General features: G+C 38.1%; 3 protein-coding genes and 1 long non-coding RNA gene across 4 annotated transcripts; 3 read left to right on the top strand and 1 right to left on the bottom strand.

The window, feature by feature from the left end:
* Positions 1-27880: 27880 nt before the first annotated feature.
* Positions 27881-28738, top strand: LOC147518146 (uncharacterized). Its single transcript, XM_086593839.1, has one exon. It carries the CDS (start codon positions 27881-27883, stop codon positions 28736-28738), a length of 858 nt encoding a protein of 285 aa, XP_086449965.1.
* A 2632-nt stretch (positions 28739-31370) lies between these two features.
* On the top strand, positions 31371-32060 carry LOC147518147 (uncharacterized). Its single transcript, XM_086593840.1, has one exon. It carries the CDS (start codon positions 31371-31373, stop codon positions 32058-32060), a length of 690 nt encoding a protein of 229 aa, XP_086449966.1.
* A 1276-nt stretch (positions 32061-33336) lies between these two features.
* LOC147518148 (uncharacterized) lies at positions 33337-35601 on the bottom strand. The gene is made up of 3 exons (XM_086593841.1): positions 35046-35601; positions 33842-33956; positions 33337-33755 (listed from the first exon to the last, which is right to left on the bottom strand). The coding sequence occupies exons 1-3, from the start codon at positions 35460-35462 to the stop codon at positions 33337-33339; spliced, it is 951 nt and encodes a 316-aa protein (XP_086449967.1). The 5' UTR covers positions 35463-35601.
* A 1827-nt stretch (positions 35602-37428) lies between these two features.
* Positions 37429-40033, top strand: LOC147518149 (uncharacterized). Its single transcript, XR_015211717.1, has 2 exons — positions 37429-37886; positions 38007-40033. It is a non-coding gene; the product is annotated as an uncharacterized LOC147518149 (long non-coding RNA).
* Positions 40034-72089: the final 32056 nt, after the last annotated feature.

Genomic DNA, 72089 nt, shown 5'->3' on the forward strand with positions numbered 1-72089 from the left:
AATTTTCTTGGTAGATTTTTTGACATCCATATTACTACCCAAAATCAGCTTATCATCCACATAGAGACATACAATCACACATCCTTTTTTAGTGTTTTTGACATAAACACATTTGTCACACTCGTTTATGTTAAAACCGCTTGACAACATCGTGTTATCAAATTTCTCATGCCATTGCTTTGGTGCTATCTTTAATCCATATAAGGATTTAACAAGCTTGCAAACTTTCCCTTCTTGTCCAGGAGCAACAACCCCTTCGGGTTGTTCCATGTAAATTTCTTCATCTAACTCGCCATTTAAGAATGTCATCTTTACATCCATTTGATGTATCTGAAGTCTATGTATCGATGATATTGCAATTAACATCCTTATGGACATTATTCTTGTAATTGGGGAGTAAGTGCCGAAATAGTCCAATCCTTCTTTTTGTCTAAAGCCTTTGATGAAAAGTCTAGCTTTATACTTATCGATTGATCCATTAGTCATAAATTTATTTGTGAATATCCATTTATATACCAAAGTCTTGGAACCAGGTGGTAAATCCACCAATTCCCATGTATCATTTTGCAATATGGATTCAATCTTGCTATTGATAGTTTCTTTCCAATAAGGAGCTTCTGAAGAATACATTGCTTCCTTGAATGTTTGAGGATCATTCTCTAACAAATATGTTAGAAAATCAGATCCAAAAGATATTGACGTCCTAGACCTTTTTTACGTCTAGGTTGCTCCTCAATTTCACTTTGTGAAGGATGCTTACTAATTGTAGCATCTAAAGTTCTCTTTGGTGAACTCTCCTCTATACATATGTTATACGAAAATGTATTTTCAAAGAATGAGGCATTCCTTCACTCAATAATTGTATTAACATGCATATCTTGAATCTTTTATTTATAAACCAGAAAACGATATGCCCTACTATTATTTGCATATCCAATGAATACACAATCAATAGTTTTGGGTCTTATCTTAACCTTATAATTAGGTTTTGAGACTTCCACTTTAGCAAGATACCCCCTCACTTTCAAGAATTCATAGGAAGTCTCCTGACATTTCCATAATTCGTATCGTGTTTTAAGTATCTTCTTGTTAGGAATCTGATAAGTGCTCAAAAAGTGCTATTTAACCCTTGATTATGTCTCTTGTTTAGCCATCTTAGTGGACTAATAGTGTTTGTAAGTTATGTTTTAAGATTATACAGGTGAAAAAGAGAGTTTGGTATAATATTAGAGAAAAAGGGGTAAAACGGAGCAATTCGAAACATTAAAGATCACATGGGAGGCCCGTGGACAATCATGGAGAAGGCCAAGGAATTGGAGCTATTAAAGATGCGACTTAGACCTATTTTAAAGCCTATTTGGAATACCAAGGCCAAAGGATTCGTTGTTTGGACCAAAGCCCGCAAAAGAGGATAGAAGGATAGAGCAGAATAGACAAAATAGGCTAATGCGTCTGGGACGCATGGATCGAGCATCCAGACACATTGATCGCGTCTGAGATGCATGAATAGTGTGTCCAGATGCAAGGATTGACACTATAGCTAATTTCTTCTCAGTTTTGGAGACGAAGTTGGACTCTGAAAGAAGTCCATTTGTATTAGGAAACAAATTACAGTTTGGAATGCTTCTAGAGCTCATTGTAACCTCTATAAATAGACCTAAGTGCCTTATGTAAATTGCCAATTCACTTATACTCTTGTCTTCAGAACTTGAGGCAGAGAGAGATTAATAATAAAAGATCAATTTTAACTAGCTGAGTCTTAATAAATTAGTCTTTCTAGTCTTATGTTCTTCGACTCTTCTTCTCCTCGTTCTTCCTTCTTTATGGAAGGCTAATCTTCTCCTTCAAGGGAGGAGATGAACCCAGTGCTTAAGGTTTAATAATTCTTCTGGTTCATGGTGTTCTTTAATCAGGTTAGTTCTTTATGTTTTTAGTTATTAGTTCCATTGCCCAGACCAGGGGATGGAAGTATAGATTAAGGTTTTTATTTATTGCAATATAATATCATGCTAGTTTAGGGTTTTATTTATTGCAATTGAATATTTGCTAGTGACATGCTTTTATTTATTGCAATTGAATATAATGCTAGAATAGGGTTTTATTTATTGTAATTGAACATTATACTATTATTCTCTACTTTTCTTCTAGTTGTGTAATGTTTTAGAGTAAGGGAAGTATTCCTTGTGTTTGCCTTAAATGGTGATTCATTGAATAGCTACCCAAACTCACATAAAAGGAAAGAAGATACTAGTAACATGAACATAGGAACAACCTTAAGTAGAGTTATTCGTTAATGATGTTTCATCCAAGAGGGCATCGGCACTCACTCGATTGCCTAATTGTAGTCTACTTGTGAGAACAACCATGAAGTAGAAGGTCATAGATCAAAAGTATTGGTGGATTCTAATCTCTTGAATTCTCTTTCTTATAAATTCTCAATAGTTTAGTTTAGTTTAGTTTAGTTTAGTTTAGCATTACAATCTTAAATATATAATAATAGTTTTTAATCCCTCAAACCCCCTTTCCAGTCCTGTCCTTCATATAAACATACACTTAAAATTAAAGTGGAATGATACCCTACTCATCATTTACTTATTGAGGGATAATTAGGTTTTGATACGCTTCTATTTTGTTCAACGACCATCATCTATCCATATCCCACATCTCATCTACACACAAAAAGAAGCAGGTCAGAATCTTGTTAAGAATGTAATTGGCGGAAAGCAAAGCTTCCCCCTACAAATTCTGGGGTAAACCAGAACTTAACAACATAGGATTCAACATCTCTTTTAGAGTTCAGTTTTTGCAGTCAGCAATACCGTTTGATTAAGGTGAATAAGAAGTCGTAGTTTGATGAATGATTCCATGTTCAAAACAGAAATCTTCAAAAAGTTATTCATATTCACCTCCTCTATCGCTCCTTATATCCTTAATCTTTTTGCTTAGTTGATTTTCAACTTCATTTTTATAGTGTTTGAACACTTCAATTGCCTCATCTTTACTTCTCAACAATTAAACATAACAATATCTAGTGCTATCGCCAATAAAAGTAATGAAATACTTTTTACCACTTCTAGTTTGCATTAAATTAATATCACATATATCTGTGTGTATTAAGTCTAGAGATTCAGTATTTCTTTCAATTGAATGAAAGGATGATCTGGTCAACTTTGATTCTACATACGTTACATTTATGGTGTGGTTCTATCTTTATCTTTGGTATATAGTCCAAGTTAATTAATCTACGCAAAGTGTCATAATTAACGTGTCCTAGTATACTATGTCATATATGTGAAGACTCAATCAAGTAAACAGAAGATTCAACTTTATGAGCGCTCTTTGGCGCAATAGTAAAATAAGACATCCTAAAGAGCCCATCACTTAGATAGCCCTTTCCCACAAATACATCAGTCTTAGTAAGTAAGAACTTATCAAAAACAAAGACCAACTTAAAGCCATTCTGGCTTAGTAACGACCTAGAAACTAAGTTCTTGCGAATATCATGCACATAGAGCACATCATTCAGAGTTAGCTCCTTCCTATAAGTCAACCTCATCACCATCTTTCCTTTGCCTTCAATCTTGGACGTAGAAGAGTTTCTCATAAAGAGTTGTTCTTCCTCCTCCACACCATGATAAGTGGTGAACATCGACTTGTTGGAGCATATGTGGTGAGTAGCACCAGTACCAACCTACCATTCCCTTTTGTTTCCAACCAAAAGACATTTAGAACCGTCGGTGTGGATAGTCCACACATTCGGTTATGTTGGTTGTGAATCTGCTTAGTTACTTTGTAATTTAGGTCTGTGGACCTCCTCTTAATCTCTCAACTCTGGTATATCCTATATTGGGAAAACCAGTAGTAGTGATGCTAACGCAAGTCCTTTTTCCACTTTTCTTGGTTGGAATGTGATTTAATGAGCACTCAGGTAGGAATACCAAGCTGATAGGTGACTTCCTTCTAAGGGTGTGCGCATGTATTTCTAGAGCAGGTGATAAGAGTCCAAAACTGTAGTTTAAACCCCCTAACAATAATACTTTTAGACTAATTATGTGAATCATAAATAAGAGTTAATGTTGATTACGTGCTTTTATGTATTTCAGGCATTGGAGTCAATTATGTCTAGAAATGTGTCACTTTGGCGAGATAAAAGAGCAAGAGTTGGTTGCTAAGAAGTTCTGTGATTAAAGGCCAAGATTCAAAGAGAAAAAGCTTTTTTAAAGCCCGGTCAAAGCTGAAAAGTCAAAGTCAACGCGGGCAGAAACAGCGCAAAAAAGTCAGCAGAACTTCCGAAGGCCATATCTTTGGACTCAGACCTCAGAATTTGGCCTACCATATGTCAACACAACCGGCTTGGAAAGAGCTTTCCAATGTTTTAAGTCTTGACCCAATCAGAGGAGCAAAAGTGGATGAAAAGGCTATTGAAGAAAAATCCAGCTGAAAAGGCCTCTGTGGACAGAAGAAATTGGGTTTTGGGCTCGATTTTCCAACCCAAAACATGGCTCCTCAGCCCATGCACGAAAATGTGGATCTGGTCTCCTCCATTTCAAGACACAAGACTTAACTCTTAAGAAGGATTAGTTTAGGGAACAAGTAGCCATTAGCATAGAATTCTATATCTAGTTTTACATTCCATAAAATTAGTTTTCAATTATTGTTTTAGATCTAGTTTTCTCTCCAGTAATTAGTTTGTTTATCTTGTTTAAAATTCAATTTTTACATTCATTTAATTAGTTTTTAGAATTCAATTAATTAGTTTCTATTACCTTATTTTAATTTAGATTGTTGAATCATTGTTATTCCTTCATTAGATTAATAAAAGTAGTTAGTTATTCATGATTTCAGTTTTGGTTTATTAAATTACTTAGATCTAAATTCAGTTTTAGTTGTAACCATTTCTTAGTTGTTAATTTAGATTTGAATTCTTGATTAGATCAATATAGTAAAGTTATAATCTTTGTATGATGTCTTGTTTAAATTCAATTGGAAATTATAGCATAATGATTCTAGGCTAAACTTCCATTAGAGGGGGTTGAAGAAGCTTTGATGAAGCTTAATTTGTGTTAACATAGAATAGTCGTGATTTTCCATTCCATTCTAGAAAACGATTAGTTCACCATGAGAATGGGTTTGATTGTTTCACATGCTAGATGTTAGTTGGTAGAGATTACCATGAACAACTAGGGATTAGGAAGAACCAATTGTTATGCGAAAGCAGTTCAATTCGGATTACAACGATTCTTCATTAGTAAATTAAGTCGAGTTAAGGCGGAATCAATCCCCCCTAATTCCTTACCATAGTATCAAGTTAGCATTTCGTAGTTGAAGTATCGTTTATTCGTTAGTATAATTTGCATCGTAGTATAATTCCCACATTACTCTCATCAATTTTAGATAGATTGATAATAATAGAAAACTCTAATACTACAGAACTAGGAGTGGAACGAATCTTTTACTCCAACTCTATTTCGATAGACTCGAGAGTAGAATAACTTTGATAAATTAGCATAAAAAATAGTTTTAGTTTTACTTGCGTTTGAATTTCAACATTTATTCGTGAGTAAAACTATCATTTTACGTTTATCAAATGGCGTCGCTGCCATCTTAGTTCCCTTTAGTATTGTTTTCTTTATTATTGTTAGTTTGCCAAAGTCCCATAACCCACCCACCCTTGTTTGATTCTAACTGTGATTGTTTGTTTCAGAACTGAATTTTTCCTCGCAGGAATACACGGAGTGCGACTCACGCCCTACTAAGGCAAAACTCGAGAGCCCCCCGCCCCTAAGCTCCTAGAACCTGAGTTTTATCTGAGCGCGACTCGCTCACTGCCAAGGCAAAACTCGAGCGCCCCCCGCGCCAAAGCGCCTGGAACTTGAGCTTTACCTGAGCACGACCCGGACCTTGCCAAGGCAAAACTCGAGCGCCCCCCGCACTTAAGCACCTGGAACTTGAGTTTTACCAGAGCGCGACCCCCGCCTTTCCAAGGAAAAATTCGAGTGCCCCCTGTGCTGAAGCACCTAGAGCTCGAGTTGCACCTGAGCGCTACCCGCACCCTACCTAGGCTGATTCTGAGCGCGACCTGCGCCCTCTACTCTGAACTACCCGATTTCCACAGGTTAGTTCAAACTTCTATTACTTCAAGTTATTCAGTGTTTCTAACTCGTTTTATACACTGAGCACGCGTATACAAGACCCTATTCATAAGCGAAGCAAGGAGGCATTCAGGTACTTCTTTCTTCCACACCTCGCATCTCCTGTTAGAGGTTCATACTAGCATATCAGGATTGTTTGGAGTGTTGTCGTGTTTAGTTAAGATTGGTTTTAACCTTGCATGAGATTAAGGTCAGGCCGAAGAAAAACGCCTAACGTAATCAACTGGCAACGTCAACAAACACGCCTTTCTAGTATACCACTAACTACACCTCTAGATAATATACCACATACCACACCTGAAATAATGGCTGAAGAAAGAGAGTCTCCTCTCTCTGACTTTTACAAAGCCTTGAACGATAGCCCAAAATCTTGCATCGTTCTATCAGACCCAGTGGGGGATTTTCGAATCCACCCAAATCTATTTAATTTGTTACCCGTTTTTCATGGGTTAGACCATGAAAAGCCTTATCAACACATGCGTAGGATTGACCAAGTCCGTACTACATTCCACCATCCTACAATTGGTGCTGAACAAATTAAACTAAGGGTGTTTTCTTTCACTTTAGCCGATAAGGTGGACTCGTGGACTGCCCAAGCGCCTAATTCTGTGGACTCGTGGGCCAAACTTGTTCAACTATTTATGGAACATTTTTACCCACCACTAAAGACCGATGAAATGCTTTCCAAGATTCATTTCTTTCGACAAAATCCTCATGAATCATTTTCAGAGGCTTGGAATCGTTTCACCGATCTTCTTATAGAGTGTCCACACCATAACCTCACGAAAGACACGTTAGTTCATGCCTTTTTCAAGGGATTGTTACACAACACAAAGAGGTGCTTGACATAATGAATGGGGGTAGTTTCCTCAGTAAAGGAGCCTCAAAGGCTTATAAATTTTTAGAAGATCAAACAAAGCGTAATAATAACTGGGGGGTAGTGACGATATCTCCCGTTCTGCTAGTTCTTCTACAACAGTTAAGGCCGCCGGTATGTTTGAGATGAAACCCGACCCTGAACTTAAGAATTTAATCGAATCTCTCACTAAAAAGGAATAGGCTATTTCTTTTCAACAAAAGCATATTCCCATCATGAATGTCAACACCAATCCATGTAATTTCTGTTTGAGTCCTGAGCATCCTGACTCCTATTGTCCTTTCGCTTATAAACAACAAACATCACAACAAGATAATGTTTGCTCGATTAATAGTTATCCTATTCCTAACGCCCCTTAGAGACAACATCCCAACTTCAATTGGAGAAATAATCAACAAGTAACACCTCCAGGGTTTAATAATCAAAATGTTAGGCCAGCAAACAATTATAACCAAGGCCCTCCACGACAAGGTCAAGGACAAGGTCAGGGTAATTATAATAATTATAACAACCAAGCTCTACCACGACAAGGACAAGGTCAGGAAAATTATAATTATTATAATTATAATGCTAATAGAGGTATCGTTCCGGCAAATAATAACTATCAAAATCCACCCATTAATAATCAACGTGACATAGTTCCTGTTACACAACCTATAGCTAACACTCCTCCGCAAACGGATTATTTTGACGGCTTTATGCAAACCCAACAACAGATTTTACAAGCCATCCAACTTTCCTTATAGCAGTTAGCACAAGAGAAAGTACAACCCAAAGGTCTGTTTCCAAGACAAGCGATACCTAATCCTAAAACAACAAACACAGCCTTTGAGGTAAATGGTAATACTAGTAATGAAAATGAAAACGTAGGTGAGCTAAATGCCATCACCAGTCTTTGTTCTGGCAGAGTGGTTGATAACAACGTAACTATGCATATAGTTACCCCACCAATACTCCCTACACCGGATATTGAACTAGATACCGAAATAGAAACTTAAGATCCTACCCCTGTAGAGGTACCAGTTAAACCACAGCCTAAGAAACAAAAGGCTAAGGGTAGACATCCTGTTGATCCATACGCTAAATATAGAGAGAAACCACCATTTCCCCAGAGATTAGCAATGTTAAACAATGATACAAATTTTGAGGAGATTAGGGAAGTTTTTAAAAATCTAACGATAAACTTACCTTTTCTTGAAGCAATTAAAAAATTACCTCACCATGCTAAGTTTCTCAAAGAGTTGTGCACTAAAAGGCGTAAGACAAATATTCCTAAAGACGCCTTTTTAACAGAACAGTTTCCAACTTTATCAGAATATAATGGAATCGTTAAGTACAAGGACCCTAGTCGTCCTACTGTACAATGCACCTTAGGAGATTCGCACATGACGACAGCTTTACTAGACCTGGGGCGAGTGTTAACTTACTCTCGTATTATTTATACAAACAAATAGGTCTACAAGAGATGCAACCTACTAAAATGACGTTGCAATTAGCAGATCGGTCTATTAAGTACCCTAAGGGTGTGGTTGAAAATGTGCTTGTTAAGGTCCAGGATTTCTACTATCCTGCTGATTTTGTTATCCTCGATACAAAAGTCGCTAACAACTCTGTTCCAATCATTTTAGGGCGTCCTTTCTTGGCAACTGCCAACGCGCTCATAAACTGCCGTGATGGTTCGATGTCCTTGTCTTTTGGCCATCTTTCTGTTGAGGTAAATGTTTTTAAAATGATGAAATAGTTACCAGATTCATCTGTAGATAGGGAGGTTACCATGATCGAGAGCTTCGCTCAAGATTATTTTAATAACACATTTCTAGAAAACCAGATGCATAAATTCCTTTCTTTTGTAAGTTCAAATTTCGCCGATGACTCCTACTTAGAGGAAGTCAACACCATCTTCGAGTCTACACCTATTGTAGACCCTTCTGTTTCTCCATCTACTGAGTTTGAAGACCTGCTGCCTAAGCAAGTGTTCATTACTCAAGATGATGACCCTCCAGAAGCATTTATCGACATTCCTTCCACCCCGGAGTTTAAATCTCTTCCTCCTGAGTTAAAATATATTCAACATGATCCGGATGGTAGTCATCTGGTAATAATATCTTCTTTGTTATCTAAGGATGAAGAGGCACGTTTGATTAGGGTGATTAGGGAACATCGTTCTGCGAGTGGTTGGTCCCTAACTGACACTAAGGGAATTGAACCTAATGTTTTCACTCATCGTATCCATTTGGAGGATAATGCAAAGACTTCTCACGAACCTCAGCGTCGCTTGAACCCTGCCATGAAAGAGGTGGTTAGGGAAGAAGTTTTACACGTACTCTGATAGCGAATGGGTAAGCCCTATTCATATGGTTCCTAAGAAATCAGGTATTACCATGGTACGTAATGCCAAGGGTGAATATGTTGCCACGCATGGTCCTATAAAATGGAGGATCTGTATTGATTATAGACGTTTAAATGCCATGACACGAAAGGATCATTTTCCTTTACCCTTTATAGATCAGATGCTTGAACGTCTAGCTGGTCATGCTTTTTACTGTTTTTTGAATGGCTACTCTGGCTATTTTCAAATCATTATTTATATTGATGACCAAGAAAAGTCTACCTTCACATGTCCTTTTGGAACATACGCCTACAAACGAATTCCTTTTGGCCTTTGTAATGCTCCTGGTAGCTTCCAGCGGTGTATGCTTCATATATTTAGTGACATGGTAGAACGCTTCATGGAAGTTTTCATGGATGATTTTTCTATCTATGGAGACTCTTTCACTGACTGCCTGTCTAACCTGTCTAAGGTTTTGACACGGTATGAAGAGAAGAGTCTAGTTTTGAATTGGGAAAAATGTCATTTCATGGTGAAAAAGGGCATCGTGCTAGGTCACATTGTATCAAGTGATGGCATCGAGGTAGATAAGGCCAAACTAGATAAGATAGCCACTTTACCCATACCATGGACTATCCGTGATATTAGAGCCTTTCTAGGCCATGCAGGTTTTTATAGGCGCTTTATCAAAGATTTTTCAAAAATAGTTAGGCCTTTAACTAATCTGCTTTTAAAGGATGTCATCTTTGATTTTAATTTTAACTGTAAACAGGCTTTTGAAAGTTTAAAAGCGCCTTAACCTCTACACCCATTATACAGCCTCCCATTGGTCTAAACCTTTCGAACTCATGTGTGATGCTAGTGATTATGCTGTTGGTGCTGTTTTGGGACAGAAACTAGATAATAAATCCACTATTATTTATTATGCTAGTAAAATTCTAAACGATGCTCAAAGGAATTATACAACTACTGAAAAAGAATTATTAGTTGTCGTTTATGCTTTAGATAAGTTTCGTCCTTATTTGGTTGGTTCTAAGACTCTAGTTTACACGAATCATGTAGCACTTAGGTACCTTCTCGCAAAGAAGGATGCTAAGCAGAGATTAATCCGATGGATTCTTCTCCTGCAAGAGTTCATATTAGAAATAAATGACAAAAGAGGGGTCGAAAATGTTGTTGCCGACCACTTATCTAGACTTACAAATGAAAATGTATGCTATTTTTTCTGCACCATGGTATGCTGACATTGTGAATTATTTAGCATCGGATATTCTTCCTGCTGATTGGTCAAGAAATGAACGTAAGAAGTTCTTGGCCAGAGTTAAGTTATACTACCGGGATGAGCCCTATCTTTTTAAGTATTGTGCGGATCAGATTATTCGTCGTTGTATTCCCTAGTGGGAATATAATGAGGTTCTCTCATTATGCCATGACAAAGAATGTGGTGGCCATTTTAGTGGTATGAAAACAGCTGCTAAAATTTTATAATATGGATTTTATTGGCCTATTCTCTTTAAAGATGCCCAAGTGCATTGCAAGACGTGTGTTTGTTGCCAACAACTTGGGCGAATCACGAAGCGTAATATGATGCCATTAAATCCAATCATGGTGGTAGAAGTTTTTGACGTATGGGGTATTGATTTCATGGGTCCTTTTCCTGTTTCCCACGGTTTTATATATATTCTAGTTGCGGTGGACTACGTGTCTAAATGGATAGAGGCCATGGCTTGCCTTAGCAATGACCATAAGACAGTTGTGTTTTTTGTTAAGGAGTATATTTTCTATTGATTTGGCATTCCTAAAGCCATCATTAGTGATGGGGGAACACATTTTTGCAATAGAGTTGTTGCATCTCTTGTGAAAAAGTATGGAGTTACACATAAGGTAGCAACTCCGTATCATTCGCAAACTAGCAGACAAGTAGAAGTTTCTAATAGGGAAATCAAAAAGATCTTAGAAACAACTGTAAATCCTGATAGGAAAGATTGGTCGAAGCGTCTATCTGATGCCTTATGGGCGCATAGGACTGCTTTCAAAACTCCTATAGGTATGTCTCCTTTTATACTTGTATTTGGGAAACCTTGTCATTTGCCCGTTGAATTGGAGCACCGTGCTATGTGGGCTATAAAAAAGCCTTAACTTCAATTTTGATGAGGTGGGTGTCAAGCGCAAGTTACAATTAAACGAGCTTGAGGAAATCCATAACAATTATTATGATCTCGCAAAGGATTACAAAGCTAACGTGAAACGTGTTCATGATAAGCAAATCTTGCATAAATAGTTTGTAGAAGGTCAAAAGGTCTTACTTTACAACTCCTGTCTACATATTTTCCCTGGGAAATTAAAAACCCGTTGGTCTGGTCCTTTTCTGGTTACTGAAGTCACCCCTTATGGGGCAATCACCTTGGTAAATCCCAACAACAACAGTACCTTCCAAGTCAATGTCCAAAGGTTAAAACATTTCCACGAGTTAATGTCCCCTGATGTGGAGGAAGTCCTTTTACAGGACCCTGTCTATGAGGACTGACCTTTGTTGCTGGTGTACTTCCTTTCATTTCCATATAGTGATGAGTGCAACATTCAGGTAACCGGGCCCTCCCTATAGAATGTGTGGCTGTAAGTACTGGATCCTAAGTCCACGTTTAACATAATTCACGTTTTCCAATCTTGCATGTTTTCTCAGTTTTTGAGTCATGTTCCTCTATGGTTTGAATTATGTCTTTATTGCTTTTTATTTTTCTTATATTAAATCTTATTCATAAAAAGTAAAAAAAATATCAAATACATAAAAATATCAAATCTAAGAAGTCTCGGGAATCTGACTTTAAAAGACCCACATTTAAAAACAAATTTTCTAAACTCTGTTGTCTAAAATTTGTTTCGGGGTGGGGTGTTCATTTTTCCATCCTTGATTGTTCAATTTTCCATTTGTGTTGCTTAGACTGTTTACTCGTATTTTGATTCAGGTTGACAGTATCTATGAATTTAGATTTTATTCGTTCGCATAACTTACGTCATACACGCATTTTGAGGCATTTTCTATCTTCTTATATGTCACCTATGGTTGGAATAGAGTGTTTTATGTATCTTTGGATTGGAAATTCTCTCCTGATCATTTCCATAGCTCATTCGCAAAAATCGGACCGGTAACAAAGCGGCAATTTAAGTTTGAAGTTGTGCAAAAAATCGACAAATTCCGAAAAATCGAATTGGGCTTGGGCCCAAATCTCGCATGCACGTGCAGGATGCACGTGCCACGCACGTGCATCCCTTTCTTTCAAACCAAAACAAATCGTGAGTTTTCCTTTTTCCTCACTACCATTAACAAAGCTTAAAAACCCTAACCAAAATTTAAAAAAACAAAAAAAAAACAAAAACCTAGCTACACCCACACCCAAAGTTCAATCCCAACCCAAATCTTCTCCAAACCATCTCCCACACCATTTCAAACCTTTCCCACCACCAAATACATCCAAAAATCCAAAAAAAATTGAACTGCCACCGCCACCACTGTGCCTCCTCCCATTATTTTTAGTGAGTTTGATTTCAAACTCGTCCCCTCAACCTTATTCAAACCTATAAATAGTTTCAAAACTCCAATGGCTCTAAGACGATGAATTTTGTCGGAACAAGCTTTTACTACCGCCCGCTTTACGCCGTTTTTTAGTAACGAGATGATTAGGAGGAATTGGAATAGGTTGTGGTACTCGACAAATAATTTCTACCACTCCGATTTGGTCGAACAATTCTAAAAGAAGAGAGAGTTGGAGGGTCAGAAAATTTTCGTGAAGATGGCTGGGACTAGGAGAGAATTATCGAGAGAGAAGTTAGCTAAGATTTTAGGCATTACGCCTGAACGCCACCTCGAAGCCACCTTGCAGGAATCCCAGTATACTGGAGTTCTTGCATTAATGAAAGACACTATCATGGAGGGTCAATACACTCCGAATTCTCATTGTACTTGACAGTCATCTCTGCGAACCAACTAACTGGCTATAGCTCAGTAGATTGGTAAGAACGTCATTGGGAAGGAGAAAGTGAGTGACATCGGTTTGACATGTCTGCACGTTCTCTGGATATTGCAAGGGAAGAAGGATGAATTATGTATCCTCGAGTTTTTGATAAATATTATTAGAGGAGTTGGGAAGAGTATTGCACCATTTCCTGCTTTAATTATGAAGCTAATGTTGTCTTGGGGGGGAGGGGGGGGGGGACCTAGAACTGAGCGGACTATGTTGAAATTACATTCAAATGAAATTATTTATACGGAGTGTATCCAAAAGACTTGGAAGTTGCCGGAGGATAGGGTGGTTGATTCGGATGAGGAAATTGAGGATATGACATGTTTGGATGAAGATGCCTTGGAGAGGTGTACATCTGATTTAGAGCGCATGTCAGTGTTGCATACTGGCGTGCATTGCGTTTATGGTATTTGTGAAGATGTACGGGATAGGCAGATTATAATTCGAAATAAACAAAAGAACCTTCAGACGAGTTCTGAAATGCTCGAAAAGGGTCAGGAGGATCTCTTGTGTAACATGGAGACACTTCTTCAGCGTCACGATGCGCATTATACAGAGATGAAGGCAGAGATGAAAGCAGCAATGAAAGCACAACGCCTGTTCCAAGTAGAGATTCTACGACGCATGCCACCCATGGGGGGTTCTGTTTCAGACGAGTCTAAGAGGCATGAACGTCGTCGTCAAAGGACGGATGGCTCGAGCCCATCTTCATCCCAAGCCCAATCTCCATCTTAGGGTCCATCTTCATCACGTGGCTAGGTGTTTCGAAAAATTTGTTGTTTTGATGTTATTTAGTTGTTTTTATTGTTTTTATTAGTTCAGATGTTAATTTTGAATTCCGTAGTTAATTGTATTTGAATTTGAATATTTATTTTAATCTGGTTCTTTTCAAATTGTCCGTTGATTTTATTGTTAATCTCACCTTCCCGAATTGTTTGGGGGTGATATTATTTATTCTAGCATGATTTTTATATGATCCTTAATTTTAGAAGATGTTTTGGAGTGATTGTTGGGAATATTGCCGATATTGGCAAGCAATGAGTAGATATGGTGGTAGGATGAAATCTAAAAGAGTTTAGAAGTTACTATTTTAAATTCAATCTAAAAGATATTAGGTTTGTTTTAGATTCAAGAATATGGGTTGTTTCCGTTTTCGATTTCGGAAATATTTTGTTTCCAGCAATTGCTTTAAAACTTTTTGGCAACTTGCCAATTTGTTTTGGAAGCTCACAACCTATATAAACTTCATTCATTCTACGCTCATAACCCACACTACATCCCACTTTCATCTCTCACCTTTCACTCCTAAGTTTCCCTCTTTTCTTCTTCACTTTAGCACTTTAGCTACACAGAGCGCGCCTGCGCCTTAGTTGAGCGCCACCTGCGCTTCCCCACCTGTAACTTGAAATTCACCAGAGTGTGACCCGCGCCCATCCCAAGCTAAAAGTGAGTGCGCCCTGCGCCTAAGTGCCTGGAGCTCGATCATAGCCTGAGCGCACCCTGCACCCTACCCAGTCATAGGTTGAGCGAACCCCGCACCCTGACCTCCGTAGACACGAAAAATTCCAATTTTTCATGGGTTATTCCAGGACCGTTGCAGCTGTGCTAGAAAGTAGTTTTGTGATGACATCCCCTCGTATCGTACCGGAACAGTCTTTTGAAGACTTGTTCCAAAGTGACGCTTATGGTGCTTGGTTTCGCGAGGTGATCATACACGTAGGCTGGGAACCGCTAATGGTAAGAGCTGATAAACTTTATTCTCCTGCACTTACATCTTATTTTTATGATAATTGTAAGTTCTTTGATAGACCAGATGGAGAACAACCATTGGGGATGAACCGATGGAAATTTTCAGGTTCTTGCTAGCCTTTGTTTTTGGACTTGCTATGCCCGCTGAAATGCAAGACTCATGGGCCTATTTGGTAGATAATATGTACTTGTATAACTATGAGGATTTGCATGAGCATTATGGGGCAGGAATCTTTAGGATAGAGGACCAAAGGGATTATAACATCTCCCTTGGTAGCCTGTCTATGAACGTAGGCACTGTTATGTTTTGGATCATGCTAAACATTAGAGGTGAATGGCGTTATTCTTCTGTGAATGACGAAACTTGTGATATTTCCCTTGCTTTAACTTGGGGACGTACACTCTATGATATTCCCCAAACCCTAATGTTTAGTTTAGCCCGAGCCCATAGCAAGAGGCATAATTACCTTTTTATGCCTGTTTTAATTTGTCATATTATGCTATGTTTCTTCCGTGTTTTTTGTGCCCGCTTCACGGATTGGGTTGGGGTCGACATTGTGAGACCCACCAATTGTATTATTCGATCATTCTGTGCAATGACTTGGCAAGGGTGGAGGATACAACCTCATCAGGTTGCACCTTACACCCCATCCGACCAAGTAGCGCTTGACATGTTAGCTATAGTAGATGATAAGTGGCGTGAAGCCTGGCAAGTCATCATGGTGTGGCAGGATGCGAAGGAACCTCATTTCTTTATTGAAGAGAATGAGGATGACGCTTAAACGGGAATTAAGGTAAGTTTTTAGTTTCAGTTAGTGTATGCTTATGTCCCAAGCAATTTGATTCTTGTTAACCCCATAACGGGTGGAACTCATATAGAGTTGCATCTATTTTCTTTTTCTATATTAGTATGTTTAACCTTGTTTTGTAGATGTTCCAGAATTTCACGCATTTCTATGGTATTTCTCTACCTTTTTTATTTAAATAATTTGAGGAAAAAAAATCAGCCTACCCATTCTTTGAATGAGTCTGAGAATAGAGATGAAGAATAGGAAAGAGAAAGACCCTTGAAATCAAGAATTGTTAGTCGCTTCAGATAAGAAAAAGAAAGTTTCCATCCAAATAAATAAATAAATAAAAGAAAATAAAGAGTTAGAACTCCAAAAAATAGAATTAAAGAAGTCAAAAGCCAAAGAAAAAGAAAAATATGGCTAAGGATGGAAACAAAGTGTAGAAGCAAAAGTAAAGAACAAGGTTTTCTCTAGTTACATAATATGAAGACTCTATTATCTCAGACTTGTCTTTTCTGAATATCCATTTCCTTCCTTCTTAAACCATCTCCTAATCCCCGCAACACCTAATAAAGACCTCTATCTCAATTAAGAATAGGTTAGTGTGATAGTAAGTGGCAGATGTGTTTGATCGACTCCGGCTTCCTTGTGTGTCATTGAGTTTGTAAGGTAAAGTGTACCCACTGCACACTAGAGTAGCGAAACTTGAGCGGAAAAATCAGAGTGGTTTTTGTCTTGACATTTATGTGAGGACCTACTTAAGGACGTTATTCTGAGTTTTCATAAATGAACCTGCTAGTGCATTTCATAGTAGTACTCATTGTATATATGTTTATTTGTAGATGATTGATTATTATGCATATATTAGTTTAGGTTTCGACTTGATTATTCTGTATTCATTGTTAAGTGAGATGTATAGATAATTGGGAGCATAATAAGGAAACAATAGTTTTATTTCTTAGTCATTGCAGTATAGATGAAGTTTGTGAGTACCTTCACTGGAAAAATCTCACGAGGCTATAACTCGTCCACTAGGGAATTCCTAGTGGTTTAAGGCCTTATTGTATATGGTCAATGCAATCGCACTCGGCGAAACGAGAGTAGTTAGAACTCCATTTTTGGTCACTTATTCTAATTTCTCATATTTGCTAGAGAACAAGCAAAATGTTGTTTGGGGGTGGTTTGATAAGAGCCCAAAACTGTAGTTTAAACCCCCTAACAATAATACTTTTAGACCAATTATGCAAATAATAAATAAGAGTTAATGCTGATTACGTGTTTTTATGTATTTCAAGCATTGGAGTCAATTATGTGTAGAAATGTGTCACTTTGGTGAGATAAATGAGCAAGGGTTAGTTGCTAAGAAGTTATGTGATTAAAGGCCAAGATTCAAAGAGAAAATTTTTTTTTAAAGCCCGGTCAAAGCTGAAAAGTCAAAGTCAACGCGGGTAGAAACAACACACAAAAGTCAATAGAACTTCCAAAGGCCATATCTTTGGACTCAGGCCTCAGAAGTGGGCCTACCTTATGTCAAAACGACCGGCTCGGAAAGAGCTTTCCAATGGTCCAAGATTTGACCCAATCAGAGGAGAAAAAGTAGACGAAAAGTCTGTTGAAGCAAAATCCAACTGAAAAGGCCTTTGTGGACTGAAGAAATTGGGTTTTGGGCTAGATTTTCCGGCCCAAAACATGGCTCCTTAGCCCATGCACGAAAATGTGGATCTGGTCTCCTCCATTTCAAGACATAAGACTTAACTCTTAAGAAGGATTAGTTTAGGGAGCAAGTAGCCATTAGCATAGAATTCTAGATCTAGTTTTACATTCCATAAAATTAGTTTTCAATCATTGTTTTAGATCTAGTTTTCTCTCCAGTAATTAGTTTGTTTATCTTGTTTTCAATTCAGTTTTTATATTCAATTAATTAGTTTCTATTATCTTGTTTTAATTTAGATTATTGAATCATTGTTATTCCTTCATTAGATTAATAAAAGTAGTTAGTTATTCATGATTTCAGTTTTGGTTTATTAAATTGCTTAGATCTAAATTTAGTTTTAGTTGTAATAATTTCTTAGTTGTTAATTTAGATTTGAATTCTTGATTAGATCAATATTGTAAAGTTATAATCTTTATATGATGTCTTGTTTAAATTAAATTAGAAATAATAGCATAATGATTCTAGGCTAAACCTCCATTAGAGGGGGTTGAAGAAGCTTTGATGAAGCTTGATTTGTGTTAGAGTAGAATAGTAGTGATTTTCCATTTCATTCTAGAAAATGATTAGTTCACCATGAGAATGGGTTTGATTGTTTCAAATGCTAGATGTTTGTTAGTAGAGATTACCATGAACAACTAGGGATAAGGAAGAACCAATTGTTATGCGAAAGCAGTTCAATTTGGATTACAACGATTCTTCGTTAGTAAATTAAGTCGAGTTAAGACAGAATCAATCCCCCCTAATTCCTTACCATAGTATCAAGTTAGCATTTCGTAGTTGAAGTATCGTTTATTCGTTAGTATAATTTGCATCGTAATATAATTCCCACATTACTCTCATTAACTTTGGATATATTGATAATAATAGAAAACTCTAATACTAAAGAACTAGGAGTGGAACGAATCTTTTACTCCAACTCTATTTCGATAGAATCGAGAGTAGAATAACTTTGATAAATTATCATCGAAAATAGTTTTAGTTTTACTTGCATTTGAGTTTCACCATTTATTCGTGAGCAAAACTATCATTTTATGTTTATCAGCGGGTATTCTATTAATGCCTTTATGTATCTTCCTAGGAAGTATGGCTTCAATCGCCTAGTAGCAAGTAATAGTGCAAGATCAACTTTTTCAATTTTGTTGCATCTTGTTTCTGCTAGAGTTAGAGATTTACTGATGAAGAAAATATGTTTTCCTTCTTTGTCATTTACAAATAATACTACACTGACTACGGATTCTGAGGTTGTGAGCTACACTCCAATCGGTTGAGTGACCTTGCTTGGGACTGACAAGGATGGGTGGAGTAGAAAGATAAGTTTTAATGGATTGGAATGCTAATTCACCCTCATGTGTCCATTCAAACTTTTCTTTCAATGTTGTGAAGAAGGGTTTGCACTTGTCTAAAAATTAGGAGATGAATCTCATTAAAGCTTCTACTCTATCGTTGAGTCCCTGGACTTCTTTTTTTCTCTAGATTAACTTCTAGTCTTCTTTGGGCCATCAGATAACCAAGGAATTTTCCCAAAGCTAAACCAAATGAGCATTTGGCTGGGTTCAGTTTCATGTTGAACTGTGCCAATCTATCGAAGCGTACTAATGTAGGTGTTGGATGTGATCATGTGTTTCTGTTGAATTGACCACCATGTCATCAATGTAAACTTCCATTGATTTTCTGATGAGATCCCAAAAGATCTTCTTGACAAATTTATGATAAGTTGCTCTAGCATTCTTCAGACCGAATGGAATTACTTAGTAGTAATGGACTTCATGGTCTGTGATGAATGTGGTATGTACCTAATCGTATATATAAAGGAATATCTGATAATATTCCGATGAAGCATCCATGAAAGAGATACATTTGTAGCTTGAGGTTGCATCCACTAGATCTGCGATTTTTAGTATTGGGAATGGTTTTAGCGGACAGTCGCCATTTCGATTTGTGAATTTGTTAACACACATTCTAATTTGGTTATTCTTTTTTTGAATGACTACCATGTTCAATAACTAAGTAGGAGAATCAACCATGTAGATGAAGTGTGCGGCCATTAATTTGGTAATTTCTTTATTGATTTTGACTCTTCTGTGAAACCATTTATCTTGGTATTTTGCTTGATTGGTTTAACTTTTGGGTCCACATTTCACCTATGGCAGATGATTTCTGGGTCAATCACAATCATATATTGTTGGGGCATGCAGACCTGCTTGCATTCTTTTTGAGGAGTTTAGTAAGCTCCAATTTTTCTATTACAGCCAGTTACGCTGATATGAAGATTTTTTGTTTAGGTTTGACACCTATTTGAACTTCTTCCAATGTGTCCACTGTTGGACGATCATGTGGTTCAATGGTTGGAGTTAGATATGCTTGATAAGTGTAAATTTTGCTATTATGTATGCAAGACACAACACTAAACCTACACTTTTCTCAATACCTTGCTCACAAAATCATGTTAATGTATAATTCAAGCAAGGATTCGTACTCATACCTAAACACTTGAGCATGCCGATTAAGGTGCAGAAATAGACGCTAGGGAAATCTATGGTGAGAATTATTTTGATGGTAGTTTATACTACTTGAATTACTATTACCTAATTTGCAAGTTACTACAAGATTTTAGTTGCTTAATTACTAAAGGAGAGAGAGAGAGAGAGAGAGAGAGAGATTAAATCCACTCATGATTAGATCAAATACAGATTTCCATTGCATCTCTAATCTTTCTTGGGTTCATAGACAAATCCAAGATGGATTCGAGTTTTCGATCCCTAACATGAAGAACTTACCTCTAAGAACTACGTGTTAGCATGAGGAATTCAAGTGATATTTAATCTCTGAAATATCCATTCAACTCCTAGCCTGTTAGTGCATCTAGCGTTCACTGGAATTTTAATTTGGCTAAGATCAAGTCGCGCGCTACAAAATTTGTCGTGGACGCTACTCTACTGTCTGGAGATACAGACTCCTAATTTGAATAGGTGCTACCATATTATAGTAGGATGCAATTACAGACTTAAATGTACTGAGCAATTGTAAAACCCTATATTTTAGGCCTGGGGATGAGTTGGGCCTTTACTTCTAATCATGGGCCTAAGGTAGATGGATGGCAAGAAATAGAACCCATGAAAAAAAGGGGACAAAGAGAGCTGGAAATTTTTTTTGCACGCAAGTAGGGATATTTTATTTATCTAATAAAGAATGTTACGTCGAGAGTAGATAGCTTACATCGAGAGTAGACAGCTTACATCCAAAGATAACAAAAAGGAAAAAAATTCCTTCCTAGTTTAGTTAAACCGGTAGTAAGTCCTATAGGGACTTTCTAGGCTAGTGACAAAACTAGGTCTGCCGGAGCTCCACCACTCCTCACCTTGGTTTAGAGTTGCTCCCATCTTGGCAATTGCATCAGCGCCAAAATTTGCTTCTCGGTAGGTGTGTGACAGTCTCCAGCTAGAGAGTTTTTGAGTTGCTCGAAGCCATCTTGCTTTGAGCACCCAAGGAGCGTTGTCCCTACTAAGAGCTATGATAGTAGCTAGTGAATCACTTTCTATCCATAAATGATACCATCTTTTTACCACTGCTAGTTCCGCTTCCATAACAATGGCATAGCACTCCACTACAAAGTTTGAGGTAATCCCAAGCCCATAGGCTTTGGCTCCGATAACCTGGGTCGAGTGGTCTCTGTAGATGACCCCTGCTCCACCATTACCAGGATTTCCAGCCGAAGAACCATCTGTATTTTCTTTGACTTCACCAGCTTCAGGTGAGTTCCACCTGACTTCTTGTATACATCTATCACGTGCTCTACCCTTGATGTTAAAAGAGTGAAGCACTTCCAAGTCTTCTACAGAGTTAAACATATACCCAGAAGCTATCCTACCTGAAGCTTGAGCACCTTTAGTTACTTCGTTCTTGATGTAGGCCCTGTTCAAGCTCTTGTCCTCAAAAAAAAATTCTATTCCTCGCCTTCCAAATCTGGGACATGAGATGTACCGCAGCAGCGTTCCAAAGCTCTTTTCTGATAGGGCAAAGCAACTTGGGAACAGCTAGGACACCTTCCAAACTAAGAACTAGGCGCAACTTGTGAGCTTCAAACAGCCATGACCAAAGTTCTTTAGTAGCTTCACATTCCCAAAGAATATGGACTACTGATTCCTCCTCTTTTTTACAGAGTCTGCATCTTCAAACCATGTGGACGCCTTGCTTTCTTACCCTGTCATCAGTCGGCACTGCTCTGTGAATAAGCTTCCAGACGATACTAGCAGTTCTAGGATGCACATATTTATTCCATACCCATTTGTGCCAAGCCACCACTTGTCCTTTACTTCTGATTGATTCGAAAGCAGCTTTTACTGTGAATTTACCATTTGTCGCAATTTTCCAAACTCTGACATCCTCTTCATCTCTAGAAGGTGGTGGCAAGGAGAGAAGGTCTATGCCCGCTCGGCCAAACACTTGATGCACTTGGGCTGGAATGTTCCATTCTCCCTCAGTAATGATGTCTGAGACTTTCGCTTTGAGGCCTTTCCAGTTGACCCCTTGGACTTTATCTGCTAGAGCAGCACCTGCCCAGTTATCTTGCCACAGCCTAATGTCTTTTCCTTGGCCCACTATCCATCCCAAGTTAGGTGACAGCTACTCAAGTGCCCATCTTATGCCTGGCCAAATAGATGATTTTTTGTAGTAGGTAAGCAGTTTTCCTGATGCCATGGTGAACTTTGCACGCATAAACAAGCTCCACTTTGTGGTTCCCGAAATGAAAACTCAAGCAAGCTTCATGAGAAGTGCTAAGTTCAGCTCCTTGAATTTCCTTAAGCCGAGACCCCCTTCCTCTAGGGGCTTGCACACCTTTTCCCATTTAAGGGTGGTACCTTTTCGCACCGTGGGGTTTCCCGACCACACAAAGTTTCTTATGGCTGCTTCACATTCTTTGATACACTTTGAAGGCCACTTGTACACCGACATGTTATACACTGGCAAGCTAGTAAGGATGGATTGGGCAATGACCACCCTTCCTTGAAAAGAGAGCATCTTTCCTGCCCAGCCGCTCGCTCATCTTTTGACTTTGTCAACCAGTGTCTGTATGCATGCTCTAGTGACCCTCCCTTTGAAGATCGGGGCCCCCAAGTACCTTTATGGAAGAGTTCCTTCAGTGTACTCAAGCAACTCTGCTACTCTTCCTTTCTTTTCTCTACTCATAGCTCCTAGGAAAAGCTTGCTTTTGGAGCTGTTGAAATACTGCCCTGCTGACTGCTCATAGGTAGTGAGCAATCTCTTAAGGTGTCGAAGTCCCCGTATGCCGCCATTTCGAATAGGAACACATCATCCGCAAACAGTATATGTGTGGGGCTAGGACAAGATCCAACTGCCGTCATGTGCTTGATCATGCCGTAGAGGAAAAGCATGTTTATTCCTCTACTTAGCACATCCTCCACTATGTCAAAAAGAATAGGAGATAAAGGATCCCCCTGATGTAGACCTCTTCCTGCTTCAAAAAAACCACAAGGTCCACCGTTTATCATAATGGAGATGTTGGCACTTCTGAGGAGAGTAGAGATCCAAGAGCACCATTGGTCACAGAATCCAAGCCTTCTGAGGACCTCCAACAAAAACTCCCAGCTGAGAGAGTCAAAAGCTTGAGTGATGTCTAGCTTTATGCCCATGTTTCCTCCTCTGGTCTTCTTATCCAATTCGTTTATCATTTCCGAGGCCAGAGCAATTCCCACTGCACCTGTTCTGCCTTGAATAAAAGCTAGTTGTTCCCCGCTAATGATCTTGCCTACAATGGATTTAATTCTCAAGGATAAAATCTTAGTAATGATCTTAAACAGAAAATTACTTAAACATATAGGCCGAAAATGATTTACATCAATAGCATTTGTAACTTTAGGCACTAAAACAAGAAAACTAGAATTCATGCCTTTAGGGAGAACATTGTCTCTAAAGAAGGAGATAACAAAGAGAGCTGGAAGGGGGCACACAAACTCGGGGTCTCTCGCTCTCTTCTGAAAAGGTGAAGATCAACTCTCTCTCTCTCACCCTCGATCTCTCTCTGGAAATTGGAGAGGTTTCTCATCCTTGGTCTCCATCTCACAATTTTGAGGGTACACTCATCCACCTCAATTCAGATACATGAAAAGGTAGGAATGGGCAGCAAGAATACAGGAGAAGAAAGTAGAAAGGAAAGCTTTGAATGAATTAGTGCATCTAATTCTTCTTATTTTAATCTTGTCATATATTGGTTTTGCTCTTTACTACAAGGTAAGTTGGATTTATTCTAATACGATAATAATTACTCGGTATTAGTTTGTATTTACTTGTATTTGATTTGAGTAAATTAGGGACTGTATTTTGAATGATTATATCCCATTCTTGTTGATCTGTTCTTGTTAGTTTGTTCTTAAGTGAGTTGCATCCTTTTATATTGAAGTTACGTCAATCTTAGTATTCTTTTCCATGAGCTTTCTATCCCTTATGAATCACATGTACAAGTAGTATTCTAATGTTAAATTGTTGACTTTTAAGGTTGAACAGTTGAATTCTAATGTTGAATTGTTGAGTTTTAAGGAAGAACTACGTATGGCTTGGTCCCTTTAAGGGTACGTAGGCAGCCACTTGGCACAACCACTTTATGATCAGTAGAATTGTTTGATTTTTGGATATATATTTCACTATTGTTTGATTTTGTGATAACGTGAGTTCATATACGTAAGTGTGGAGATGTAGTACTCTTATTGTGGATGGTCTATTTGAAGTGGATATAGTCTTCATGTTGAACCCTTGTGGCTCGAATGATGGTATGTTGAACCCACTTTGACAAAAGTGGCGTGACCACGTTGAACTCATGGTGTTAGAATGGTGGTTGATGTATGTGACCAGGTGGAACCCATGATGTTAGCATGGCAGTCAATGCATGCAACCTAGTTGAACCCATTAAGCACATGACGGTCGAACTAATTGAGCACATGGCGAAGAATATACGTTGATTTTGTTGAGTATTTCTTTAGAGATATTATAGTCCTTTACGAAGAATTATTTTATTGTGATTATCAGTTATGTTGCTTACCTTGACAACGCAATAGATTACGTCTATTTACTAACGACATTATTAGTAACATATAACTTTGTTATACCTGTGTTGTGTATTAACTTTCTCTTCTCAATCATTTTCCTAATTTTTAAAGATTAGTTGGTAGATGTCATTTGCTAGGCGTGTGGTTATACGCCCTTACAGGTTTTGCAGGAGTGTTGGTTAATAGTACTAAAAGGCGACTAAGGTCTATAACTATTGTCTTTAAACCTCTAATTTTGTTTCTCTTTCAGAAACTTTTATAGTAAATATTATTTGTTAAGGGTGTAAACCTTTGGATACCTATGGGACTCGGATGTATGTATTTTACTTGTGTTTTCGGTAATGACTTTGTACGAGGTGCTTGGATGATCTGACATTAGTCGAGACATTCAAGTACTTTAGCATACTAAGTCCTAATGTTGAAGTGATCTCATTTTTGTAAGACAGTTATTTAACTGCTCTGGCATCAGTTGAGACTGTTAAGTAGCTGGGTTAACCAATGAGAAGTATATTATTGTGATTTTTAGATTATGACAGGCTTATATTTATGGAATGTCTAACATACAAAGGAGATGCTGTCGAAATTTTACCCTAAAAACGTGTCATAGATTTGTAATTGTTTGAGTTTTGGGGTGTTTAAGCAATTAATTGGAAATCCGATTTTAAACTCTGATACTCACATGAGCTTCAATATTAACCCTCTACAAGGGAGGGCTTTAGCTCATGATCATAGGATTTATGAACTAATTACAAGAGAATCGAAAGAAAGTAGAGAAGAAGAAGAAGTTTTATTCCTAAGGAGAAGACTCCATTAATGAGTTACAAGCTATTCTAAAACTAAAACATAATATGAATTCTACATATCAAAACAAGTTTTAATTCCAATCAATGGAATGAGTGGAAACATAAGTGCTCTCCCAATTCTCTTAGTGCTCAACTTGTTCATTGCGTGCTCATTTCTTGCTCCTTTTATGCTCCATTTCACTTTGTCTTCAATTATATGAACACAATAATGGAGAGCCCACATAAGTGATGTGCCCACGTACTTTGACCAGTGGTGGCTCCATGTGGCCCCAGGTGATTTTTACAATTTCACATTTTTGCATAAAGTTCGCCGCACTTATTGTTTTGACAGTTTACACGTCGAATTCGGAGTCCATAATCACATGATATGATCAGCGTTAGAAGTTTTACGACTTTTTTACATATTTGTCCTAGTTTAACCCAGAAATGACCGGTGTTGAGCCCACTGGCTTTATTGTAGCCTTTTTGAGCTTCAAATGGGCTAAGAGAGAAGACTTCAAGTTCAAGCACTATTATGTACAACGTTTCATGCTAAAATGCAGGTTTTGCTAGAATTTTATCGTTAACTCTAGAAACCTGTGAAAGCACGAAAATAAATTTAATTTACATTTATTAAACACATAATCAACAAATATGCAGTGTATGTGAGGGGTTTATAACACAGTTTTGGGTGTTTATCAGTACCCCTTTCTGTAATTGTTATTTTCTAGCCGCCATAATGGTTTGGTTTCTCTTGTCTGCAATGTAATTTTTTATAGCTATCTGGTGAGCTGTATGTGAGGCCATCTGATTGTCTCTGATTTTCTGAATTCCACCTAGCACTGGGAATTTTATGCACTGATGATAAGTGGAGATGACTGCTTTCATGACTGTTTCTGTTGTGTGTAGTCCGATTGTTGTTGTGAGGAGGACTGTTACGGACCGAATCGGGATGATTGGGCCCAAAGGTTCGGAACAGCCCATGGGCTGATGGGTCATCGCGGACTGGGGTAGGCAGCAAGCCTAGGGCAGAAATGGAGGAAGAGCACAAAAGGTGAGGACAGGTGCGCGAAGTCAGAGAAGACACGTGGGTTTATCAGAACCGAGGGATGGAAAGAAGATGAAGGGTAGAGCGCAGACTAGGGGAGGAAGGAAGTATAAAGAAAGGGGGGAACCCTAAAGAGAGAGAGAGAAAAGAAAAAAAGGAGAGGGGAAGTCTAAGAAAAGTATTAGGTCACAACAATTGGCGCCGTCTGTGGGGAATGAACTGACGACCACACCGGTTAAAAACTGCAGTTCTAGGAGAAGAGATGGTACCATCGAAAAGAAAAGCGAGAGCGGAGATAGAAATGGAGGTCGGGGAAGCAAATGGTATAGGAGTGGTCAACCAAGTAGAGGAGGTAGGAGGAGAAACAGATCTGACGGCGGTGGAGAGAATGAGAGAGATGGAGGTAGAGATGGGTAGGCTGAGGGAAGAGAATGAAAAGTTTAGAAGAGAGAGGGAAGCGAAAGAAACAAGAAGAGAGGAAAACATCATAGAAGATGAGTCTGATAAAGAAAGCTCAGATGGGGAACCTGTGCAGCCGTTAGATGGAATAGAGAAGGGAGTAGAGCTAGATCCACAAATGGAAGGCGGTGGAATAGCAGATGGAGTCACATTACAGCAAGTTCAACACATGTTTGAAAGGGAAAGGGAAGTCGTCCGACTAGTGCAGCAGGAGAGCAGAGGAACGGCAAACCAGGTAATAGTGGTGCTCAGTCACAACCCGTTGGCGGCGGTGGTGAGGTCAACGGAGGTACCAAGGTGGTTCACACAACCCAGATTCGATAGATTTGATGGAAAGGGAGACCAGGTGCATTACATACAACATTTTCGCCAACAGTTAGCTTTATGGCAAGAGGATAATTTTAATGGTTTATGGTGTATGCTTTTTCTGGCGAGTTTGAAAGATGGAGCTTCCAATTGGTTTTATCGGTTGCCAACTGGAAGTATAGAGAAGTTCAGTGAACTAGAAAAGGCATTCGTCACTCATTACATTCATCAAAAGAAAAGAGTGGTAGTCGTGTCCGCGCTGTTTAATGTGAAACAAGAAGACGGAGAATCATTAAGGAAGTTTGTGTCCAGGTTCAACGCGGAGGCCATGAAAGTGGAAAATTTAGATGAGAAAACTACAGTGATAGCTTTTAGGAATGGAGTTCGCCAAGGAAGTAAAGTACACATGTCCATAGTAAAAAATGAAGAGGTGATATCTAACTTGGCGGAACTGTATCTTAGATTGGAGAAGTATATAAGGTGTGAGGACTATATACCACGGTCTACTAAAAAAAGGTGGAAAAGGGGTCAATACAGTGGAGAAAGATGATGAAAGGAGAGGCAAAGTGGACTACAAGGGAAAGGGGTACATGGCGGAACGGCCTAGGGAAAGAGAACGGAGGGAAGAAAGGGTCATAAAACCATATCAGGAAAAGATATATACACGGTTGAACAAGCCTTTGGAGGAAATCTTTAGGGTTATAAGAGATCGACAGGATTACATACCACTACAGAATTACCCAGAGGAGAGGGCGGACAAGCCTTATTGCCAGCATCATCAGTTACGGAACCACGGCACCAACGAATGTTATGCTTTGAGGTGGTTGGTGCAGAAGATGATTGATGAAGGTCACTTGAGGGAGTTTGTTGGGGACAACAGAGAAGAGGGTAGGATACCTGAAGATTGCAGAATTATGGGAACTATCAATGTCATTTATAGTGGTGAAGTACCGAATCGGAATGGTCAAAGGGACAAGGTAAGGCGGACAGTTCAGTTACAGCAGGTGTACGAGGTAAACTTGATGCCAATAGCTATACCGCAGAGTCCGACCGGCTACAACAACATAGCGTTCGCGGAGGAGGATAGAGAGAGGGTCAACCTTCCTCATGATGATGCATTGGTGGTAACTCTGGTAGTAGGTAACTATCTTACTAAAAGAATTTTAATTGATTGTGGTAGTTCAGTAGATTTATTGTTCCGTTCTGCCCTAGATGAAATGCATATAGAGACATCGGCCTTGAAACCAGCTAGAAATAATTTGTTTGGTTTTAATGGGAGTATGACTGAACCCATAGGAGAAATAAAATTGCCCGTATCTGCAGGCCCAGTCACAGTAATGACCACGTTCATGGTAGTGGACTCCGCATCCCAGTATAATATGATTTTGGGACGCAAATGGATTCATGCGATGAAAGCCGTCCCATCCACTTATTATCGGTCGTCGTAGGTTTCCTTCCGTCAAATGGGACGATGAGATCGGGGAGATCAGTTTTGTGGCCTGATCAAGTCATTTTGCCACAGTAAAAGATATGTTGAAAGGAAGTGCACGATCGGAAGGTCCGAAACACCCAAGGAAAGCATAACAATTACAGATAGGTCTGTCCGCGGACACACCTATACCGTGGACAGAGTCCAAGACAATGGAAGAGGTAGAAATGGTTAACTTGGGAGAAACGGAGAAGGAGAAACTAACGGGTGTAGGATCGTTGTTACCAGAGACATGGAAAAAAGAGCTGATAGAATTTTTGAGCAGGAACAAGGATATGTTTGCTTGGTCTGTGGAGGAGATATCCGGAATAGACCCAGAGATTGCATGTCATCGGTTGAACATGAATGAAGATGCAAGGCCAGTGAAACAGAGGCCACGAAGTGTGCACCCACAGTATGAAGATAGTATCAAAGAAGAGATTGGAAAATTACTAAGGGCAGGAATCATAAAAGACAATGTGTACCCCACTTGGCTCTCCAATATTGTGGCAGTACCAAAGAAGAATGGCAAGGTGCGCATGGGCGTGGACTTCACAGATGTTAACAGAGAATGCCCAAAAGACAGTTATCCGATGCACAAGGTGAACGAGCTGGTGGACCAAACAGCCAGGTTCAAAATAGTCTCATTTCTTAACGCTTCCATGGGCTAAAACCAAGTGGAGATGTATGAACCAGATCAGATTAAGACCGGATTTGTCGTTAATGGAGGGACTTATTGTTATACTCGGATGCCCTTTGGTCTTAAGAATGCAGGTGCAACATTTCAGAGGTTGCGGAAAAAAATGTTCGCGGACAAGATAAGAAAAAGGATGGAAGTTTACATCGACGATATGGTAGAAAAAAGCATGACGGAGGAAGAACACATGAAAGGTCTGGAGGAAACTTTTGGGATATTAAGGAAGCACAAAATGAATTTGAATCCGGAAAAATGCACATTTGGGGTGTCGTCTGGGAAATGTTTGGGCTATATAGTTACTCAGAGGGGAATCGAAGCCAATCCAGAACAGATTAGATCTTCGGACAATATGCCATCACCGCGGACTAAGAAAGATGTGCAGGTATTGGCGGGAAGAATAACAGCGTTGAACAGATTCATTTTAAAATCGTCTGACAAATGCAAGCCTTTGTATCAGTTGCTTAAGAAGACGACTAACTTCGAATGGACAGAGGAATGTGAACGAGCCTTCCAAGAACTCAAGAAGTATATGGGACAAGCACCAATACTTTGGAGGCCATGCCCAGGTGAAAAGCTCTATTTATACCTCGCGGTGTCAGAATTTGCAATCAGCTCTGTGTTGGTTCGTCTAGAGAACGGAGTAGAGTATCCGGTATACTTTCAAAGTAAAACATTGTTAGATGCAGAGACAAGATACAGTAGGATAGAGAAATTTTCTCTGGCGCTAGTATTCTCTGCACTAAAACTAAAACCTTATTTTGAATCTCATTCATTTATTGTCATGACTAATTTGCCTTTAAAGCAGGTTCTAAAAGCAGAAAAATCAGGGAGAATGCTCAAGTGGGCTGCTTTGTTGGGTCCATATGAGATAGAATACCAAGCTCGGACCGCGGAGAAAGCTTAAGCAGTGGCAGAATTTCTAGCAGAATTCCCTGCGGAGGATCCAACATGAGGTGCGGACATGGAAATCGAAGCTAAAGCCATGGAGGCCACGGACGAAAACGACCCGTGGAATAACAAGAATGGTTGGAGGGTATTCACAGACCGATCATCCGCTGATACTGGGAGTGGGGTTGGCGTGGTGCTGGTTACTCTAGAGAACACAAGGTTAGAACTTTCTATGAAACTTGGATTCAATGCATCTAACAATGAAACAGAATACGAGGCGATAGCGGATTGAGTTGGCGAGAGAGGCGGAGTCACAGAGTTAACAGTCTATACAGATTCGAATTTGGTAGTTTGCCAAGTCAATGGAGGATTCACAGCTAGATGTCCGAGGATGGTTAAATATTTACATGAGTTGAACATGGCGGCAGCCGAGGTTCCAAATCAATCAAGTTTGTGCATTTGAACAGAGGAGAGAACGGATTAATACGATACCGGCTTATGTTGCAACAATGATAGAAGGGACGAAGGCGAACAATTAATGTTCAATACAGAAACATCCGAGAACCCGCAGAAGTGGCAAACAATGATACAGATGATGTAGAGCCTAAGGACTGGTCGAGGAAATGAAAGGCTTCTTGGAAGGAAGAGAAATAGAAGACCGTGAAAGAAAAAAAAGGAGACTGAAACAAACCGCTAGGAGATACACTATGGTGGATGGGGATTTGTATAGAAAGAATTCGAGGACCGTTGCTGCGATGCCTAAACCCAAAGCAAGCCAACGGTTTTGGCGGAGTTTCACGGAAGAGAGTGTGGTAGTCACTCCGCAGGAAGAACCACCGCGCATCATCTTTTAAGTCAAGGGTACTATTGGCCACATATGAAAAGAGATTCTACGACATACTCCCAGAAGTGCGTCAAGTGTCAGATGCATGCAAAACTAATCTTCACTCCAGCGGAGCCTCTACATAACATTTTCAGTCCGTGGCCTTTTGCAATGTGGGGGATGGATGTTGTCGGACCAATGACTATGGCACCAGGGAAAAGGCGTTTCATGTTGGTCGCCACTGACTATTTTACAAAATGGGTTGAAGCGGTGGCCCTACAACAAGTTAAGGAGCAGCATGTGATAAAGTTTTTATGGGAAAACATTGTGTGCAAATTCGGCCTACCATATAAGGTTATAGCTGATAATGGTAGCCAGTTCCGCGGATCTAACGTAAAAGCTTTTCTTCAATCTTACAGAATCAAACAAGGTTTTTCAACACCCGGAAACCCAGAAGGTAATGGACAACCAGAAGCTTCTAACAAATGTATCTTGGACAATTTGAAATGCAAATTGGAAGATAGGAAAGGACAATGGGCAGACGACCTGTATAGTGTACTCTGGGTGTATAGGACAACACCGCGGAGTTCAACTGAGGAATCATCGTTCGTGCTATCATATGGTATGGAGGCAGTTATACCACCTGAAATGATCGCCTCAACCACCAAATTGAAAGCAATGGAGTCAGGTCTTAATGAAGCTATCATTCGAAAAGATCTAGTGTTGGCTGAAGAAGTCAGGGCGGTAGCTCGAATGAAATTGATAAACTATCATAGAAGGATCCAGAAAAGATACAACAAACACACAAGGGAACGAAAGTTCATAGCAAGGGACATGGTGCTGCGAAGAGTAATGGGAAACACCAAGGAGTCGAAGGATGGGAAGTTAGGATAGAATTGGGAGGGGTCGTACCTCGTCATTGGTATAGGTCCTAATGGAACTTACAAGCTGAAGTATCCCAATGGACCAGAGATAGACAAATTGTGGAACATAAGGTTATTAAAAAAGTTTTATATGTAATGGATGGTAGATGGTAAAAGTATATATATATATATATATATATATATATATATATATATATATATATATATATAGGATGTTAAATCTTGATTATCGGAAAGGTGTTATGGTGTATTGCAAAGGAGATATAAGAAAAATGATATTAGGGTATTGTAAATCGGTTATCAGAACTGGGGCAGATATTAGTTGTCCCGGACTCGGTGTGGCAGACCAGTCCAAAACACAACTGGGGCAAATATTAGTTGCCTCAGACTCGGTATGGCAAACCAGTCCAAAACGAAACTGGGGCAGATATTAGTTGTCTCGGACACGGTGTGGCAAACCAATCCAAAACAAAACTAGGGCAAATATTAGTTGTCCCGGACATGGTGTGGCAAACCAGTCCAAAACAAAACTGGGGCAGATATTAGTTGTCCCGGACACGGTATGACATATGGCATACATCCTAAAAACGTAAACGAGGGAAGATATTAGTTGTCCCCGCAAAGGTATGGTAAACCGTCCAAAACACAACCAAAGGTATTAGTTGTCCCTGGACTCGGCATTGGTGTAAGAATATAAACAAATAGTACGAGTCCATGAAGAGTTGGAATGCAAAATGGGTTAAAGGGATAGTTTTGCAATGTATGTGTAAAAGAAGCACGAAAGGGATAGATATAACGTTAAAGTCATAAAATGAATATGAATCACTTAAAACGTAACGTGTTCACGGTATGAATTCCGTTGTATTTTCTTTAGCTCTAATCTCTAATAACTACGTCTTAATCAGATTCACTTGGATACAAGAACATCCGAAGTGTTAGGTGCATCGAAGGGGCTTCACGATGAGCATAATATTAAGCAAAGCAAGAAATAACAAATTTTAGGTGACATAGTTTTTGCCAATTTCATACATATAGAAACCACACAAAAACTAGGGGGCATAGTGGGGAAACAAGTATAGGCAAACAAGAGACTTAGACATTTAAAGATGTTCAAAAGTGGAAACTTAAACAGGCAAAAGAGACCGGCGTGCCTGGAATACCAGGAAGTACACGATGGCCAAAATTAGACAATCTAAGTGGAATTCAAAATTCAAAATAAGCATCACAGACAAGAGTCAGCTTCGCATGTCTCCATCACGGACAATAGTCAGATGCGGATGTCTCCATCACAAACAATGGTCAGCTTCGCATGCCTCCATCACGGACAAGGGGTCATCTTCACATGCCTCCATCACGGACAAGGGTTCCTGGACAGTATTGACTGCGGTCAAAGGTTCGGGAACAATATCTATCGCGGTAGACAAGTCCACAAGTACGTTATCAGACGTCTCTTGAGGAATCACGAAAGGGTTAGGAGGAAGTTCGGTAACAACAAGGGATGGCGGAGTGGAATCCATAGGAGAGGGTCTTGGTGCTAGGACTGACTTTTTCGGACATGTTAATTCTTTGCGGACCTGCTTAACTGCTAAAGCAGTGTGCTCCTTAGCTTCTTTCCAGTACTCTTCGCAGACACGAGTAATTTCCTTAGAATACAGCTTCTGAAGTTCAACCTCTCTATCTTTTAGGCACTTCTTCAAGGCTTTATCTTGAGACTTCAAAAGATTTTCCTTCTCAGTCGTAGGGTCTCGATCTCGAGTCGAGCAACGTCCCTTTCAACAAGGAGCTGATTACATTTGGCGCGAAGGCCAGACTTACCATCAGCACCGTAGAGTTCTGCTTTCATCCTTCGACCCTGGCTAGCGTAGAGGTTGAAAGCATGAACAAGGTGGAGAGAATCCAGAGATGCCTGCAGGCAAATTTAACATAAGTAGCAAGCAGAACCATGCGAATGTATAATGAAATGAAAGAGGTCAGAACCGACGATAGCCTAGTTATCACTTGTACCAATGACAGACGAAGGATAGGTACCAAAACAAAGCCGTTTGTACTCTACGGCGTAGACCTGACAGCAAGGGAGTTTATATGTAAAGCATGAGGAATTACTTGTGTCACCAGCTAGAAAAAATCATAAAAAGCTTACGAAATTTTACATGTTATCTTAGGATAGTGACAAGAAGGGTATTCAGGTATTAAATACCATACAGTAAGGCTTCACTTTACAGAAAAACCAAATTGCTTCTTGGACATTCAAAACGAGGTAGCTTCAAAGCAATCTCACTTGAGAAGGTAGTTTCAAAGCAATCTTACTTGAGAAGTGTCAAAACAAGGAAGTTTCAATGTTATTATTCTGATTATTTGTCCTGTAAAACTTTGAGGAAAAACACTTTTAGAACAGCAACTCGGGCACTTTTTTCACATTAGGAAAGACGACGGTGCACGAATCACAAGCTCAAAATCTTAACAAAGAAACACTACAGAATTTCAGCACTGCCAAATGGCGCAGAGGCTAGTCAAAGAAAATACCATCCAACAATCGCAGATGTGTTTGTGTTTGCTGTGGTAAGATTCTTTCACTTAAAAGACAGTTCCATGTATACCTTAATGTCAGTGACGCCCAATACAAACTTTAACCATCACCAGATCACTGACCACATCCGATTGAGTTCACCCAAGATTGAATCTCATCTCATCCATCTACGAAATTGTTTTTTTTTCACTAGTTTCAGTAATCCAAGTGTATGCATTATGAGAGGTGTTCAAACATTTGGGGCGTAACCGGATTATTGGAATTTCACCTCATATTATTGAGAGATCAGATCCTGTTATAGACGAGGCTTCATGAACCCTCCCAAACTAATTCTAGCGTACAGGGATTCGGGAAATGCAATAATCTAATCTATCCATCGTGGTGAGAAGTTAAGAAAATTGAATTAATCTCGTAATAAAACTAGAATAATATGCAACTAACCAACCAGAAATATAAAAGGATACTTACACGTTCTAGGCTTTGATAGAGAGAAGTGCAGTGGTCCGCAATGAGACCATCAGTGGCATAAGCCAAATCAGCTGGGATGTGAGCCCCGTGAAACATAGCGGAAGCTACATCAGGGTCCTGTAAAGCTGAATCTGCAGAAGTAAGAGGATGAGTAAGCAGCTTGACAGAAGAAAGAGGATGGGCATCACTGACAACTTTAGCCCTATAGCCACCACGGTTATTTGTAGAGTCTTTCTCTTTTTCACAAAGCCGAAGGGGAGACGTGCTTCTGCGAGAAGAATCCAATAGAGCCAAAGAGGAGCTAGCTTCAGTTCGAGGCCTTTTAGCCAAATTTGGGGCCGCGACGACCCCTTGATCATCACTATCTGAGTCATGGTTAACACTGGGGAAAAGCTTAGGAGCTGGGGCAAACTTCATGGTCTTAGTCGGAGACAGGTGTGGATCTATGGCTGGGTGTTCTTCCCACTCACGTAGCGCCGCAAAACTCTGAACAACAGGGGGTTCACTGTCCGATAAAACAGTGGGAGAACATGAAACACTATCCACTATTCTTTTCTTGCGGGGTGGAGCTTGATGGCTCTTAATTGTATGCTCAGCGGGACCTCACACCGAAGCGGCAGACCGAATGGAAGACGGTAGGGGTGCTTGTGCTCCCTAATGCAATATAGATTATCGTCCGGAGAGAATAGGATATCCCAGATCCGCGACAAATCGAGAAATGGATATCGAAAGTACTCCCTAGATCTCTTACGCTGTTGAAGCAACGAAGATATCCCACCGGTCCGCCTTTGGAGTCTCAAGCATTACCACCTCGTGAATCAAGAACAACAAACTAAGACATGGGTAAACTATCAATAATAAAGGGAGTATAGCTACAACTCACCCCCAAAACGGAATTTGGAATAATTCAAAAGAACACGAGGTTCAGCTTCTACGGACTTCCAGTTGCCAGACAAATATAAAGGAAATAATTCCCAGTCCTTATCAGAGCCAGGGAGATCTATAATAAACGACTTCCTACCAGAACGAGAGCAGAAATAATGATAGCCGATGCCCTTAGCTTTGGTGGTTCTCTTCAGGTAGTAATTTGAAGATAGGTCGCGACAACTAATTTTTGTAAAATTATGTTTGTTGTAAAATCGGCGCCGAACAAGACTCTCGAAGTTTGCGATCCCCTTGACTAGGGATATACGATAGAAAAATTGCACACTTCGCGTCTAGGTCGGTTAAAGGAAAGCGCAAAGCCGCCACGATTTGGCTAATCAGAAGCTACCGCCCCCTTTGAAAAAGGGGCTAAGTCGCGGAAATTGAGTTAACTTTGGCACAAACTCGACTCCAACATTGTCGTGGATTTCAAATCTTTGCGAATGACCTCGAGGTCGGTCGCCTAAGAGTGGCACCGGGGTTCGAGGGACCGACCGCTCGCTGGATGGATTTGATCGCGAGAGGGAATGGGGTGAAAGATTTGCCATGAACTAGTTAATTGATAGCCCTATTGACTATAAAAGGATAAAAATGAGATGGCGGCTGACCACTACAAAGCCCAACACTAAAAAGACGGCTGCTGGGGATGGAGAATGAGGTTTTGGAGAGAGAGATTTTGACAAAAACGAAATAGATAAAGCAAAATTAAAACAATGAAAAGAATAAAAAGGAGTAAGATGAGCTGATCTAACCTTGAAGCAACTAAAAAAGCTTGAAGAACTTCATTCCCAAGCCGACAAACAAAGATAGTTCACCAAATGGTGATAGGGGTGGAAAAAGGTCAGAGGTTGAGGAGACTTAATGTAGTTTGATATGGGAGAAAGAATGAAGAGAGAAACAAGGTTAGAGTGAAGAAGTAATGGAGGTGGCTCGGGTCCTAGAGGTTTTTCAAAAACAACCTAAGAAAAATCGACACTTGGCTTTATAGTACAAAGAGAGTCAATGGGTGGAAGAGCATTTTGGTGTTCTTGGCATCGCAGCCCAGCATGGTTCACGCTCCCAAGAAGGGGCAACTGTTACGGACCGAATCGGGATGATTGGGCCCAAAGGTTCGGAGCCCATGGGCTGATGGGTCATCGCGATTTGGGGTAGGCAAAGCAGCCTAGGGGCGAAAAAGGAGGAAGAGCAAAAAGGTGAGGACAGTCTTGTAGTCGGAGAGAAGACACGTGGGTTTATCAGAACCGAGGGATGGAAAGAAGATGAAGGGTAGAGCGCAGACTAGGGGAGGAAGGAAGTATAAAGAAAGAGGGAACCCTAAAGAGAGAGAAAAGAAAAAAAAGGAGAGGGGAAGTCTAAGAAAAGTATTAGGTCACAACAAAGGACAACATCGTAATGTGGGTGATAGACACTGTAATTGTCATTTTATGTAAAGCACAATGGAGGCCGTTCAATTGTTTCCACATTGATGTCGTCTATAAAGTCCATACTGTTGAATTTGTAGACTATATCTAGGTATTTTAACTTTTCTCGTTACACAACTTTTTCCTTAAAATTAGTCATAAATTGACCATAGCCGATATTTAATTATTGGTTATCTTTTTTCCTTTGCCCGCTACAAATTCTGAGATTTTGTTTTCTTCTACGAGCCTCTAGATTGTTGTCTTCATCAGGTTGTAGTCATCTGTTGTGTGGCCGGAATCGTCATGGAATTTGCAGCGGAGTGACTTGTCTCTAATATCTTTTGTCTTTTCTGAAGCGTTCTTGGTTTGTACAAAAGATTTGTACTTTTGATTTTCTCATAGATTTCAAAGAATTTCATCGTCAGCAGAGTGAACTCTTTGGGGTCCGTTAGAGCGGAACCACTGGGTGGTTTGTTGCTTCAAGAAGGTGTTGGCTTTCTGTCCTGGTTCCTGTCAGGTTTTTTTTCTTCACTGTTTAAGTTTTGTTGTTGTTCCCTCTTGCTAATTATATCTTCGTTGATTCTGCAAGAATCATTTGTCTTATTTAATTCTTACGCATTCTTCGACTCTACTGTAGAGGTCCTCCTGATTTCTGGGTTGGTTCCGCATGAGGGAATTATAGAGTCCATTCCGATGATACGATTGCATTTTTGCATGCTTGTGTAACGGAAAGGTCTGATGGTTGCTCTGTTGCGGCCGACACCTTTTTAAACCTTGCGCAGAATACTCTATGTGTTTCGTCTGCTTTCTTCGCTAAGTTGTATAGTGTCTTGAGTTTCTTTTTCTCTTATCAGCGATTTGTACTTCCTGATGAACCGAGTTGACATTTGTTCGAAGGTACTGATCCAATGCTCCGAAAGTTTATAAAACCATTCACTTGCACCTCCTTCCAAGGTTGAGGTGAAGATCAAGCACTGGAGATCTTTATATACTACATACATAATCATCTAGGGAGGATTTTGAAGAGATGTAAATAAGAACATCCTTCAATTTCGTCATAGAATTCAAGATCAGGTCTCTTGATCGGAGCCTTTTGGATGCTCGTAGTGGATTGTGTGGAACTAGTGGTATAGCCTTTGAGCCTCTGATGGCTAGTTCTTCGCACATGTTCTAGCTGTAAGAGGAGCTTTGTTTCAGCAACTGCTCGAGTCTTAGGTTATTCAGAGTAACGTGCCCAGGCAGTATGGGGACGTTATATAGGTTTGGAGGTGGGTTATAATTATTGTTGTTCTGACTGTTGTTGTTACCACTATAATTCTGGTTCTTCCAGTGATTGTCGGGAGTTATGGATTGTCTGTTACGGTAATTGTTGTGTCGTTGTCTCCTATGTGGTGGAGTGTTTGAGTTTTGTCCCCCATAGCTGCCTAACGATCCCGGAGGTGATGGTGAATGTCTATGGCTCTGTTTAGCTCGGTAAAGCTACCTGACGATCCCGAAGGAGATGGTGGATGTTATTGTTCTTACCCCTTGGCCTATTCCGGAGGAGAAGGATGGTGGTTTCTCCTTCCTGATTGGGAGTTTTCACGTTGGTTGTGAGGAGATGCAGAACGTCTGTGGTTCTGATCTGTTCAGTGTTGTTCTCCTATGGGTCTGATGCGGTCCCAAACAATATTGTGAGATGCGTTGCAGTAGCTTTCATGTGTTCTCGATGAATGGTGTGAATATGATACTCTAGGGCATTTTTCAATTTTGTTTTGCAAGCACTGGTTTTTCTGTTCAGATTATTGGAGTAGTTGGTCTGTAGCATCTGGATTTGTTTGGTCTGTGTTGTTGGTTGGCTATTGGTTGTTGGCTGCAGTAATTAGCTTGTTGGTTGTTTTGTTGTTGCTGACAATGTTAAGGTATTGATGGTCGGCCTTTACATCGGGTTATCAGGTATTAGGGTTTTGGTTTTCCCTTGTGTTTGATTGTGTTGATGGCCCTATGATAGGTCCATTGTTCTGTTACTGAGGGGATTGAATATTTTGTTGGATCTGTTCTTGCATCGCTGCCCTTCTTGCAGTATGATTTCCATTTGGGCTGCATTATCTTTGTTGGAAAGAAAGTGACTCTAAGTCGTGTTGTGGTGGTCAAGAACTAGAGATGACACCAATTTGTTTAGGGTAAATCTGCCTAAACTAATAAGAAGTATGAAGGAAGAGATGGTTGAGATGGTTGAGATGGGATCGGTGCCATGTGTTGGTAAGTCTAGACTTGGAATCGGGTTGTTCCAAGCGTGAGTATGCAGTTAATAGGGGCTGGACTTGTTCGTTATTGTATCTGAGCCATTCAGTTTTGATAGAGCTGAGCCATTTGGACTTGGTCGTGATTTAATCAACTAGGTTCGATTTATGCCCATTACAGTTAGGGCCCATGGGCCCACATGGTAATATGTATGTACCGGTTGGGGGCCTACGAAGGAGGGTCCTTAATCAAACACAGACAATGTAGACTTCCCAGAAGTCATATGAATTTCTCGTTAAGCTTGTGTGGCATCATTAAGAATTTGAGATGAACTTCCTATATGACAACTTCCAATGAGGCCATTAGTTGAAGAAATTATATTCCGTCGACACACTTCTGAAGCCAACTTGGTTATTAAAATTAAGTATATTGCCCGTGTCATTCTCATATTGGAGGTGAAGAATGTCTGATTTTATGAACTTGTTGCAGGTTATAAATAGGCTTAGTATTTGAACATTTTGATGAAAGAATGAGATAAAATGATAAATAACAGTATGGTGAAGGGCAAAAACGTCAGTATGGGTGTCAATAGAAGGATATGATTGCCATATAAATCACAATGCATTTTTACTATAGCTCAAGGTGGAATTTCTAAAAATACTGAATATTACAGACTCCAATTACAACAATATATTTTTAGTAATACTTGTTTGTTGCCTGTTCAAAAATTTGTTTTCTACATAACACCATTTCATAGTCGTTTTGCTACATAACACCATGTCTTTGCTACACTGCTAGACCAAGGCAGTCCCTAGATCGATTGTTGTTTGGGGAAAATAAACATTGCTCTTGCTGGTTTATTTGGCAGTCACTAGATTAGTTATTGTTTGGGGAAAATAAACCTTGCTCGCTCTTGCTCGTCCATTAGTTCTGTGTGCGATCGAACACAAACGATGACCTCGTAAAAATAGTGTGATATCATTTTACAATCCACTACTTCATTGCATCTAGTAGTAGAAGTGATGTGTTGTGGTTATCTGATAGAGATTTAACTAACCTAAATAACCAGGCTAATTTAATCCTATTTTATAATAATAATATTTGCAAGAGCACAAGGTCTATTGTAGTAATTGTGCGAGAACAAGGTCGAATCCACAGGGATTGCTATCTAAGAATAATTGAAATCTAAAATCTATTTAACCTAATCCGAATGATGATGGTTGTTGATTTGAAAGTTGTTTAACTACTAAGTAAAACTATTTACTTTAACTATATTATGAAAACACTTAACTATAAAGACTTGGGGTTTTATTACGTTGAGAGAATTCTAGGACCGTGAATCCACCGTAGACCATTGTTTGTATTCTTAGAATCAATTCCAAAGTTCCATAATTTTTGCAAGTAGCATGAAAGAAAGGTAATCTTAACTTTCTCGATGATGTAAACGTGATATATCTTAGTTAACATATATCTTCTGGAAATTCAGCACTAATGATCAAACTCAAAAGATTACTCGTTTTATTACGACACGAATAATATCTAAACTTGATATTAACAATTAAAACAAGCTTTATCTAATAGCTACAACTATAAAACTATAATGGATGCATGACATACAATATGAAAGATATAGTTTTACTATGAGATGTGACCTTAGAAGATTTGTTTGAACATAAGCATATTGGAAATCCTTGAAACTAATCTAAAAACATGAAACAGTAGTCTAAGGCTTCGACGACGGTGATCAGCAGCTTGACTTCTTCTTCTCCAGCAACTTCTTCTTTTTCTTCTAGTATTTTATGTGATGGGGGTGAGAGAGAGAGAACTCTCTATACTTCTTTTGTTTATATAGGGTTTCTTTAGGGCGTGCAAGTCTTGGGAGTGCTTTTGGAAACTTTCTTTCAGTGTTTGAATCCTTTTTGGAACTATCCAAATCGAGTTCCAAGCGGTCGAAGCAAGCTGCGAAGGGTTATAGAAAACACTATAATTGTGCGAATTTAGAAGAGGGCGCAGGGTGCGCTTTTGAACAGGCATATTAGAGCGTGGGCGCGCTCTAACCTCTTAACAACAACACCTCAACTTTTCACAGTAGTTTTATAATACCTCATGCATGCTATTTCCAAACTTGTTTCATGTATTCTCTATGGAGTCAAGTTGTGAGGATCTTACAACCCTGTAAAGTCCTCAATCTCAACCTGTTTTGTCGTATTCATGTCGATTCCTATAAAACCAATGAAATAGACTAATTAAATGAACTTATACTAATTAACTAGACAATATAATATAAATGTGGGCATAAATATTTAGCATTTATGTGCTTATCATTATCATTCAAAATATTCATAGCATTTGTCTAGACATTTAGAAAACTAACCTCACTCACGAACACACATAATCACTTAGTATGTGCACATATGTGTTGTTTTACAACAAGGGGACGGGGTGCCTGGTTTTGGTGTACTTTTCTGGTTGTCAGGCAGCACCATAAAGAACTTGAGAATAATTTGATATTATCAATAAACATTAATGAGTGGATCGGAGGATATCATAAACATATAAAGGACGATGGGACAAACATAAAAACTAACAGAGTATATAGAAGAGAAATTTGATGTCCCAATTCCCTATATTCAGACTTACCTTCTAGAAAACCTAAAATATAAGAATTTGGCACATCTAAGGTATCTTTAGCATCTCAACAAATGTGTGATCACTTAAATACCAAGTTAATATCATTGCGCTAAGGGCATATCCAATCGAGAGTGTAAAAATCCACCCTCCACGTACATAGGTGCCATTGGGATTATATACCCTATCTACCTCCCTAAATACACAAGGTTTATATTTACATGTTATGACTCTTCAAATGGTAGGTTTAGGGAATGTGTAAAAAAAAACTAACAATGGACTAAAACATAAAAGTGTCGTAAATCATTTAACAATAAGAATGAATGCCAGACTTTGCCCGTAAACAAGTTTTGGCTCACTTACACACGTCACTCCGAACAATGTCCGTGTTTTTCAGCTCTTAAATAACTTAGTGACGGACTGGGAACATGCCGACCAAAAAAAAAAAGTCTTAAACATGAGTTGAACTAACGTGCGTCGTTTTTAAGTCGGGGTGTATAGTAGACGGAAATTTTCACCAAAATTTATCATTACACCGTTAAATATGTAGCATTTATGTGCTTATCATTATCATTCAAAATATTCATAGCATTTGTCTAGACATTTAGAAAACTAACCTCACTCACGAACACACATAATCACTTAGTATGTGCACATATGTGTTGTTTTACAACAAGGGGATGGGGTGCCTGGTTTTGGTGTACTTTTCTGGTTGTCAAGCAGCACCGTAAAGAACTTGAGAATAATTTGATATTATCAATAGACGTTAATGAGTGGATCGGAGGATATCATAAACATATAAAGGATGACAAGACAAACATAAAAAATAACAGAGTATAAAGAGGAGAAATGTGATGTCCCAATTCCCTATATTCAGACTTACCTTCTAGAAAACCTAAAATATAAGAATTTGGCACATCGAAGGTATCTTTAGCGTCTCAACAAATGTGAGATCACTTAAATACCAAGTTAATATCATTGCGCTAAGGGCATATCCAATCGAGAGTGTAAAAATCCACCCTCCACGTACATAGGTGCCATTGAGATTATATACCCTATCTACCTCCCTAAATACACAAGGTTTATATTTACATGTTATGACTCTTCAAATGGTAGGTTTAGGGAATGTGTAAAAAAAAACTAACGATGGGACTAAAACATAAAAGTGTCGTAAATCATTTAACAATAAGAAAGAATGCCAGACTTTGCCCGTAAACAAGTTTTGGCTCACTTACACACGTCACTCCAAACAACGTCCGTGTTTTTTAGCTCTTAAATAAGTTAGCGATGTACTGGGAACATGCCAACCAAAAAAAAAAAGTCTTAAACATGAGTTGAACTAACGTGCGTCGTTTTTAAGTCAGGGTGTATAGTAGACGGAAATTTCAACCAAAATTTGTCATTACACCCCATTGTAGAAGCCCTAACTAAACAAATATTTTATTGAGGTAATAATGGGGTGCTAATCTTATGCAAAATAAACAAAATTTCCATTTCCAAAACCTCATAGATAATAATTAAATTTCATATGTTACAAGTTCCATAACTTGTCATTATTTACACCTCTCAAAATATATTAAACAAAATCTAAAATATCTTCTACAAGTTGCAGAGATCCACTGAGCAAATTCATTACTCTTGACTCTTCATTGTTGTAGCCATTGAATCCCTAGCGTTAAATTTTAGGTGCCCAACAAGTATCATCTACTAACTAATCATTGTATTGAAAATAAAAATATTAATAAATGAGGTGGAAAAACACTAGATGTCCCTAATGGTTGGGATTGGCAGTGGTATTTAATTAAAAAAATAAATTCAAACTCTTTGTAAGAAAACATTTCTCAAAACTTTTAGAATGGTACATTGGCCTCCTTTAACTATTACAATTTCTCTTAACTATTTCATGCACAACAATTAACTAGAAAACGGGTTTCACTAATAAGAAGAGAATGAGTAAAGAGTGTGAGCAACAAATAAAAGAGAAAAACACTCTAAACCGACAACAAGGTTAAATGGAGCCATTAGATTATTTGTTGGTGGTTATTATCGTAGTGATTATTTCTTTTTTCTTTTTGGTAAACTCTAAGTGACGGTTTTCTATGTCGGATTGGCATCCTTGTTCTCTAAACTTGCTAAACATAACTATTAATGTGTCAACCTAGAGAATACTAAGTGAGAGTAGGGAGAGTTGAGAGAGATGAATATGAATATTACCATACCATATTCAGTAATGAAAAAGTAGAATTACATCATAATTTTTTTTTCTCCCTAATAATATTTATAAGGCCAGTGAAAGTGAAGGGGAAACTACCATTCAAACTCTTCACAACTAAATTTATATCTAGTTTATTTCCACATTGGTCACTAATATGACAATCTTTATCCATAGCTGATGTGATTGTCAACCCCACGATAACAAACAGTAATCCAAGAATTATATTTGTATATTTGAACTTTTCCATGATGTATCTCAGCTTATTATCTTTTTATTTTCTTTTGTTAGTTATGTTGATGTACTGCGGTGGTACAATGAGTAAAGTTTGATAACAATATATAGAGGAGAAATATATGCAATAAGACATACGAAGTGTTTGGTAATAAGTTCCATTATTAATTTCTTCGAATAATAATTGATTTTTATTTAACATAATTAATATTCATCCCCACAATTACCCAAATTGTTTGGGTTAGTTTAAATGGTAGTTTGTGAAAAAGAATTAATTATCACTCTTGTTTCAACCCCCACCTATGTGGCAAACGTCCATTAGTAGGGGTCTCTACTTTATTCGTTTAATCGATATGACTAAAACCCAATTTGCAATACTATGGATCAATGTACAGGCCCATTAACTCATGTGTGGTAGGAGTCTCCACTTTATTTGTTTAATCAACAGGGCTAAAACCTAATTTGCAATATCATAGATCAATGTACAGGCCCATTAACTCATGTGTCCAGGGCTGAACTCTAGCCACATGGCTTGCCACTTATGTATATTAATTTATGTCTAGATTCGTTTCGTATCAAAGAGATAATCATCAATTAAGAGTCACGATCAATTACAATTATATGAGCTACAATAAATCTCTACTCTACACATATAAATACAAAACTATTTTTCATACAGAACTAGGTTCTTAAGACTTGATCCCATCGATAATTTAGGTATGTAGGCAGCCAAAAGGTACAGTCTCATCATTCTCTCAATCACCATCACTTTTCTCATTACTTTTCTACATAATTAATCTCTTTCGTCATCACTTAGTGTTTTGATAATATTTGGTCAAAACATAATTGGCGCCGTCTACGGTTCTTATTCAAAACCCTTGATCATGTTCTACAACAGTTCAAGATGCACTCGAACAACCCAACCATGATGTTCAAGGTCAACCTAGCGACAACGGAAAAAAAAAATCCGTCTTACTCCTCTTCAGCGCCACGCGACATTACTATTTTTTCACGAAGATATTGTCTCTAAAAATTCTCCGCAATCTGATACTGATAATATAACTCATATGTCTCGAGAAGCACTTCTTCGAAAGTTCAAGCATGTACGGATCGAAAATAGAACAGTTACTACAAACGACGTCTGAAATGAACCATTCATCCCAAAGATAATGTGACATCTATCGCACCACAACATAAAACACGCCAATGACATCGTAGCATGTGGGATCATTTACGTGCTGAGGATGAGATTCCCGTTGTTTCCAACGTTCGGTAATCCACGAGTTCTCAAAAATGGTGTTGTATCTGTCACACCAAAATATAACACACGCCAACAACATAGTTGCATGTGGGATCGTTTATGTGGTGATGATTAGATTCTCGCTGTTCGTAATGGTTATCCACAATTCCAAGAAAATAAATACGGACTTTGCACAGACATCTTAAGCTTATTTCCAGGAAGGAATAATCGAAGTTTATACTGATTATCCACTGCGCAAGTTTTTTTCGCAATGTCTACAAATTGAGTCGCAGAATGGAAAAGTTACCTTAGCGCTTACAACATTGTCTCTGATACTCATATAATTAAACAGAGACAAACTTTGGTTTCGCTAATGACTGATTTTCTTATTGATGATATTCTTAAGTCGAAGGCATTCCTCGATAAGGAAAACGTCGATTCCTAAGTGTCATTACCTCCCGGGGGCGATGACTTGAAATATTTATCGGATATATCAGCTAATTGCTAGATTTACATCGATAGTTCGCATAATAAGTCCGCCTCCGGTCTTGGTTTTGTCATCTTGAAGCTGAATGATGACATAATTAAGAGGTCTCTACGTTTGGGTTTTGACGCTTCAAATAATATGGCCGAGTACGAATCTGTCGTTTGTGGTATACGCAGAACTCTTCAGCTGGGGGTGAGTAAGTTATGATTAATTATTCTAAGTTAGTCGCTAGCCACTTCAAATGATAATATGTGGCTCGCGATAATAGAATGGTCATTTATTTGGACTTCATTCAACGATTTGCACAAAATTTTGTATCTATCAGTATTGTGCAGTATCCGTGTTATGATGTAAGGCATCCTGATTCTATCGCATACTTATCTATAAAAATCAAGTTGTCGCTGCCAAGACAATACTGGATTAACCACTTATGCTGTCAGATGATTCCAACGAGCTTGGCACTGATAATGTCTCGATATCTACCGACGATGATCATGCAGCTGACGATGCTCCGGAATTCTTGATGACCAAAAACTCTATCGCAGCGGCACAAGTCTCAATCCTATCCTTTGTTATTTGGGCAGAACGAACGATTTACTAGGCCTCAACGAATTTCATTCAGGACTATGTAAACACCACTCCCCGGGGCGGAGTCTTGCTCACATAGCAATGACCTAATGGTATTAGTGGTCATACATGCCAAAGGATGTTAAGCGTTTGCCCGAGAAGTGTGTGACTTGTCAAAAACATAATATATGATATTGGTCAAACTTCCTGCGATGAAACGTCATCCAATCCATAAACCTTGGTCATTTGCAAAATGGGGCCTTGACATTGTTGGTTTATTTCCGACAGCCCCTGGCAGTGTTTGTTTCTTGCTTGTCGTAACAGATTATTTTACTAAGTGAGCGGAAGCCCCTATCCATGCTTTAGACGTTAAAAATTTCTTATGGCGCGACATTAGTGGCCATTTTGGTATTCCAGCATCGTTGACTTCTGACAATAGCAAATAATACGACTTCAAAAAAATTTGACAATTTTGTTTTGTGAGCGAACAAAATAGACAAGTTGAACGAAAAATCGGACAAAAATTTGTTAGTTTATTTCTAGTTCAATAGTTTCTTTTCTATTATTATTTTTGCAGTTTTCAAGATTTGGAGATCAATAAAGTATTTCTTTTACTTCAGTTCTAAGGGTATAATTTTGTTTCCATCGCAACATTATTATCGTTATGAAAAAATCTGATGAAGTTACCGCGTTTAGCTTTGTCAGTTTAAGTTTGAACGCTTTTATGCTCGATTAATTCGTTACTATCGCTATGACAAAATCTGACGAAGTTACCGCATTTAGCTTCGCTAGTCTAAGTTTGAAAGCTTTTACGCTTGGCTAGTTCGCTACTATCGCTACGACAAAATCTGACGAAATTACTGCATTTAGCTTCGTCAGTCCAAGTTTGAACGTTTTTACGCTCGCTTAATTCATTACTATCACTACGACAAAATCTGATGAAGTTACCGCGTTTAGCTTTGTCACTCTAAGTTTGAACGTTTTTATGCTCGCTTAGTTCGTTACTATCGGTACGACAAAATATGACGAAGTTACCGCGTTTAGCTTTGTCAGTTTAAGTTTGAACACTTTTACGCTCGCTTAGTTCGTTACTATCGCTACGACACAATCTGACGAAGTTATCACGTTTAATTTTGTCAGTCTAAGTTTGAAGACTTTTACGTTCGCTTAGTTCGTTACTATTACTACGACACAATCTGACGAAGTTACCACGTTTAGCTTCGTCAGTCTAAGTTTGAATGCTTTTATGCTCGCTTAGTTCGTTACTATCGCTACGACAAAATCTGACGAAGTTACCACATTTATCTTCGTCAATCTAAGTTTGAACGCTTTTACGCTCGCTTAGTACGTTTTTATCGCTATGACAAAATCTGACGAAGTTACCACATTTAGCTTTGTCAGTCTAAGTTTGAACGGTTTTACGCTCGCTTAGTTTGTTACTATCGCTACTACACAATCTGACGAAGTTACCACGTTTATCTTCGTCAATTTCAGTTTGAACGTTTTTACGCTCGCTTAGTTCGTTACTATCGCTATGACAAAATCTGACAAAGTTACCACGTTTAGCTTCGTCAGTTTAAGTTTGAATGATTTTACGCTCGCTTAGTTCGTTACTATCGCTACAACACAATCTGACGAAGTTACCACGTTTAGCTTCGTCATTTTAAGTTTGAACATTTTTATGCTCGCTTGGTCTAATTTTGCCAAGTTACGTTAGCATTGGGGGTGTTTTTGTCTACATGGGGGCGTCTTGTTCTATTCCATTTCAATTACATAAATCAACAACACTGTCAATTTTCCGCAGGTACGTTCTCTGACACAACAATAATATTCAATAGCAAATTCGTACTTTATTTTTATTTTTCATCAAAAGAAGTTTTAGCTCTATGGTATTACATTCATACAATTACCTAATCAATTGTCACTGTCAATTGTCTTACGATCGCTCGATTAAATCTTTGTTTTCTTCTTCGAAATCTGCATTCGCTTCGCTTAACACTTTCGGTTAACTATCTTCCACATTCATTATTTTTTCTAAGGCATTAAGCCGAACTTTCTGAGCAAAACTTTCCTAGTTAAACTTTCCGACAACTTTATTATTTTTTCTAAGGCATTAAGCCAAACTTTCTGAGCGAAACTTTTCATGTTAAACTTTCCGACAACTTTATTATTTTTTCTAAGGCATTAAGCCGACCTTTCTGAGTGAAACTTTCCATCAGCTTCATTATTTTTTCTAAGGCATTGGGCCGATATTTCTAAGAGAGACTTTTCATCGGTTTTTATGAGCAAAAATTTTCTCCAGTTCTTTATTTATTCTACGGCATTGCGGTGTGATCACCCTGAGCAAAACCTTTCTTCCGCTTCTTTATTTTTTTCCAAGGCATTGCGATCTTTCCGTTCGACATTTTTCGTCAATATCTTTTGCTCGTAATTCCTCCATTTCAACCAGTGACAAAACTACAAATCTTTTCATCAGTCTTTCAGACTTAACCAAAATTTTAAGATAACTGATAACAAATACTAACATACCTGTTTCATGCTGTCGAAAATCATTGACACCGTTTTAAGTATTTTTCGAGCTCATCCATGGTGTACGACATTTTTTTTAGCCATTGCTTTCCGAATAGTAGCCCCGACATTCTCTATCATTCTTTCCTTTACAATCCGGTTCTTTTATTTTTCTCACTTCGCGTGCAAGGACCTTTTTTCTACACTCATTTCTTTTTTCAATTTTTTTCTGTCATCTCAACGATTTGTTCTCTAATTAGTCACAAGTTTGTTTTCAATGTGCTTAACTTTGCCGGTGATCTATAGTTCTCCTTGTCTAGCCCCAGCATTAAATATCTCAACCCCACCTATAAGTTTCATTAGCTCAGTATCGTGTACAAAATAATAAGAGAAGAAAATCTAACATCATGACTTTCAATGTGTGTTACACTTGGACATATATAGCTTTTTCGATACTTACTTTTAGATTGCCTTGAGGATTAGCTTCAATGCTGCCTCGCTGACTAGCTTTTTCGATATTGTTTTCGTTGTTGTTTGAGATCCATAGCTGGTCCATTGGTTTTTGAAGCCTAGCTCGTCCAGTATATGGTAGCACTTGCTTGATCTTCTTCGTTGAATCCTCTTGCCCATATGACGCCATGCAAACATTGGTTCAACTTCATTAGACTTCCAAAGAATGTTCCTTGAGCTTGAGCTTTTTCGATAATTACATATAATTGAAAACGTCCAATTCATATTTTCCCAGTTCTTATCCAGTTATGAAAAATGTCCAGTTCATATTTGACGTAACAATTCTTATCCAGTTATCCTAAACAATTTAAGGTAGCTTTATCTGTTATCTAATTCTCTATTATCCCAACCAAGCCAGTCCCTATTATCCCAATTAAGCCAGTCTGTATTAGTATGTGACTTTTTTCTTAGTAGAATCATGCTAGTCCAATATTCTAGTCATGTGCACTTACTATCATGCGAACCTATTAAACCCAACAAACCTGGATAGTTTCAATCTACTGGACCTATTGGACCGACTTAGTCGCCTAGTTTTTGCAAATCTTTGAAATTCAAAATTTAATTTGACAATGTTGAGACTTGAACCTTGTTCATTCAGCTCACCAACTAGTGGGTTTGCCACTAGAGCCCAACCACTTTCTTGAATGGATTTTTTTTTTTTTTTTTGCATACTTCTATTAATGCTAAGGTCGGCAAATCCTGGTTAAAAATTGGTTTTCTTTATCAATTTTTTGTCACTTATTTTAATTCTTGTTTCACCCTCTATCAATTAATCACATTGCATCATCATATAAATTACTTTCTAATTATTTAATACACAATATTTCACGCATTTTTCTCGACATTCCATTTTCATATCGGTTGCATTCACACGACACTTTGTTATACATTTCGCTCACTCTTTTTCTTTTTCCATGTTTTCATTGATTTTTCTTCTCTTCTTTTCCATATGAACTTTGTTCGCATGCCAAAGAGGGGGCGGTGTTTCGACCTCACCTACGTGGCAAACGTCCATTAGTAAGGGTCTCCACTTTATTCGTTTAATCAACATGGCAAAAACCCAATTTGCAATACTATGGATCAATGTACATGCCCATTAACTCATGTGTCTAAGGCTGAACCTTAGCCACATGGCTTGCCACTTACGTACAATAATTTATGTTTAGATCCATTTCATATCAAAGAGATAATCATCAATTAAGAGTTAGGTTCAATTACAATTACTTAAGCTACAAGAATACTTGAGCTACAAGAAGTATCTACTCTACAGATATAAATACAAAACTATTTTTCATAACGAACTACGTTCTTGAGATTGATCCCATTGATAATTTGGGTACGTAGGCAACCGAAAGGCTACAGTCTCATCATTCTCCTGATCACCATCACTTTTCTAACTACTTTTCTACGTTCTTCATCTCTTTCGTCACCACTTAGTGTTTTGATCATATTTGGTTGAAACATAATTGGCTCGAAACAACTCTCCATCTTCAATTCAATGACTTCATAAAAGAAGTTTCACCAATGGAAAATAACATATTTTCTCTTGACATGTTACTGGAGTTTCACCATAAATTGTTTGGAGTTTGAATGATTGGAGTTTTAGAAGAAAGAAAGGTAGTTTTCTTTGTTAGGACTTGTGTTGGTTAACTAGTTTATGAAGAACATTAAAAGAAAAGCTTAAGTTGTTTTAATAATTAAAAGAACCTAAACTTGAAAGCAATGAAAGGAAATGATTGATTGAGGAAAGAACAACAAAGAAAGATGATTGATTAATTGAAATATAAAAGCAAATAACAAGATTGAAATGAAGAACAATAAAGTAAATGACTTGAATATAAAAAGACTATAAATTAAATACTACATGACACTAGAATAAGTATAGGTGCATTCTCTCTCCCTAGCTTTTAGTTCTTATACCCCTACTTTTACAAAAGATTGATTCGCCCCTCTCCATTACATTTTAGACACCTCACCAAGTTTGTTTTATGCTTTTCCTTTTTCTTTTTTCCTTTTCCTTTTTGATTTCTTCTTGATCAAGATAGGTTTTAGAGAAAGCCTTCTTTTGTGTCAAGGACATCTATCTCTAGTCCTATGATTCAAGGACTTGACCTTCAGCTCTCTGGGTTGGAGTCCTTTGACCCTTGACCTTTGACTTTGACTTTTTCAGCACTTTTTCATAATAGCTTCAAGTCTTTATAATAAGCGCAATTAAGGCTCATTTGGGTGCTAAGACGCAACTTTTATGATAAGTGGTTTGAATTGCTCTATAACCTGGAAAAAATAATAAAAGCTATGAGTTGTCTCTTCATTAAGCATAAGAAGGGCTATAATGCAGTAACGTAAGGGTAATAAAATGCATATTTGGGAGCTGATCCCCACCCCCAAATAGCATCTTGCTTGTCCTCAAGCAACAATGAGAGAAAAAACTAAGATCACAAATGTGTGATTTATTATTAATTATACTAATCTCGTTTCGCAGAGTGCGATTGCATTGACCATATGGAACAAGGCCTTACACCACTAGGAATTCCCTAGTGGACGAGCTTTAAGCCTCGTGAGAGTTTTCCAGTGAAGGTACTCACAAACTTCTTCTATATAGTACAAATGGTCTTGTTTCCTTATTTATTATCAGAAGTCTATATATCTCATTAGCGGTGAATAAGGACAAGCTCCTTTGAACTTAGAATAACATATGTATAGTAATTTAATCATCTAAAGATAAATGCACAAAATATGAGCAATGAAATGCAAAAGCAGAGTCATTTATTAAACTTTTGGATAACATCCTTAAGGTAGGTTCTCACAGATGTGTGTTGTAATCACAACTCTCTGATAGATTCACTCAAGTTTCATTCTCTTAATTGTAATGGGCATTTATTTTCCTCACATACACAAATATCGTCCACAGAAAATCAGGGTCGATTGATAACACTTGTCATTTACTATTACACTATCCTATTCCTAATTGAGCTAGAGGTCTTTTATTAGGAGTTACGGGGCTAGGGTGATGGTTTAGAAATAAAAAAGAAGAGAGAAACAAAATCTGATAAGTTCATAAATTGGGTTTTCAAGATACTTGTAACCAGAGAAAAACCTCGTTTTGTTTTTTGCTTCCGAATTGTGATTCATTCTTTTAGCCCTTTGGTTTTGTGACTCCATATGATTTTGAAATTTTGGGAGTTTTAACTTTTCTTTTGTTTCTTTTTGCTTTTGTTTCTGATATCATCGTCTTTTTGGTTTTTGAACTTTTGGGAGATTTGATTTTTGACTCCTTTGAATTTTTTTGGAGTTTTGGTTTTTGATGGGTCTTTCTTTTCTTTTCGAAGCAACTAACTAATCTATTTTTGTACAAAGCCATCTCTTCTCTTTTTCTGATATCCATCCATTTCTCAACTCATCAACTGGGTAAGTTTTTTATTGTGTTGTAACGGGTTAGGAATTTATGGTGAAGAATAAGAAGGCTTTTAGAAATGGTGAAAGCTAAAAAAGGGGTAACTAGAGGAAAAACTATCTTTTTGGGTTTTTAATGTTTATTTGGCTATATCGATCTAATAAGGGCCTAAATTCTCTCCTAGGATATGATGTGGTGATCAAACAAGTAGATGTGGGTCTTTCTATCCGGACATCCTTTGTGTCATCACTCAATAATCACTCAGATGAGGCTTTTTGGCTAGATTCTCACAGGATATGGAACTTAATTGTTCTAACCTTGGTCTCGGAAACTCACTGCTATATACAACCAAATGCTTATGCATGCCATTCATGAGAAGATGCAGAAAATATTGTACGTATATTAGTCTAAGTTCGAAGAACTAATCCTTACTCTATTGCTATAATGAGACTTCTACACTTTTTATTCATCATAGAAAAGGAAACAAGACTTTTAATACTAAACATAATTTTTTTTTTCATTTTTTTTCATTTTTTTTAGAAAGGAAAGAAATATACTACTAAGAAAGAAATATTCTACTATACGAAATTCCTATACTACTATAAAAAATGTCTAGTTTTTACAAAATGTTACTATACCACCCCCAAATAGAAATATGCTTTAATCTCAAAGTATGAAGAGATAAAGAAAGAGATTACCATAGGAACATGAGCAAAAATGGCGATACACCTGTATTTTGTTCTTCATGATGAAAACACGCCATCCCCAAATAAGTTTGGGGCATGGGTTGTTTGATATAGAACGAGAAATACATGGTTTATTGTACTAGGGATAATTATTCTACTATGAAATATTTTTTTGGGTTTTTGTTTTATTGAAACGTATGTAATGTAGAAAATCTAACATGCATGCATGACTATGATTACACTACGATTGAAGAAATAAAAAAATGTGAAACGTAAAGTATGTAAACAACTATCTAAACGGACACATATGAAATGTGTGTGTGTGTGTGTGTGTGTGCGTGTGTGTGTTTGAATAATTGTTTTTCTCAATCTAGATATATCTCTTGCTATATAGAGGGTTTCTACAAGAGAATAAAATCATACGTTTATCCAATATCATTTTGGTTACTCTGGGACGTAAAATTTTCATTTTTATATCCTCAAGTTTTTGAAAAACTATTTAAAGATGTTATAAAGATAACTCATACAAAAGCTGTGATTTCTAAAGATAATTTTGAAAACAAAATAGGTGATCTTAGACAACTTTCATGTCGGCTCTTTATTGAACCCAACCCAGTCAGACTGTGGCTTCAGTTATATGTGTGTTGGGGGATTTATTGCGCAATATGTAATGGGAAGGTTTATCTGATTGGACACTAGTGAATGGTGGAACTAGGTCTCTTTGGTGGATTTTGGTAGTTCTTGTTAAAATGGGATGGAACCATTGCTCTATTATGATAGTTATAGGTACCTTGTCCTTGTCTGAATGTATTTGGTGGTTTGACGTGATTGGTGAATGAACCCTAGAGGTGGTTGAGTTTGTGAATTTGGTGTTGCCTCAATAGTGCATTTAGTACATTGACAACACAGACTTTTTTTGGGTGAAGTGATAATATGTTGGTGAGCAAGGGACAATTGGTATCTATATGGTTTAAGTTGAGACAGAAAGTGCATGGTGATATGGGGACTCTTAGTAACACATAACTGATCCTCAAACCACCTTTAGAAGAATGGAGATTGCGTACTTCTAAGGGTTGGTCTATGTGGAATCCATTGCCCGTGTTTTTGTTTTGTAGAAAATCACATAACTATTGTTGTATCGATAATCTTCTATTATGAGAACGGAGAAAACAACTATTTTGAAAAAGAAGTGTAAAATAAAGAAATGAAAATTGTATACTCGCTCCATAGGATCATGATAAAACGACAAAATTTGAATAGTTCTACTCACGAATAAATGATGAAATTCAAACGCAAGTAAAACTAAAACTTTACGAAAACTAATTTATCAAAGATTTCTACTCTCGAATCTATCAAAATAGAGTGGAGTAAAAGATTCGTTCCACTCCTAGTTCTTTAGCATTCAATGTTTTCTACGACTATCAGTCCTAGCCAAAGTTAATGAGAGTAATGGTGGGAATTTATACTACGATGTGAATTCAAATAACAAGACACGAATAACTTAACTACGAAATGCTAAGGTTCGAATCTAGATAAAGAATTAGGGGGGATTGAATCCACCTTGAATCCAACTTAATAAACTAGTATAGATTGTTATAATCCAGTTCTTACATTCTTATGATAAGAATTGGTCGTTCTAATCCCTAATCAATCATGACAATCTCTACCAAATAATGACTAGCATGTGAGGAAGTCCAATCCATTCTCATGGCGAATCAACAACCTTCTAGAGTGGAATAGACTCTTACAACTAGTTCTACACTACACAATCAAATTCTCATCAAGGCTTCATCAAACCCCTCTAATGGAGGTTTAGCCTTGATTCATCAAACTATCATTTCCAATTGAATTTAAACTATACATCATATAAAGATTCTAACTTTACTAATTTAACTAATCAATAATTCAAATCTAAATTAACGACTAAGAAATGAAATTGATTCTAATGAATTTAATAATTGAACTAGATTATGATTAACTAATTATGAAATAAAGACAACTAATTTAAGAATTTAACAATACTAAAACTTAAAGAAGACTTTAATCAATAACTAAATTGGAATGAAATTGAATACTTTATTATAAACTAGTATTTGATTCTAAAATAATAATCTATTTGTTCTAACACTAATTAATTGAAAGGTAAAACTAGATCTAAGAACAATAATTGAAAACTAATTAATAGAATAAAACTTAAAACTAGATCTAGAATTATCTCTAATGGCTACCTTCTATCTAACCTAACTATGTCTTAAGAGCTAAGTCTTGTGTGCGGAAATGGAGGATACCAGATCCACATTTTCGTGCATGGGCTGAGGACCCATGTTTTTGGCCAGAAAATCGAGCCCAAAACCTAATCTTTTCAGTCCACAGGGCCCTCTTCAGTTGGATCTGACTTGAGCAGGCTTTTCGTCCACTTCTGCTCCTCTGATTGAGTCAAGGTTTGGACCATTGGAAAGCTCTTTCCGAGCCGGTTGTTTTGACATAAGGTAGGTCCAATTCCGATGCCTGAGTCCAGAGTTCAAAAGTTTTGTTGACTTTTGTGTGCTGTTTTTGCCCGCGTTGACTTTGACTTTTTAGCTTTTGACCGGGCTTTTACAAAGGCTTTTTCTCCTTGAAACTTGGCCTTTAATCACAGAACTCCTTAGCAACCAACCCTTGCTCCTTTATCTCACCAAAGTGGCACATTTCTGCACATAATTGACTTCAATGCCTGAAATACATAAAAGCACGTAATTAACATTAACTCTTATTTATTACTCGCATAATTGGTCTAAAAGTATTATTGTTAAGGGGTTAAAACTACAGTTTTGGGCTCTTATCAAACCACCCCCAAACAACATTTTGCTTGTCCTCAAGCAAATAAGAGAAATTAGCATAAGTGACCAAAAATGGAGTTCTACCTAATCTCATTTCGCCGAGTGTGATTGCATTGACCATATACAACAAGGCCTTAAACCACTTGGAATTCCCTAGTGGACGAGTTATAGCCTCGTGAGAGTTTTCCAGTGAAGGTACTCACAAACTTCATTTATACTACGACGACTAAGAAATAAAACTATTGTTTCCTTATTTATGTCTCAATTATCTATACATCTCACTAGCAATGGATACAGAATAATCAAGTCGAAACCTAAGCTAATATATGCATAATAATCAATCATCTACGAATAAATATATATACAATGAGTAATACTATGAAATGCACTAGCAGGTCCGTTTCTGAAAACTCGGAATAGCGTCTTTAAGTAGGTCCTCAAATAAATGTCAAGACAAAAATCACTCTGATTTTTCCGCTCAAGTTTCTCTACTCCAGTGTGCAGTGGGTACACTTTACCTTACAATCTCAATAACACACAAGGAAGCCGGAGTCGATCAAACACATCTACCACTTACTATCACACTAACCTATTTCTAATTGAGCTAGAGGTTTTTATTAGGTGTTGTTGGGATTAGGAGATGGTTTAAGAAGGAAGGAAATGGATATTCAAAAAGGACAAGTTTGAGATAATAGAGTCTTCATATTAATTAACTAGAGAAAACCTTGTTCTTTACTTTTGCTTCTACACTTTGTTTCCATCCTTAGCCATATATATTTTTTTCTTTGGCTTTTGACTCCTTCGATTCTATTTTTGGAGTTCTAACTCTTTATTTTCTTTTATTTATTTTTATTTGGATGGAAACTTTCTTTTCTTATTTGAAGCGACTAACAAATTCTTGATTTCAAAGGTCTTTCTCTTTTCTATTCTTTATCTCTATTCTCAGACTCATTCAAAGAATGGGTAGGTTGATTTTTTATTTATTTATTTTGTTTGTTTTGTAACAGGGTAAAGGATTTGCGGTTTATGAAAGGCTAAAGAAAGTCTCATAGGGCGACTAGCGGAAAATAATTCATAGGTTTGAATTTCTGGCTATATCGATCCAAAGAGGGCCTAAATTCTCGCTTAGGATATGGTATAGTGATCAAGCAAGTGGACGTGTAATTTCTCTATTCGGACTTTACTTCTCCCTTGTGTCATTTCTCAAATGTTTCACTCATTTAATTTTTTAGGCTATATTCTCACAAGATTTATAGAATAAGTACTCTAGCCTAGATTTCAGAAACTTACTGCCAACAATCATAGATACTCATGTAACATATTTATAGATAGATGCAAGGATTATTGCCTATATATTAACCTAAGTTTATAAAAACTATTCTAATGCAAAAGCTACGTGAGATTTCTAGATTATCAAGGACCTAGAGAAGGAAAACAATACCAATATTCCTAAGTGTACAACATAAACTTTTTATTAATATTTTTAAAATTTTTGAATTTTTAACTAGAAAACAAGTGCATATTATACATATCTATATCCTAACAGATTCCTTAATTACACATGTTTCTATACCCCCCCCTCCAAACAAGAAGCATGCTTTGTCCTCAAAGTATTTAAATAAATAGGGTAGAGAAATACCATGGAAATGCGTGAAATTTTAGAACATCTGCAAAACAAGGTTAAACATACTAATATAGAAAATAAAAACTGATGCAACTCTATAGGAGTTCCACCCGTTATGGGGTTAACAAGAATCAAATTACTTGAGACATCAGCAGACATTAACTGAAATAAAAACTAACCTTAACTCCCGTTTAAGCGTCATCCTCCTCATCTTCAATAAAGAAATGAGGTTCCTTCGCATCCTGCCTTGCCATGATAACTTGCTAAGCCCGTTGCCGTGTGTCATCAACTTGTGCTAACCTGTCGAGTGTTACTATGTCTGATGGGGTGTAAGGAGCAACCAAATGAGGTTGCACCTGCCATCCCGGCCAAGTCATTACTTGAAATGAGCGAACCACCCAATTGGTGGGTCTCATGACTTCAACCCTTTTCCAATCCGTGAATTGGGTACATAATTCAGGTAGACAACTGAGCATGATGCGGCAAACCAAAATAGGCATAAGAAGATACTTATGCCTCATACTTTGGGCTCTCTTAAGACTAGCCACTAATACTCGGAGAATGTCATATCGGCGATATCCCTTAGCTAAGGCAAGGAAAACGTCACCAGCGGTACTATTTGCAGAGATAAACTGCCAATCCCCTAAAATATTAATCAGGATGAATAACATGGTGGTGCCTACATTTAGGGACATGCTACCAAGGGCTATGTTGTAATGCCCTTGGTCCATTATACGAAATACCCCTCCCCCATAATACTCATGGAAATATGTATAGTCATAGGGGTATGCATTATCAGTCATATATCCCCATGTGTGAATATGATCAGGTATTGGTATTCTCAAAACTAACGCTACCATATACTTATTGAATTCTAGTGGAGTGTCATCAACCGTGACGGAGAATTCTTGTTCTCCATCCTAGTTATAATAGAACTTAACATTATTGTAAAAAAATTCAGTAAGCTTAGGTGAATACTAGTCGTCTTCATTTACCAGTAGATGCCTCCATCCTAACTGCAAGATCATTTCGTGGAACCAATGTCCATAAGTCTCGCTTCCCAACAAGTGTTCAAAAGACTGCTCTGGTATCACTATAGGAGAAGTCATCACAAAACTACTCTCTAGAACAGCTACAACGATCTTGGAACAACCCACAAAAAATTGGAATTTTTTGTGCCTACAAGGGTCAGGGCGCGGGGTGCGCTCAACTTATGCCTGGGTAGGGCGCGGGGTGTGCCTTGGTGAATTTCGAGTTCCAGGCACTTGGGGGGCTTTTTTTGTTGGGATGGGCGCGGTGGTTAAACTCGATGAAATTCGACCGACAAGGTGCCTAGGGCTCGTGTGGCTTCCCACTAGGCGCAGCATCTCGAAAGCTAATCTTGAAATGCGGAAGTGAGAAGGAAAAGGAAGGAAAAGTTGGGAGTGAAAGGTGAGAGATGAATGTGAGGCATAGTGTAGGTTGTGAGTGTAGAATGAAGGAAGTTTATATAGGTTTTAAGTTGCCAAAACGAATCGGGAAGTTGCCAAAAAGCTTTAAGGCAAATGCCGGAAACAAAAAATTTCCAAAACCGAAAACGGAAAAAACCCATATTCTTGATTCTAAAACAACCTAATTATCTTTATATTGAATTTAGAATAGTAACTTCTAAACTCTTTTAGATTTCATCCTATCACAACATCTACTCATAGGTATGCCCATATCGGCAATATTCTTAACCATCCCTCCAAAACAATTTCTAAAATGGAGGATCATATAACAAATCATGCTAGAGTAAATAATACCACCCCCAAATAATTCGGGAAGGTGGGATTAACAATAAAAATCAATGCACAATTTGAAAAGAACCTTATTATATTAAAAATGAAATTCAACAATATTTTAACTACCAAATTCACATTTAACTTCGGAATTCAAAGTTTAACATCCGAACTAATACAATGAAATACATAAAACATAAAAGGAACAATAAAAACAACATCTAATCCATAAGAGCCCTAAACCACTCGCTGCTGGTAGTGGAAGGCACTTGAGAAGGAGATGACTCCTGAGCTCCCAATGGGCCAGAGCCATCCGTCCTGCAGCGACGACGCTCATGCCTAGCAGAAACCTCCTCAGAAGAAGAACCCCCCTGGGGTCGGAAGCATGCAAGCATATCTTCTCTGAACTTGCGCTGAGCTTCCATTTCGGCCTTCATCTGTTCTCAACGCTCATCCTTGTGCTGGGCACGAGTCTTAAAGTTGTGATGCATGGTAGCTTGCCGAGTCCGGAGATCTTTGCAAATAATATTGAGGGAACGAATGCCATGATGAAGCACCGACATGCATTCTGCATCCGACCTACACCTCTCCAAGGCATCGGCATCAAGACATGCCGTGTCCTCCTCATCCTTCGAGTCATCCTCTTCAACTACCCTCTCTTCAGGCAACCTCCAAACCTTTTGGATACACTCCGTATAAATAGTAGAATTTTTGTGCTCTTTTAGCCAAATCCTATCAGACGTCAGAGTTGCTCTTAAGGTTATCATGATTTTCGTTATCAAAACAGGGAGAGGTGCAATACTCTTCCCAACTCCCCTAATCATATTACTCAAAAACTCCAGAATACAGAATTCATACTTCTGTTCCTGGAGTATCCATAGAATGTGAATGCAATTCAGACTGATGTCGCTGACCATCTCCTTCCCGATGACATTCCTACCAATCCATTGAGCTACAGCCAACTGGTTGGTTCGCAGAGACGACTGGCGAACACAATGCGAGCTCACATTGTAGTTCCCTTCCAAAATAGTCACATTCATCAAAGGCTCGATCCTAGTAAAATGGGATTCCTGTAATGTGGCATCGAGATGGCGTCTAGGCGGAATGCCTAAAATCTCAGCCAACAACCCAGTAGATACTTCTGTCCTCCTCCCGACCACCTTAACAAAAATTCTATTCCCATCCAACTCCCTCGTCCTATAAAACTGCTGGACCAAATCTTTGTGGTAAAAATCGTCTGTCGAATACTACAAACTAGTCCACTCTCTCCTAACCATCTCGTCACCGTGAAACGGCGCGAAGTGGTCTGCAGTAAACGTGTGCTCTGGCAAAATCCTCCGTCTTTGAGCCATTGGAAGTTTGACCTGATTTGAGGGTTTAGATATGGTATAGGAAGCAATGTGAAACAACCTCACTAGAAAAATGATGGTGGTGGCGTGGCAGCTCCAAATTTCTTAGATTTTTGGTAGTTTTCGGTGGTGGAAATTGTTGGGGGTGGTGGTGGGAATGGTTTGGAGAAGATTTGAGGTGGGCTTGTATTGTGGGCGGGGTGTAGTTAGGTTTCCTTTTTTTTTTTTTTTTTTTGGTTAGGTTTTTAAGCTTTGTTAATGGCGGAATGAAACAACTCGCGACTGTTGGTTTGAAGATGGAGACGCACGTGCGCACGAGATTGGGCCCAAGCCCAATTTGATTTTTCAATTTTTGTCGATTTTTCGCGCAACTTCAAACTAAAATTGCCGCTTTGTTACTGGTCCGATTTTTGCGAATGAGCTATGGAAATGATCAGGAGAGAATTTCCAATTCAATGATCCATAAAACACTCTATTCCAACTGTGAATGACATATAAGAAAATGGAAAACACCTCGAAGTGAGTGCATGACGTAAGTTATGCGAACGAATGAAATCTAAATTCATAGATAATGTCAACCCGAATTGAAATATGATTAAGCGGCCTAAACAACACAAATGGAATGTTGAACAATCCAGGACGGAAAATGAACACCCCACCCTTAAACAAATGTTAGACAACATCGTTTAGAAAATTTGTTTTTAAAAGTGGGTCTTTTAAAGTCAGATTTCCGAAACATCCTAAATTACTATGGTTGTGATTTTAACAATTTTTTTATTTTTTTATGAATAAGATTTAATATAAGAAAAACAAGAAAGCAATAAATGCATAATTCACATAATAGAGGAACATGACTCAAAATCTGAGAAAATATGCAAGAGTGGAAAACATGAATTATGTTTAACACGGACTTAGGATCCAGTACTTACAGACACACACTCCATAGGGAGGGCTCGGTTATCTGAATGGTGCACTTACCAATATATGAAAATGAAGGAAGTACACCAACGGAAAGGTCAGTCCTCATAGATAGGGTCCTGTAAAAGGACTTCCTCTACATCAGGGGACAAAAGCACATGGAAATGTTTCAACCGTTGGCCATTGACTTGAAAGGTATTGTTGTCCTTGGGATTTACCAAGGTGATTGCCTCGTGAGGGGTGATTTCAGTAACCAGAAAAAGACCAGACCAACGGGTTTTTAATTTCCCTGAAAATATATATAGGTGGGAGTTATAAAGTAAGACTTTTTGACCTACCACAAACTCTTTGTGCAAGATTTGCTTATCATGAACACGTTTCATGTTAGCTTTATAATCCTTTGCTAGATCATAAGAATCGCTACGGATTTCTTCAAGCTCGTTCAATTGCAACTTGCGCTTGACACCCGCCTCATCAAAATTGAAGTTAATGCCTTTTATAGCCCACATAGTGCGGTGCTCTAATTCGACGGGCAAATGACAAGGTTTCCCAAATACAAGTCTAAAGGGAGACATACCTATAAGAGTTTTGAAAGTAGTCCTATATGCCCATAAGTCATCAGATAGACGCTTTGACCAGTCTTTCCTATCAGGATTTACAGTTGTTTCTAATATCTTTTTAATTTTCCTATTAGAAACTTCTACTTGTTCGCTAGTTTGTGGATGATACGGAGTTGCTACCTTATGTGTAACTCCATACATTTTCACGAGAGATGCAACGGCTCTGTTCCAAAAATGAATTCCACCATCACTAATAATGGCTTTGGGAATGCCAAATCGACAGAAAATATACTCTTTAACAAAAAACACAACTGTCTTATGGTCATTGCTACGACAAGCCATGGCCTCTATCCATTTAGGCACGTAGTCCACGGTAACTAGAATATAAATGAAACTATGGGAAACTAGAAAGGGACCCATGAAATCAATGCCTCATATGTCAAAAATTTCTACCACTATGATTGGATTTAATGGCATAATATTACGCTTCGTGATTCGCCCAAGTTGTTGGCAACGAACACACGTCTTGCAATGCACTTGGGCATCTTTAAAGAGAGTAGGCCAATAGAACCCACATTGAAGAATTTTAGCAGATGTTTTCATACCACTAAAATGGCCACCACACTCTTTGTCATGGCAGAATGAGAAAACCTAATTATATTCCCATAGGAGAATACAACGATGAATAATCTGATCCGCAAAATATTTGAAAAGGTAGGGTTCATCCCAGTAGTATAGCTTAACTCTGGCCAAGAACTTCTTTCGTTCATTTCTTGACCAATCATAAGGAATAACATCAGACGCTAAATAATTCACAATGTCAGCATACCATGGTGCTGAAAAAATAGCATATAGATGCTCATCAGGAAAAGAGTCCGGTATGGACTCATAATCACTATCATCGTCGTTTGTAAGTCTAGATAAGTGGTCGGCAACTACGTTTTCGACCCCTCTTTTTCCTTTTATTTCTAATGTGAACTCTAATAGGGGAAGAATCCATTAGATTAATCTCTGCTTAGCATCCTTCTTTGTGAGAAGGTACCTAAGGGCTGCATGGTCCGTGTAAACTAGAGTTTTAGAACCAACCAAATAAGGGCGAAACTTATCTAAAGCATAAACAACAGCTAATAATTCTTTTTCAGTAGTTGTATAATTCCTTTGAGCATCGTTTAGAGTTTTACTAGCATAATAAATAACAGTGGACTTATTATCTAGTTTCTGTCCCAAGATAGCACCAACTGCATAATCACTAGCATCACACATGAGTTCGAAAGGTTTAGACTAATCGGGAGGCTGTATAATGGGTGCAGAAGTTAAGGCGGCTTTGAAAGTTTCAAAAGCCTGTTTACAGTTAAAATTAAAAAAAAAAAAAGCATCCTTTAAAAGCAGATTAGTTAACGGCTTAGCTATTTTTGAAAAATCTTTGACAAAGCGCCTATAAAAACCTGCATGGCCTAGAAAGGCTCTAATATCACAGACAGTCCATGGTATAGGTAAAGTCACTATCTTATCTAGTTTGGCCTTATCTACTTTGATGCCATCACTAGATACAATGTGACCTAGTACTATGCCTTTTTTCACCATGAAATGACATTTTTCCAAATTTAAAACCAGACTCTTCTCTTCACATTGTGTCAAAACTTTAGACATGTTAGATAGGCAGTCCATGAAAGAGTCTCCATAGATAGAAAAATCATCCATGAATACTTCTATGAAACGCTTTACCATGTCACTAAATATATGAAGCATACACCGCTGGAAGGTACCAGGAGCATTACAAAGGCCAAAAGGAATTCATTTATAGGCGTATGTTCCAAAAGGACATGTGAAGGTAGTCTTCTCTTGGTCATCAATATCAATAATAATTTGGAAATAGCCAGAGTAGCCATCCAAAAAACAATAAAAAGAATGACCAGCTAGACGTTCAAGCATCTGATCTATAAAGGGTAAAGGAAAATGATCCTTCCGTGTCATGGCATTTAAACGTCTGTAATCAATACATATCCTCCATTTCAAAGGACCTTGCGTGGCAACATATTCACCCTTGGCATTACGTACCATGGTAATTCCTGATTTCTTAAGAACTACATGAATGGGACTGACCCATTCGCTATCAGAGATTGGGTATATGATACCCGCATTGAGTAACCGTAAGCTTTCTTCCCTGACCACTTCTTTCATGGCAGGGTTCAAACGACGCTGAGGTTCGCGAGAAGTCTTTGCGTTATCCTCCAAATGGATACGATGAGTGCATACATTAGGGTCAATTCCCTTATTGTCGGCTAGGGAACCAACCAATCGCAGAACGATGTTCCCTAATCACCCTGATCAAACGTGTCTCTTCCTCTTTAGTTAACAGAGAAGATATTATTATCGGATGACTACCATCCGGATCAAGTTGAATATACTTTACCACAAGAGGAAGAGGTTTAAGCACCGGGGTGGAAGGAATATCGATAAATGCTTCTGGGGGTTCCTTATCTTGAGTAATGAATACTTGCTTAGGCAGCAGGTCTTCAAACTCTGTAGATGGAGCAACAGAAGGGTCTACGATAGGTGTAGACTCAAAGATCGTGTTGACTTCCTCTAAGTAGGAGTCATCGGTGAAATCTAAACTTCCAAAAGATAGGAATTTATGCATTTGGTTTTCTGGAAATATGTTATTAAAATAATCTTGAGCTAAGCTCTCGATCATGCTAACCTCCCCATCTACAAATGAATCTGGTAACTGTTTTATCATTTTAAAAACATTTATCTTAACAGAAAGATGGCCAAAAGACAAGGACATCGAACCATCGGGGTAGTTTATGAGTGCGTTGGTAGTTGCCAAGAAAGGACACCCTAAAATGATTGCAACGTCATTTTAGTAGGTTGCAACTCTTGTAGACCTATTTGTTTGTATAGATAATACGGGAGTAAGTTAACACTCACCCCCAGGTCTAGTAAAGCGGTTGTCGTGTGGGAATCTCCTAAGGTGTATTGTACAGTAGGACGACTAGGGTCCTTGTACTTAACGATTCCATTGTGTTTCGTTAAAGTTGGAAAATATTCAGTTAAAAAGGCGTCTTTAGGAATACTTGTCTTACGCCTTTTAGTGCACAACTCTGTGAGAAACTTAGCATGGTGAGGTAATTTTTTAATTGCTTCCAGAAAAGGACAAGTTTATTGTTAGATTTTTAAAAACTTCCCTAATCTCGTCAAAGTTTGTATCCCTGTTTAACATAGCTAATTTATGGAGAAATGGTGGTTTCTCTCTATATTTAGCGTATGGATCAACTGGATGTCTAACCTCTGCTTTCTGTTTCTTAGGTTGTGGTTTAACTAGTACCTTTATAGGAGTAGGCTCTTCAGTTTCTATTTCGGTATCTAGTTCAATCTTCGGTGTAGGGACTACTTGTGGGGTAACTATAGGCATAGTTACATTGTTATCAACCACTCTCCCAGAACGGAGAGTGGTGATGGCATTTAGCTCACCTATGTTTGCATTTTCCGTACTAGTATTACCGTTCACCTCAAAGGTTGTGTTTGTTATTTTAGGATTAGTTATTGCTTGACCTGGAAACACACCTTTGGGTTGTACTTTCTCTTAAGCTAACTACTGTAAGGAAAGTTGGATGACTTGTAAAATCTATTGTTGAGATTGCATAAAGGTATCAAAATGATCCGGCGTTGGAGGAGTGTTAGCTATAGGTTGTGTGATAGGAACTATGTCACGTTGATTATTAATTGGTGGATTTTGATAGTTATTATTTATCGGAACGAAACCTCTATTAGCATTATAATTATTATTATTATAATTATTATAATTACCCTGACCTTGTCCTTGACCTTGTAATGGTGGGCCTTGGCTATAATTGTTTGGTGGCTTAACATTTGGATTATTAAACCCTGGAGGTGTTACTTGTTGATTATTTCTCCAACTGAAGTTAGGATGTTGTCTCCAAGGGGCGTTAGGAATAGGATAACTATTAATTGAGCAAACGTTATCTTGTTGTAATGTTTGTTGTTCGTAAGCGAGAGGACAATAGGAGTTGGGATGCTCTGGACTCAAACAGAAATTACATGGATTGGTGTTGACATTCATGACGGGAATATGCTTTTGTTGAACAAAAATAGCCTCTACCTTTTTAGTGAGAGATTCGATTAAAATTTTAAGTTTAGGATCGGGTTTCATCTCAAACATACCAGCAACTTTAACTGTTGTAGAAGAACTAGTGGAACGGGAGATATCGTCACTACCCCCTCAGTTATTATTACACTTAGTTTGATCTTCTAAAAATTTATAAGCCTCTAAGGCTCCCTTACTTAGGAAACTACCCCCATTCATTATGTCAAGGACTTCTTTATGGTGGTGTAAAAGTCCTTTGACAAAGGGACAAACTAACGTTTCTTTCGCGAGGTTATGGTGTGGACACTCTATAAGAAGATCGGTGAAACGATTCCAAGCCTCTGAAAATGATTCATGAGGATTCTGTCGAAAGAAATGAATCTTGGAAAGCATTTCATCAGTTTTCAGTGGTGGGTAAAAGTATTCCATAAATAGTTGAACAAGTTTAGCCCACAAGCCCACGTAATTAGGCTTTGGGCGCTTAACCAAGACCGCTTTTATCGGGCTAAAGTGAAGGGAAATACCCTCAGTTTAATTTGTTCAGCACCAGCCGTAGGATAGTGAAATATAGTAACGACTTGGTCAATCCTACGCATGTGCTGATAAGGTTTTTCATGGTCTAACCCTTGAAAAACGGGTAACAAATTAAATATATTTGGGGGGATTTGAAAATCCCCCACTGGGTCTGATAGAACGATGCAAGATTTGGGGCTATCGTTCAAGGCTTTGTAAAAGTCAGAGAGAGGAGACTCTCTTTCTTCAGCCATTATTCCAGGTGGTGTGTGTGGTATATTAGCTAGATGTGTAGTGAGTGGTATACTAGAAAGGCGTGTTTGTTGACGTTGCTGGTTGATTATGTTAGGCGTTTTTCTTCGGCCTGACCTTAATCTCATACAAGGCTAAAACCAATCTTAACTAAACACGACAACACTCCAAACAATCCTGATATGCTAGTATGAACCTCTAACAGGAGATGCGAGGTGTTGAAGAAGGAAGTACCTGAATGCCTCCTTGCTTCGCTTATGAATAGCGTCTTGTATATGCGTGCTCAGTGTATATAACAAGTTAGAACACTGAAAACCTTGAAGAAAAGGAAGTTTGAAACAAACTTGTGGAAATCGAAAGCAAGCAGCCGAGGAGGCTGGTCGCCCCGGGTCAAGTTGGACTTCCAGCGTTTGAAGCGCTTTCCGAACTTAGCCTTGGTAGGGCGTGGGTCGCGCTCAGGGAAAAACTGGAGTTCCAGGCTTTTGGGCGCGGGTGGCGCTCTAATTTAGGCTGCCAAAGGCGCGGGTCCCGCTCCGTGTAATTTTGCGAGGAAAAATTTCAATGCTGAAACGGACAACCACAGATAGAATCAAACAAGGGTGGGTGGGTTTTGGGACTTTAGAAGACTAACAATTCTAAAGAAAACAATACTAAAGGGAACTAAGATGGCAGCGGCGCCATTTGATAAAACGTTAAAATTTTAATGGTTCAACTCACGAATAAATGGTGAAATTCAAACGTAAGTAAAACTTAAACTTTACGAAAACTAATTTATCAAAGATTTCTACTCTCAAATCTATCGAAATAGAGTGGAGTAAAAGATTTGTTCCACTCCTAGTTCTTTAGCATTCAATGTTTTCTAAGACTATCAGTCCTAGCCAAAGTTAATGAGAGTAATGGTGGGAATTTATACTACGATGTGAATTCAAATAACAAGACACGAATAACTCAACTACGAAATGCTAAGGTTTGAATCTAGATAAAAAATTAGGGGGGATTGAATCCAACTTAATAAACTAGTATAGATTGTTGTAATCCAGTTATTACATTCTTACGATAAGAATTGGTCGTTCTAATCCCTAATCAATCATGGCAATCTCTACCAAATAATGACTAGCATGTGAGGAAGTCCAACCCATTCTCATGGCGAATCAACAACCTTCTAAAGTGGAATAGACTCTTATAACTAGTTCTACACTACACAATCAAGTTCTCATCAAGGCTTCATCAAACCCTTCTAATGGAGGTTTAGCCTTGATTCATCAAACTATCATTCCCAATTAAATTTAAACTAGACATCATATAAAGATTCTAACTTTACTAATTTAACTAATCAATAATTCAAATCTAAATTAACAACTAAGAAATGAAATTGATTCTAATGAATTTAATAATTGAACTAGATTATGATTAACTAATTATGAAATAAAGACAACTAATTTAAGAATTTAACAATACTAAAACTTAAACAAGACTTTAATCAATAACTAAATTGGAATGAAATTGAATACTTTATTATAAACTAATATTTGATTCTAAAATAATAATCTATTTGTTCTAACACAAATTAACTGAAAGGTAAAACTAGATCTAAGAACAATAATTGAAAACTAATTAATGGAATAAAACTCAAAACTAGATCTAGAATTATCTCTAATGGCAACCTTCTATCTAACCTAACTATGTATTAAGAGCTAAGTCTTGTGTGTGGAAATGGAGGAGACCAGATCCACATTTTCGTGCATAGGCTGAGGAGCCATGTTTTGGGCCGGAAAATCAAGCCCAAAACCCAATCTCTTCAATCCACATCGCCCTTTTCAGCTAGATCTGACTTTAGTAGGCCTTTTGTCTACTTTTACCCTCCTGATTGGGTCAAGGTTTAGACCATTGGAAAGCTCTTTCTGATCCGGTTGTTTTGACATAAGGTAGGCCCAATTCCGAGTTCTGAGTCCAATGATACGGTCTTCGGAAGTTTTGCTAACTTTTTTTGTGTTGTTTCTGCCCGCGTTGACTTTGACTTTTCAGCTTTTGACCGGGCTTTACAAAGGTTTTTTCTCGTTGAATCTTGACCTTTAATCATATAACTCCTTAGCAACCAACCCTTGCTTCTTTTTCTCGCCAAAGTAGCACATTTATGCACATAATTGACTTCAATGCTTGAAATACATAAAAACACCTAATCAGCATTAACTCTTATTTATTACTCTCATAATTGGTCTAAAAATATTATTGTTAAGGGGTTAAAACTATAGTTTTGGGCTCTTATCAGATCACACTTACTCAAACGATGAGTAAAAAATGTTTTACAAAGAATCTGCGAGATATATGTGGATTAATGGTTCGACACTTACAACCACACACTACAAGAGGAGGGTCCGATTACCTTACGGATGCATCAAGAAAACACGATGTGTCGTTTATAGTCAAGACTATATGTGGGGTGGTTTAAGTCAGATTCCCCAAGACTATGCATATGAGATGGATGATATGTTGTTAGTTATATACTAATATTCTAAACAGGTAGGGATCTTTATAAAAAAACATGTGAAAGCATACACCCCCAAACAGACTGAAATGATGCATTTGGAGTGTAATATGCATAATGATAAGAGAAAGCTTATGCAACCCATCATGGAACTTATGCAATAAGCCGACATGTTTGAATTGTCCAAAAGAGTGTGAATGTGGTAGTAATTCTTCATGAATCTCAGATGATGCGGAATATGACATATTAGGATCATTGCAAGCTTTCAAGAACTCAAGGAACTCTTCATCTAGCTTGGGTGAATCTACAAAATTGGAATCAGTGTCGGCATCTTTAAGAAAATCATTGATTTCATCCATCGTTAAGTCCACAACGACCAAGCTAGATTGGGATCCACATTCCATCATAGATTTTGTTTCCTCTTTTTCTGGCAGTTCAATCAAAGTGGGGTTTTCATCAACTGGAATGATAGGTTTGTGAGTATGTATGTTGGGAAAAGTCTCTTTACTGGGAAAGTTTAGAAAATTATGAAGGATCTCAAAGGCAATTGGCTTAAGTGCAAATTTGAGGTTTCTTTGAAATAGTTTAGTGGTGCAGTCCTCAGAAATGGGTGGATTTTTGATGAATAGAGGATGGCTTTCAAGAGGTGTTAAATTGGGATGGTGATGGTTGGGTGGTTGTTCTTCACATGATCTCGAAGACTCTGAGAATTCTCCATCTAGTTTTGGCATTTCCATAAGATTGTGGTTCATATTTGCAATAGTAAAAATGTCACAAACTTGTTTCATCGATAAGTCTTTAATGGCCAAACGAAATTGAAATCCACTTTCCACCATAGATTTAATTTCTTCTTTTCCAAGCACTTAATTTTCTTTGTCCTCTTTGCCTAAACTTCATAAAATTATTCAATGCCATTTTCAAAATGTGTCATGTCTAATACATGCTCTTGAGTTTCTCTTGCCGGAGTTTCTCATTTATGGGTGATGATGCATTAAGGCATTTGAGAGAAATTATGACTTTGGGCATATAGTCATAGTCATAATAGCTAGAATTCTCACAATAGTCAGGTGGAAGATGATGGGTTTTTAATTGGTCATGAGTATCATGATAGGCTTTAGCAATTTGCTTTGTTATAGTAACACCTTGTTTCTCTTGTTGGATGAGTTTTGGATTGGTGGTAAGAATATTAGTCTCAGATGTGGAATCTTTTGAATTGGATTGGAGAAAACATAAGGTAGTTGCCATTTGCTAGATTAGTATTGTTTGCTTGGCCATTTCTTAGTAGAGTTGGTCTGTGATGGATGGTGGAATGGAATATGAATTTGATATGGATGGTGATGTGAATGACAATGGGCTTTGGTTGAAACTGCACTTTGATTGACTAGGTGGATATATAAATGGTGTTTGACTATTTATGGTAGAACTCCATGAATTGTCGGCATTACTAGAAAACTCTTGACTGTATTGGGTACTCGGGAAGTTTGAAAATTGAGGTTCGTAATTGTAAGGATTTCTCGTAGTAGACTAGAATTCGGTATATGATAGACAATGAGATAACCAGTGATAAGGACTACCACAAAAAGAATAAGGTTCTGGGTTTGTATTGTAATTCCATGATGGTTGCGATGCGTATTGATAAGACA

Source organism: Coptis chinensis, chromosome 2 (assembly GCF_015680905.1).
Source record: "Coptis chinensis isolate HL-2020 chromosome 2, ASM1568090v1, whole genome shotgun sequence".
Lineage (NCBI taxonomy): Eukaryota > Viridiplantae > Streptophyta > Magnoliopsida > Ranunculales > Ranunculaceae > Coptis > Coptis chinensis.

Bases quoted from the DNA above. Each gene is read 5' to 3' on its own strand.
- LOC147518148 (XM_086593841.1), bottom strand. From the start codon at position 35,462: ATGAAGTTTGCCCCAGCTCCTAAGCTTTTCCCCAGTGTTAACCATGAC. The intron at 33,957-35,045 runs GTAAGTATCCTT...ATTTGCCTGCAG, and splicing joins TCTATCAAAGCCTAGAACGT to GCATCTCTGGATTCTCTCCA. The intron at 33,756-33,841 runs GTAATCAGCTCC...TGAAGTCTCAAG, and splicing joins GTCTGGCCTTCGCGCCAAAT to ATAAAGCCTTGAAGAAGTGC.
- LOC147518146 (XM_086593839.1), top strand. From the start codon at position 27,881: ATGGCGGAACGGCCTAGGGAAAGAGAACGGAGGGAAGAAAGGGTCATA.
- LOC147518147 (XM_086593840.1), top strand. From the start codon at position 31,371: ATGGCACCAGGGAAAAGGCGTTTCATGTTGGTCGCCACTGACTATTTT.